This window comes from Zea mays, chromosome 7 (assembly GCF_902167145.1).
Source record: "Zea mays cultivar B73 chromosome 7, Zm-B73-REFERENCE-NAM-5.0, whole genome shotgun sequence".
NCBI classification, from domain to species: Eukaryota; Viridiplantae; Streptophyta; class Magnoliopsida; order Poales; family Poaceae; genus Zea; species Zea mays.
Genome location: NC_050102.1, coordinates 182,737,029 through 182,807,974, shown reverse-complemented (window position 1 = coordinate 182,807,974; position 70,946 = coordinate 182,737,029). Strand labels below are relative to the sequence as shown.

The window sequence follows — 70,946 nt, the reverse complement described above, 5'->3', positions numbered from 1 at the left end:
AGTAAAATAAAATTTGCAACCCTATAGCAACCAAACCAACAATTATGTAGACATGTGACTTCCTAATTCCTATGCATTGTCATCTACGCTAGCTCCAGTTGCTATTGGTCTCAAACAAATAATGTCAGGAGTTCTAAACCCTAAACCGACTAATTACCATGCACAGATTGTAAACAAGATTCAAAAGTGAGCAACCAGTCATATAGAATCGCACCATAAACTACATTGAATACAGCTAGGCACCAATGATCCAATCACCAAATGAATATTTTATATCAATCACATTACCGATATGTTGATGTAGGCCAAAGGCCCAAACAAATCCATGTGAAGTAGCTCAATTGGTCTTGAAGTCGTCATGATGTTCTTGGTGGGGTGGCTTGCTCCAACTTATTTTCGTGCCTCGCAAGCACTACATGTCTATCTTTCTCAAAAGAAACATTGGTTAGTCCAATTACATGTTTAACTTTTTAGAAGTCAGTGAAGTTTTTTCCAATTAAACATGGGTTAGTCGACAATGCCATAACCATCCAATCTTAGTTTTAGCATTTATGGTATTTTGAATACGAGTAGCTTACATGATACATCTAATTTGATAACCTAGTCGTACGAGAATACAACTCTCTATACTTACAAATATGTCTTCCTTATCTATTAGAGTCACGTTCCATCTGTTTAGAACTATGTCTTGTCTCTCATATTCCAATAAAATCTTTGCCATATTTGTACTTCTGGAGTTCTCTTTATATTAGACCTTCTAATAACTATGGCGACTGAGTTTATGGACTCTAGGCCGAGCCTACGGGCCTATCCACATACGTCCGTCTTGTGGATACCCTGGTATATATTATTTACATTATGATATTTTTATTGTTCAAATATTTTTTTAGTTCAACTAGATTTATAAAAAAATAGCAATATTTGTATCTCAAAATAAATTTATTATAAGAAATAGATTCAATGATCGATATAATGGTTCTAACTATATGTAATACAAGTTTTAATAGTTTTTTTTATATATTTGGTTAGAATTAAAAGTGCTTGACTTTTTGGAAAGCGAGAACGACATTTCTTTTAGTACAGAAAAGAGTAGGTACAGATACTGCTCCTATCTAAGGGCCTGTTTGTTTACCCCAATGGATTATATAATCTGGATTATTTTTTGAGGATTATATAATCTGGATTATATAATTTGGATTATATAATCTGAGTAGTCCTGTTTGTTTACCCAGATTATCTGGCGTGTTTCTGCTGGGCGGCGGGCTTCTCCGATCCGATAGGCGCAAAAACGATTCGGTAGATTATAATGACAATGGTGGGTAATTTCTAGGAAACTTGAAAGGGTAGTGGGAAAGTGAGAAAAAATAATCTGAAATAAGCACCTCCTCACTTGCTTATGGATTATCATAATCCAATGGGTTAGATTATATAATCTGGGCAAATAAGCTAGACTGTTTGTTTGACTCTTAGGATTATTTAATCCAGATTATATAATCTGGGGGGTAAACAAACAGGCCCTAAATCTCGTTTTGATATGCACGTTTGTTTTGGGTTCGAGTGACAACTCTATTTATCTATACATACAAAAGTGGGCACTAATATTATTGCCTTGAAAAAAAATTCTTATCCACGTCGAAAAGTGTTAGATGGACCACCAGTGTACTGCATGTGCATGGACCATGCACCATGGTCCATCCATGTGATGATTTGTGGTCAGTACATTTTCAGGTTGCGAGATGGTGCATGATCTTATTTTAGTCTATTATTATTATATTAAGTAGTCGACAAATGGCAGCACGGCAAAAGATCTTTATTGTGTGGCTGCAAGGGCGGGCAGCCAGGGTGGTACACGCAGTGAGCTGTCCTAAAAAGGTTCTGAAATGATTTTAAGCACTGCACAGATATCTCTATCTGAGACAGGCCGGGCGGCGTGGCCATGTCGCCTGCATGTTTTGTTTTGGATCAGCAAGCTGGAGCGAAAATGTGCCGCCTTTCCGATCGGTCAGCCTTGGAGTTTGCCGTCTATTCATCAGGACCATACTAATGTCCAAGGTTTTTAGGAACAGTTTTGCCGCAACCTTCTTCAACACGTGCCTGGCTTGTTTCAAGATTACAAAAGGATCCTTACGAGTCGTCGTGTTTTCAATCACGGCGAGCCTGATTAAGATGGCATGGTCACCGTCTTTGCTGGTTTTTTATCTAGGAAAAAGAGAAGAGTAAAAAGGCAACTGTTCCTAAGGGCTAGTTTCTATTTTCCCAACATATTCTCATTTTCCCTAGAAAAATAAACTAATTTTCCTTAGTAAAATTAAAATCTCTCAGAAAAATTGCTTGTCAAACTAGCACTAACAAGGTGAATGTTTGTCTAGACGTTATAAGGGCATGTACAACCATAAGAACATGCCCTTAAAAATAGTTTTAAGAGCATTTTTTGTGTTATCTCCAATAGTACACCTAAATGCAAACGTAAAATTAAAACATGCCATAGTTTATTTGGCTCATATGTGTTCACGTGCAACAAAAACAAGCCATTTTTTGTGCTAAAACCGTCTGTGAATTATCTCTACCGCGTCTCTGCGTCAGACTTTTGTGCTAAAACCGTCTGTGAATTATCTCTACCGCGTCTCTGCGCCAGACATAGGGCCTGTTTGGTTCAGTTTTTTTCTGACCAGCTTTTCTGAGAATCTGACTGTGTAGAAAATCTGAGTATCATTAGGATTACGTGCGGAGGAAGATAAAGTTGTTCATGGGGCTTAGGATCTATAAAGTGACGGATTACTGCTATTGCGACGACTCAACCGATTATATATTTATATTGATTTTGAATGGTTTTTACCCAAATGAATTTTATAGAAGCTGACTAAAAAGCTGAGTGTTTGGCAGTCTGCAGCAGCTTTTGGTGGCTAGAAGCTGCAAAAAGCCCAAACAAACATGGGCATAGCTCTCCTCGATTCGTTGGGGGGTAATCAGGTAAGCAAATTTTGCTTTAATAATTCAAGTATGTTGATTACGCAGTGAGTTGAAAAATATTTTTTTATCACCCGTAGAGATGGCAATGAGTATATACACGTTGGTAGTATCATTTCATTCTCGTACCCATTAGAAAAAATTATACACGATCACGGGTACAAAATCTTACTAGTACCCGTACTCGTACCCGCGCGATTAATTTTACTCGTTGGATAACATGTACCCACTAAGAAGGTCTCAAATCCTAATACTCCAATCACTCAAAATGTCAAATAAATACACAAAAAATAATTTCAACGTGAAATATAACAAACCATATGATTATATAACTTGATAGTTAAATAAACAATAGCTGAAGAAAAGTTTTATTTTAACTAAGATGAACTTTCTTAGATGATAACAGTGGTATTATACGGGTACATTTTACCCACGGGTATACGGATATAGGTAGTATCCACCCATATATACTCGTACCCGTGTACCCAACGGGTAGAAGTTGTTGTTCATTAACGTACCCGCGTGTATAGAAATCATTCCATAGCCACCTACATATCGGGTAAAACCTATCGGGTATTCGGATACCCGTTGCCTTCACCTGTACTTTCTAGTCGATAGTTCGTCAAATTAAAATGTGTCGTCGCATTGAGAACACACCAAACGAAAAAACGACGGATGGGCCTGCCAGAGACTTGCTGGGTTGGCAGGACACGTTTGGGAACCAAAACGTCCCCTTTTTGTAACTACAAAATGGAAAATTTCTGGGGCTATGAAAAAGTTGGGAAAGGTTTAAGAGCTCTGTTGGAGGCTTGATTTTTCCTATTTGTCTTTAACTCTAAGTTAGGAGACATTTTAAGAGACCTCTTGTATATGCTCTAAGGCTGCTAGATCGTTTTTCATGTATAAAAGATAGCTAAAAGATTGTATGATACAATTATGAGCTTATAGTCATAAATATAGTTAAGAGACAATATACGTAGAGAGTTGTGTAGAGACTGGTTCTCCGTGAAAGATCGTCTCTTATACTATTTTTTTAGCCCCCTCAAGAGACCTACATTAAATAGGGTTGACCCTAGTTAGTGTGGGTTCTCTAGGGGTTTGTTGGAATAAAATACAAATAGACGGATTCTTCGTGAAGAGTGTGTCTCCATACGATTCTTTATATTTATTGTCTCTTAATTGTATTTATGATCTAGAGACTTAGAATTATAGCTCTCTCTTGTATGCTTAGAAAATCGAACCCTAGTTTCAGGGTGGTACATGCCATATATGTCTTTGTTTTTATCTGTTTCTCTTATTAGTAGGTGAGGCTTCCCATGGCATGTCATATATTAGATGATATAACTAATAATTCATTCCAAAAAGACCATCATAGAGTGAGTAAGAGAGAGACGGAGAGAGTAAAGAAATAAATTCCAAAAAGAGAGGGAGAGGATGAGGGCAAGAGTGGCCCATGTGTAGGCCCATAACGAAAAGCACTAATAAAAGCGGAAAGCTCCTTTTGCCGGCCTCCATTACTTTTCTAGCCCAGACCTGTCCACCTCCACAGGGGCATCAATGCACCTCCTGCTCACCGACATGCGGGACACCAGCGCTACCGGCCCCACCTGACATGGACACGCGCTTTCCCGTGGATGCTAATTTCTCCAGCCCGGGATGCTGCGTGCCACCACAGGGTGATTTGGCGCGCGCGGGCCCCACGCCGGGCGAACTCGTGGCCCAGGATTGCCCTCGGGCCGGTCGCGGGGAACCGGCCGAGCCGAGCCGAGCCCCCGTAAAGTAAAGTATGTAAACCACTGGCGCCTCGTTTGTTAAAAACACCCCTTGGTTGTTCCATATCTCTAACAGATCCACAGCTCTCCTAGTTTGTTTGCAGTGTGCGCACCAGCACTGAACGTTGGGATGGCCATGCATCACAGCCGTTGATTTTTGCAGCTAAGCAAGGTACACTACATACATAGGACGAGTATGCAATTAGTGGAATAGTAGATGGGTGTGATTGCACGGACGCGTGCAACAAATTGGGCAAATCTTTTTCCCCTTTCAGGCGTCGCCAACTCCACTTGTCAGATCTTGCCCGTATGGTATGGAGCTCGCCGGAGCAGCCTCCCCTCACCCGCCGCCGGAATCCCACGTGGCGCCGCCCCGCCCACCTCCGCAGCCGCCGGAAGAGGTGAGCTCGCACCCTCTTCTCTTTCTCGTCAAAACCTGTTCTTGCCCCTCCCCTCTGCTTCCTCGACGTCCGGAACCTCGTCTTTTAACCCGCCGCCGCCAATCGACCTGTCCCTCACCGACGTTGCAGCCAGCTCGTACGCCTCTAACTCAGATTCTGGGAGGAGTTCCCGGACACCCCCCCCTCCCCCCCAAAAAAAAAAAAACGGTGCTGCTGTCTTCAGTCCTCCCCATCAGTTGTTCTTCATCATGTCCTTTATTGTTCCTTTTGACTATTTGATTCGAGAAAAAAAGTTGCGACTTTCATGATCCAAGCATATCTTTTCCCCTTTTCCAATACTTGCAACTGCTCTGGCTGGTGGCTGCCGCCCCTGTGCTCGTTAGAAACTTTGCAGATAGTCTTAGTAGTACTGCAAGTGCAAGATATGGTCCGATTGTCCCTCTAGCTGCAGATTGTTGTTTCTTATTCTATGGACTATGGAGGGTAGGTTAGGTTAGCTACACATCATGGCAACCTACTTTTCCGTTAAGCTGGTTGGTTCAATTGCAAAAGGCTGACCTTGGGGCTGCGTTTTGCAACAACTAGTAGCCGTATGACTTACGAGGGTTCAATTTGTCTCTGAACAACCGATGCTTCGGTTTTTGTGAGGATATGCAGAGAGAAGATCAGCTACACGTAGTGGATAGGCGAATTCCCTTTCCCCGCTTGAGTACTCATTAAAGCCATTTCTTGATGTGGCTACCCGTCCGGTTCTGTGGAAGTAGTGTTTCTAAACAGCTTGGGTACGTAGGGCTCTATTCTATCCCTTGTCAAGTTTAGCCTTGTGATGCAGAATTGCAAAATTGCTTTTCTGTTGCAAGTTTTTATTTTGTAGTTTCTTGATTTGGGTGTTGGTAGCCAGTTTTGGATAGGTTGATGGGGATCCTCTATAAGCTTTTTAACCTTGATGCTATGATTCGCGGAGCCAAAAAATTTGAGACCACCTCAGTACATGTGGATTGGGGTGAATACTAGAGTGCCCAAACAAATCCTAAAGGTACTATGAAATCTTGGTTTGGATCCACATGCAGTTATGGTACCTTGGATACAGTTGTTCCTGAGCATGGATTTGATTGAGGTCGAATTTCCCAAAATACTGAAACAAAACGGGCCTACCCGCTATGCGGCTACTAGAGTTAATGGTCCTATGACAAAGGAATAACAACCATAAGATGTAACACTCAAAGTACTAAATGTAAAAAGTACAGTGTAACCAAGTAGAAGGTTATTACATCGTGCATATGGCTATGCAAAACAATGTTTTACACTATAGACTACATTGTTTATAGAGTGAAGTTTAAAATGAGATATGAGGACGAGTAAGCTGCTAGATATATAGGGGGTGTTTGGTTTGTAGGGATTAAACTTTAGTCCCTCCACTTTATTCCATTTTAGTTCTCAAATTGTTAAATAGGGAAACTAAAATAGAGCTTTAACTTCCATATTTAGTAATTTAGGGACTAAAATAGAATGAAATAGAGGGACTAAAAATTAGTCCCTATAAACCAAACACCCCCATAGTCTCAATGATAACATACCGGAGAGATTAGTTCACTGCAATAAGTACAGTAACACCATCATCGCTCATATCTTGATGGAATATGATGTACCACTGAAGTATATCTGCTTTGACCTTGGCAAACTAGTTCTGTGAAAACATGCTGATTAAGGCGTTCCTCTTTTACAAATAAGATGTCAAGGTTTGCTATAGCTGCCAAGATTTTTAGCTTGTGTAAGGAGGGAATGAAAGATAATCACTGACTGTAGTTATTAGTGAAGAGGATATATAATTATGTGTCTTCTAAGCAAACACGGAGTAAATGTCTTAGATATAAGCATATAACTATATAAGCATCATGTACTTGCTTGGCTCCTTGGATTTCTAAAGTTCTGTTATTTGCTAGGATTTCTAAAGTTCTGTTATTTGCCAGTAAATGTAATAGACATATTTTACATCATCTTACAATCATATTTCCTTCTATCTCAATACATCTATTTTACTTAGTCTTCGTGTATTTGTCAGGATTTATGTGAAGATAGAGGGGACATGAGTGTCACCGGCGAAAAGCCATGCACACATCGGGAATCAGATGTTGGTCAGACAAATAGTTGTAGCCTTAACAATTCCAGTGAGTGTGAGAATCATACACCCAGCAACGACGAAATATCGGAACCAGAGTCCAATTTGGAGATGGCCAAGACTGATCAGGGCGGCGATGTGCCGAGCGGAGAGAAGGTCCTGAAGAAGCCAGACAAGATCCTGCCGTGCCCTCGCTGCAACAGCATGGACACGAAGTTCTGCTACTACAACAACTACAACATCAAGCAGCCAAGGCATTTCTGCAAGAGCTGTCAGAGGTACTGGACCGCAGGCGGAAGCATGAGAAACATCCCCGTTGGTGCTGGGAGGCGCAAGAGCAAGAGCTCCAGCGCGAGTTGCCGCAGCGTGTTGATTCCCGTTCCAGGCAGCAGTAGTGTAGCTAATCCTGGCGGAGAGGCTTCCCTGTTTCCGTTGTCCGTAAAAGCAAACCAAGCAGCAGTTAGCTTCGGGCCTGATTCCCCCCTCTGCACCTCCATGGCCTCCGTGCTGAAGATCGGAGGAGGAGGAGAGCAGGTTAAGAGCTGCAGCCCTGCCTCAGCAGCAGCACAGCCCAGGAACGGAGAAACCCAGACCCAGACGTGCGCACCTTCTTCTGCTGCTACAACACCATCAGATGGTCCAGGGAATGGATTGCAGAAAGGAGCAGAGAGCGCACACCAAAACCAAAACCAAAACCAAAACGGAATCATTGGGCACAGCAACGGAGTCACTCCAGTGCATCCTATACCGTTCTTCCCCGGACCGCCTTTCGTGTACCCCTGGAGTCCAGCATGGAACGGCATTCCCGCCATGGCAGCGGCGGTGTGCGCAGCCCCAGCGACAGCCGAAGCAGCGATTTCATCAGAACACGGCACCGCGAGCAGCACCGTCCAGTGGAACGTGCCACCAGCGATCGTGCCCGTGCTGCCACCGGGATTCTGCGGCCCGATCCCAGTCCCGGTAATCCCGCCGCCTTCCGTCTGGCCACTGATCACTCCCTGGCCCAACGCAGCATGGAGCGCGCCGTGGCTCGGGCCTAGCGCTAGCGTGCCGCCGGGGTCATCTCGGAGCAGCGGCAGCAGCACGTGCTCCGACAGCGGCTGCGGCTCCGGCTCCCCCGTCCTGGGAAAGCACTCGAGGGAGTCGAGGCCGCAGGGCGACGAGAAGGCGGAACGACGGTGCCTGTGGATCCCCAAGACGCTCCGGATCGACGACCCTGTCGAGGCCGCCAAGAGCTCGATCTGGACGACGCTCGGGATCGAGCCTGGCGACCGGGGCATGTTCAGGCCGTTCCAGTCGAAGCATGGACGGCAGCAGGAGCTGCAAGCGTCCGGCGCCGCTCGCGCCCTGCAGGCCAACCCGGCGGCTCTGTCGCGCTCGCAGTCTTTTCAGGAGACGACGTGATTACTACACTACAGAGCAGAGCGTTGCTGAAACCTGTGTGGCATTACTATTCAGAGACGATTGTATTTCAACTTCAAGGGGGGAAATGAGAGAGAGAGCGCGAGAGAGAGATTGGCCTGTTTGGTTCACTACCTCAGTTGCCACACTTTGCCTAACTTTTCTGACTAAGGTTAGTTATTCAATTCGAACGACTAACATTAGGCAAAGTGTGGCATATTTAGTCATAAACCAAACATGCCATATATGTTCTGTACAATATGATTGGCAACATAGGTGCTGCTGCTGTACAAGGCAGCGGACACCGTTACTGTAACTGTAACCATTGGAAGAGTGCATCCTCAAACAGTGTGTTGTTTCCATGTAGAGCGTGCCCCCAACATGTTGGGTTGGAGGTGATCAGGTTTCCAGCGCGTGCGTGCTTGGTTGTACAAGAATAACTGTCAATAGCTTCCCTTCGCTTCCCTCGAGTCATTGTGTTACGCTGGTCCTGAATTTTTTGCAACTTACTTTTATTTAAAAAAAAATCACATTTAGACCTCTACACAACTTATTGTTGTTTTTGATCTTTTGCTCAGCCATAGGTCATGCCTTCGAGATAAAACAACTCGACGTCATAGACTATGACGACGAGGTAACTGGTTACAGCTCGACATCATAAACTATGGCGACGAGGTAACTGATGCACTTAGCATCATAGACTATGGCTCCTCGGGCGTCAAGGGCCTCGGACGTCCTCATGTAATGACGAGGTAACTCATGTAACGACGGAGGACTGGCCACCTGTCCTCCGCCGCATCAAGGGCCTCCTCGGGCGTCGTCCGTCCTCCGTCATGGCCACACGACACTGGTGGACGTCGTCGCCGCGCCCCTACGGTACATGCTCCACCTCCCGTGTCCTGTCCAATATAGTTAGTACATTGTTTAGCATATGGTTAGTATTTCTGTGTTGCTAGCGTATGTTTAGCATATTGTTTAGCACATTGTTTAGTATATGGAGGAAAGTTAGAGTATATAGTTAGCATATTGTTTAGCTAACCATATAGTTAGTGATTATATAGTTGGTACATTGCTAGCATATGTTTAACATATTTTTCATACTTCTAAATTATTAATCGTTTGTGTTCCCGTAGGTGTAGGTGGCAGCCAGAGACTCACTTTCCACCTTCCCTGTGGTGAGATGACCGTGACGCTGCAAGACTGTCAGAAGTCGCTTGGTCTCAGCATTCGTGCTCGTCTAGTGACCGGTGCGCCATCTGCGCCTGCTCTGACTTCTGCGCGCGCAGTCCGCGCACTGTAGCGTTGTCAGCCGACCGTTGAGCTCGACCGTTGCTCCGCTTGGCACACCGGACAGTCCGGTGCTACACCGGACAGTCCGGTGAATTATAGCGGAGTGTCTTCCTAAATTCCCGAAGGTAACAAGTTTGGAGTTGATCTCCCTGGTGCACCGGACAGTCCGGTGCGCCAGACCAGGGCAGCCTTCGGTTGTCTTTTGTCTTTTTATTTGAACCCTTTCTTGGACTTTTTATTGGTTTGTGTTGAACCTTTGGCACCTGTAGAACTTATAATCTAGAGCAAACTAGTTAGTCCAATTATTTGTGTTGGGCAATTCAACAACCAAGATTATTTAGGAAAAGGTGTGAGCCTATTTCCCTTTCAAGAATAAACACCTTCGGAAGATCGACACAGAAGCAAAGCCGAAGCTGCCAACCAGAGAGCTTCGTAGCGTACTACCAGATGTACCGACTTAAAGATAAAATGACCAATCGGTCCATAATAGCTTGTATTATGATTGTAATCATTTGTAAAGGGTATGAATGTAATTTCTCACAGGCTGCGTCCTGTGCCTATAAATAGATGAACAGTACTCATGTACTGTTCACGCTATCTTGTATTCGCTCGTGCGCCACGCTAGGATTTTTGCCTTCTGTCAAGCCGAAGGTACAAATGTAATTAAATATTATCTTTATCTATTCAAGATTATATAATGAAGATATGTGAATGATGTTATATGATTATTCATGTTATCTTTCATGTTTCATATGCTCCGTCTTTCATTAACGAATACCGTGATGATGAAGGTACGTTCTTCATGACCTTCGTCCGAAGATCGTTATATCCTAAGGGAAATAATGCTTCGAATGACGAAGGACATTAACATTTAATATTTTGTGTTGCATTTTTCTTAACACTCATAGCATTTGAGAACAAGTCCCCAACAGTCACATAGACGTCGAGTCGTGTTACCTTGACACATCATGTACCTCGGCGTTGTAGGCTATGGCGTCGAGTCGTGTTATCTCGGCGCTATGGCCTATAGCACCGAGAAAAGGATTCAAATACGACATTAAATCTTACAGGTGTCTAAACGTAATTTTTTTAAAAGGACTAAGTTCCAAAAAAAAAATCGGCTCGCTGGTGCCTCAGCTATGGCATCCCCTCTTCACTACACGCTGTTCAGAAACAAAGCAGCTCTCCGTCTCTTGTTCGTGTTACTGGGCTTCTGTGTATTCTCACCCGTAGCCGTAGGCTGAAACGAGTGATTGGGACTGAAGAATTCAGCTTGGAAGGTGGCCGTGTTCCTCGTTCCGGGACGTCGTTTCAGACAGAGCTACCAGAATCGCTGTCTGGCAGGCAGAGGTCACCGATCAAACAGCCCCCCCTCAAAAGTGAAATGAGTACAGAGCCTCTGTTTTTTCTTCTATACTGTACTAACAGCGAATGCTTCGGTAGCCTTTTTAAGGAGAGACTACTCCACTCTACTCTAATCTACACTTCTGCGCTGCGATTAGCTGGAATGCCTGCCCCCCTGCCTGCGCCTTTATTATTGTCGTCGTGCTGCCTGCCTTTGTACCATCAGCTTGGTCGTAAAGCTTGCTAGCTTCGTGGTTCAGTACCCTCTCTTTGCAGATGTGACAGGTGACCGGGTGCAGAGAATTGAAGTGTGTGCTGGGTCATGCGGCGCCCAGCTTTTAGGGTTACAGCTAGTGCTCTGCTGCCACCGATCCAGCACAGCTCCAGCCTCCAAATGGGTCGTTGGTAAACTGACTTGACTGGGGGAGTATGTCGTCTCTTAACACACACACACCTAGAACGAATTGGTCGTAATCGGACTGTTTCCTTCATCCCAGAGAAGTATAAGAGATTGATCACTTGTGCTTGAACTGATGTCTGTCTATGGCAACTACAGTACGGTGAAGAATGAAGAGGGTGGGTAGCTGCTGCTCGCTCTGTTGAGTGTTGTCTGCTTCTAGCTGATTGCTGATTGCTGAAGCTGGCGGGCGGGCGGGCGGTCGGTCGGTCGGCAGAGATAGAGGTCTCGGAAGGAGACACGCGGTGGCCTCCATTTGGCCGGCGCGGGCGGTGAGGTCGCCACTTGCGGCCGAGTGCGCTCGACACGCCGTCCGATGCCAGCCCGATGGATGGATGGATAATGCCTGATGTGACTTGACCCGAGCACACCACGCAGCAGCAGCAAGTTGCAACATGCATTGCATTCAGGTTCATTAAAGCAAATGCGTGCAATGGTGCGACTCATCATATGATTGATCATTACATACATACTTAGTATAGATGTTCGATGTGGATGCGTCGTAGGTACACTCTATTTGTTTGTGTGTGTCTGTCTGTCTCTCTCTATATAGTAAACACACACACACTGCTGGTATCGAATTCTTTGCCTCCTTTTTCTGATCTACACCGGACGGACGGACGGCAAGAGCTGACAGACATTCACTGAAGAACACGTACACAGAGATACTAGGTACTGCAGCATGCATGCGTCTCCGACGATCCAAATAACATCCAATTCCATGCATGGTAAGGAGGAGTACGTGTACTGCAGCTAGCTCTGGGGTCTCCATGTCGGCAATGCAATGTGCTATAGCTAGCTACCTAGTAGCCCCTCGTGACCTGTCCAACATTAGGGGAACAAAACAACAAGACGGTTGGATCAGTCGTCAGCTACTACTACATATATATATATATATATATATATATATATATATATATATATATATATATATATATATATATATATATATATATATATATATATATATATATATATATATATGCAGCTACCATGTTAATGCATGTTATATATATAATATGCTTGTGTTTATAGGCCCAGATGCTTGCTGCTTGCATATGGGATGTCGATCGTCGTCTATCGTTCATCATCATTCAGGTAAATCATTGTACCTAGTTAATTAAATCGTGTGGCCAAATCTTAGAGAGAGAGAGAGATACTGACCAGGAAGTAGCTCTCGCCCATCTGCAGGCTCTGCGTGAGCACGCCGTACTCGTTGACGGGGAGGAGGCCGGCGGTGGAGTGCACCAGCATCACGTCCTGCCCGAACATGGACCGCAGGTCGATCGGCCCCCGCGGCACCTCCGTCGCCACGCCATTGATGAACACCGTCATGCTCGCTGCTGCATGCATATATCATACAACACACCGTACGTCTTGTTAACTTAATTGGACGATGTCTGTCTGCCCAATTATATTGCTATGTTATCTTCTGATCATGCGTGCAGCATGTGTACTAGAAATTAGAATACTGGAACTGGGTCCCCATTACTCTTAATATCACAGCATGCATGAGCAAAACATGTTAGTATTTGCTTGCAGGTCCAGCTGCATATCGCATGCAAGCACTCATGCGGCCGGCATGTGTTAAGGTACTAGATAGTATTTGTATTATACTACTACTACTGATGATGCTACATAATTAAGCACAACACAATTGAGTAGTGATGCAGCGAGCTGTCTTGTCTGAATTAGCAGATACGGCGGTGGACGATAGCTCCCGGTCAAACGAAAAATGAACACCCACCGTCCATCATAAGAACTCAACTGTTCCTCCAGTTAAGTTCCTGTGGTAGATGTGATTGATCTAATACCCAGCAGGATCTAGTTCTTCGCATTGGCATGATATGCTTGTCGCTAACTACCCGAAGATAACAGCTAGGTAGCACCAATCGAGACTCGATCGACCTCTGCTGCACAGCATGCATAGCAAATTATGCATGGATCTTTTGCCTTTGCATGCCAGTATGGGTATGATCTTTATAGGAGGGCTAGCAGTGAAAGGGTCTAATTTCCCTGAATTCGAAACCCAAGTTCTTGATTAAGAGCACAGATTAAACTGGACGAAAACCAAGCATGGACGATGGACCCATGCATCCATGGATCGAGAGCACGAAGCATGCATGCATGCATAGCGTGGCGTGGCTTTTGGCGCGCTCACCTGGCTGGCACGGCGAGTAGTAAAGCTGCTGCTGCTGCTGCTCGTGGTGTGCGATGGCCGCCGAGGACGCGGAGCCGGAGCCACCGCCGCTGGCGTAGCCCATCTGCCGCGAGATGGCGAACAGGTCGTCGCCGCCGCCGTAGTCCAGGTCGCCCATCATCCCCTCGCACGACGGCGGCGGCGGCCAGGACGCGGACGCAGACGAGCCGTAGGTGGCGCCGTGCGCGAACATCCCCGCCGTCGACGAAGCCGTCGCGTGTCCCGGCGCGAGGCCGCTCGTGGGGGGCGATCCCGACGAGGACGAGGAGGCCGCCGCCGCCGCCGCCGCCTGCGCCTGCAGCTGGCGCTGGCGCCGGCGGGAGCGGGAGCGGCGGTTCTGGAACCAGTAGAAGACGTTGGCGTCGCCCACGGCGCCGAAGCGCTCCAGCAGCTTGCGGATGCGGACCGTCTCGTCCTTGGGCGGGTTCACCATGCCGCTGTTGAAGATGGACTCGAGGATGAGTATCTGCTCCGGCTTGGGCGTCCACCGCGACCGCACCGGCTCAGCCGCCGCGTGCCGCTCCGGGCTCAGTCCGCCTTCCATGTCGACAGGTATGATAGCCAGATGGATCGATGGGCAGGGCGGCGCGACTGCTGCTGCTACTGCAGGCTGGGAATAGCGGGATCGGGATCGGGTGATGCTCTGCTCTGCTCTGCTCTGATGTGATGTGAAGAGATGGTGTTTCGTCTGCCTGCAGTGAGCTGCTGCGCTATATATGCTATGCAAAGGTGATGGGTCGAGGTAGAAGAGGGGAGGAGACAGTGTTGCGTGCTGCTTCCACACTCTAATGGGATTGCTGCCTGCGCATTTATAGGGAGATCCAAGGGGCTACCTTGCTTAGGTGTGCAATGGAATCTGTCCCCTTTTCGGTGCAATTTTTATTTTCTGTCCATGCTAAGGTTTGTTATATATATACACTGCACTTGGCATATGACGCGATTGCTTGTCCTAATTTGCTCTTAGCGCAGCGCGTGCATTTCCAACGGGTTCTGAAAAATGAAAGTTTGATTTGGAGAAACGTAACTATCAATTAGCTAAGGCTTTATCACTATAGGAAAATAGGCATTTTTACGGTTAGTGGACGTAAAAAATACTTATTTTTCGCGGCGTTAGTGTCATTTTCTAAGGCATCTTACCGTCTAAAGTTCGACATCAAAAAGTTAACATTACTTTCTTATTTTCACCGGTGAGAAATAAGTCTTAGAAAATAACTCTAGAAATTGTTATTTTAAGTGTCTGTCTTTGCCATTGAAAATAATTAATTCCAGAGATCCAGAATGTCTCTGCCCATCGTCATTTGACAGTCATGGATACGAAGAAATACCCCTGTTTAGGTTCGGTAGGGTTACCGGTTGACGGTAAGAGGGGAAATATCTTCTGTTTATGTTCAGCATGGGTTAGGCATCACCGTGATATTAATACCAATGGACAGTTTGGCCTTGTCCGAATAACTAGGGAGAGAATACAGCGAGAACGTGGACACTACCACAGAACAACGATGTAGCGAGGTTTTGGGCCGCGCCAGAGCGTAATACCCTACATCTATATCCACTTTGTGGATGGTTTAGTATTGCTTGGAAATGACTAAGTGATAAAAGAGGAGTCTAAAAGGGAGATCCGAGAAGGAACCAAAGTAGGACACCCTCTCCCTTTTATAGTCCGAGAGAGAGGGTACATCCAAACCACACAGCTAATAGTTTAGCTATTAGCTACTTTTAGTTACAGACATCTAGACACCACATGTCCCCATCTAATAGTCCAGCTAACTATTAGGTACACCTTTAACTATCCATTAGTTATTAGTTGGTTCAACCCAGCTAAAATTAGCTAATAGTTAACTAACTATTTATTAGAGCATCTCCAAGATTAAAATATAGGTAGTAGTATATCAACTCCAAATATTTCTGGCGACTGCTAGTTGACCTGAATTAGTGCGCATGAAGGATGATTGGGTTTGCAGCTAGACATACACGGACCAGAATGCTTGTGTGTTAACTGTTGATGTTTGGGTTTGTAGCTGGACGCGGCAGTGTATATGTACGCACAGACAACTAGTATTGGGAGAATGGACCGGGCCTTTTTGGCCAGCACGAATATGACACGAAATTAGTAGCCCAAAGCATATCCTAGCATGTAGTATTTTGGGTCAGACTGGTACGGTCCGAAGGCAGATATGTGCTGACCCTTCATAAGACCCCATGGGGGGATAAGTACCTTAGTCCTCGGGTTCATCAGTCAGTCAGCACACTAGGGAAAAGCATCTGGTAACCAGTGCTCATCGGTGTGCTAGAAGAGAAAGGAAACGTCTACCCTGGAAGCACCCGCCCCCAAACGAACCTCGCGACATCGAGCCTGGGGCCGGGCACGGCGGAGCTAGACAGGGGTACCGGGCGAACCGAAGGGAAGTCACTCGAGTGGATCCCTCACCCAGCCTGAGACCGACTCGCCATAAGTGCCCGACTGCATTAACTACACCTGGCACCAAGCCTTGGTAGAGGCGTCGGTCCGCAGCACACTCATGACCTACGAACCCCGAGGGTTGCGACACATTTATGACCCTGGCACCCTACCGGCCTGCGACATTCTCATGGCCTATCGGGACTAGGTCTGAGTGCACAGGCCACTTATTGCACGACACAACAAGACAAGTCGCACCGAGCCCTAGGCTACGCAGGCCAGGGGTCGGCGCAGCTCGAATGATGGCGATCGGCCCCACGCTGTCTGCGCTGTCCGCTATAAAGAATATAAGACAACCAGACGATCTCGGGGCCCACGGGCGCGTGTGGCTTCACCCCATGGTAGAACGTTCGATTTTACCATCGCTCGATGATTCCTTCTTAAGGAAGCCACCACCGGCTAACCTCCTCCTTGGCCTATAAAAGGAGGAGGTTGGTCTCCATACACGAAAGGACAGACATACGAGAAGACGCCGAGACGGACACCCAGACGTAAAGACGACGGACAGACGTGAGGAAGCAGGACGCACCGACGAGGACTCAGAGGCTAGAGACCCACTGCCAAGCAAAGACTTGGTTAGGATTTCACTTTGTAGCCCTTGGCTCCACCTCCTCCACCAGAAGAGACTTGAGCTCGTAACCCTTACTATGAGCGTTGAATAACAATGGTGTCAATAGCGCAAGCCATCGATGACTGGACGTAGAACGTTCTGACTGGACAAGTATAAATCTTGCCTCTATGGCGCACATGCACCGCAGGGAGCCCGGAACGCAAACGCCCATAGTTTAGTTGGTGCAGTGTGTTGCTCACGGAAACAAAAATTCATAATGAGTGTGGGATGCGATGCACACAGAAGCATCGTTTGTCGTTGTGCTAGAGACAAATCTCTGTGGAAGAAAGGGATGGAAGGATCGGAGGAGCGTCCGTCCATGTGCAGGTGGTGGTGGTGGCAGCAGCAGAAGCAAACGAAGCGCCGGGGAACACAGGTGTGCTGTGCCGTGCCCCACGGTTCGGCTTCCATTGACCTTTGCTTTGCCCTTGGGCCGGGCGCTCCGTCCATCCATACCATACAGTACAGAGCTGCCAACCATCGCCGCTCGATCAGCTAGCTTTTGCGGGCGTGCACCGGAAAAACTGGCCGCAGGTGGAGAGGACGACTGGAGCCTGGAGGGGCCGGCCGGCGGCACAGGAGAGGACAGGACAGGACAGGACAGGGAGGGGGGCAAGGGCGACACGCGGCCGGGCGGTGGCGGCATGAGAACGTGGCTGCGTCGCGCACGCACGGCATGTGTACTCGTCGTCGTATGCTGAGGCTGAGCAGAGTGAAAGGCATCAAATTCTTGGTTGGATGATTGCGGCGGGGCCCTCGTTGGGTGGGTTGGATGGATGGATTCCACTCCCACCCAGCCGTCCGTCCGTCCGGCAGCGCGCGGCACAGACCGAGATGAGCGAGGCGCCGTCCTCCGTCCAAGGAATCTGCCATGCCGCGTGGCGTGGCCTCCAGCTCCAGCTCCAGCTCCATCCCCGTTCCTGGAATGCAGCCAGCACCTGCGCGTCCTAGCTGCCATGCATACGCCGGTGACACTGACGGGAGGACGGTCAGCCAGTCTAAAGTAGCAGCCGGCAACCGGCAGCCATACCCGTCACATTGGGGGCGGCAGACGGACGGGATTTCGGCGCCGAGTGCCGAGTGGAAAAGGGGGCGGTGTGCATGGGGACGGCAGGCCGACAGCGGCCAGCCGGAAAAGGAGCTCGCCTCGTTCGTTTGTCCATGCCAAGCATCTGCCTAGTTGTTCCGGCAGGCAGGCAGGCCGCCACCGCTTTGCCAGTTGCTCCGGCTTCAGGGCTCCGCAACCGAACCAATCAATCATGCAGACCTGCCGAACGCCTCACCTTTTTTCATTGCAACCTTTGCTAGCCGCTTTACCCCAAAGTCGTCCTAGTAGTAGCATTAACGTACGTACGTGCAGTTTATACTCCACGCCACGCACGGAGTAAACTAAACTAGCTCTCGATAAGGTACGTACTCTAGCATCAGCAGTGCCAGTGAACATACATCATTTCACCCGTGACCTAACGATTCATCGAAAATGATGGCAGCTAGCTCTCTGCGTTACTAGTGGTAGCTAAGTTTCGACATCTAGCACATAAGTTTCAATGTTTAAAAAAAATGCACGGTTGAAAACATACTCCCTCTGTTTCAAAATTAAATAAAAAAGAATTTAATCCTCTCTGATCCATCTCTAACCGAATAAGCTAGCCCTCAATGGAATTTGAGTTTTCAAGAAATTTCTAATCTAAAAGCCAAGAAATTAGCATTTCCTTGGGGGTTGTAGTAAACTTTCAAGATAATTGGTATCTCCTTGGGTGCTATAGTACGACATAATGTTGTGCATGGGTGCATCTACGTAGGCATGGTATATGTAAGAAGAGTACGGCCCAGGTTAGTAATAAACCATGTGGATTGGCACGTAAAACCATGGTTCTATATCTATGTATACGTGCGGGGTGGGCGCGCACATGTGTCGGTATGCGTGTCCGAGCTTCTGCCACAGAAATACAATTTATTTACTTCATAGTGGAGTATATATATGTACCGGTCCCAATCATTGCTCATCGACCATAGCGTGTGTGTTTGGTTATAATAACAGAACGGAATAGGATATAAGAATTCCTTAAATAAAGTTGTTTTTGTTCAGAGTCAGAGTTTGTGACGGGACTATCACAGTGTAGTACTCAGTTGTCCCTCAAAATTGGAGGGACGAGAGAGAACGCCAGTAAACGTCTTTGTCCTGCCTGTCCCAATTATCCCACAACCAAACACATCTAGGTTGTATTTGGTTGCAGGATAGCTGGGACAACCATATCTCCCGGTGTTCCCTCTCGCCCATCAAATTTTGAGGACAAATGAGAACAACACTAAATGGTCTTGTACCAACTCCTGATCCCGGTCGAACTAAACATCTTTATCTAAATAATGGTCTCATTCTATTCCGTCCTGTCATTGCAACCAAACACACTCTAAAACAAACAAGAAGCAGTAGAAGTCCCTACTAGCTATATAGTCGCTATCAGCCAAACCGAAGAAGTATGCGTATGTGTCTAAATATTTTAATGTTGGTTGCGACTTTGCAAAGCATATCCTTCCATGCACTCTACCTGTACATAATAATATAAAGACAGAAGCATGGACGAATTTAATTAACTAGTATGTACCACAATCTCTACTACTAATTATGTTGATAGTGTAGGCGTCCAACACATGCATGGTGCACGTTCTGCCAAACCCGCATACGCCGCGCGCGATCCGCCCGCTTCCTCCTACCCGCGCCCGCAGCATTTGCCGCCGATGGCAGTCGCCGCGCTCCTTGCAGCCACCGCGCTCCTTCCATCCTCGCGAGGCCGAGCGTGCATCCCGCGGCCGCTAAATCCGTGCTAAATCCGCGCCGCGCGGCTTCCTCCTCCCCGCGGCCGCTAAATCCGTGCTAAATCCGCGCCGCGCGGCTTCCTCCTCCCCGCGCCCGCAACATTTGCCGCCGATGGAAGGAGCCGGATCCCACATGCGCGCCTTCCATCCAAGCGAGGCCGCTAAATCCGTGCTAAATCCGCGCCGCGCGGCTTCCTCCTCCCCGCGCCCGCAACATTTGCCGCCGATGGAAGGAGCCGGATCCCACATGCGCGCCTTCCATCCAAGCGAGGCCGCTAAATCCGTGCCACAACCGCGCCACGTGGCTTCCTCCTCCCTGCGCCCGCAACTTTTGCCGGCGATGGAAGGAACCGGATCCCACAGGCGCGCATTCCATCCTCGCGAGGACGAGCGTCCATCCCGCAGCCGCCAAATCCGAGCCAAATCCGCCCCAAATTCGTCGCCTCCCTTCGGCACCGAGAGGGGAACGCTCTTCAATCTCATCCATCGCCGCCTCCCTTTCCTTCAACGGTGCCGGAGATGGAGTCCGCGCCAAATCCGCCATTCAATCTTCGCCGTCTCCCTTCCTTACGCCGCGAGGTGAACGGGATCCCCTACCATCGAGAAACCCATACCCATCCTCCATACACGCCACCATAAACCATATATATCAAGGCCACCAAACTGGAGTTCCTCTCCTTGCGGCAAATCCTCCACGCGTTTGTAAGCTCTGGGAGTGAATCAAGCGCAACAAGGATTGCGAGCTGCTGGTGGGTACTGGACGGCGCAACAAGGCACTGGTCGGCGCAACAAGTGACGCCCAGACTGGAGTTCCTCTCCTTCCAAGCCAGGATTGTGGTCGCGCAACAAGGCACTGGTCGGCGCTACTAATCTAGTATGGGAATTTCCCTCACGCCCTGCATTCTTCTGAAAGTCTGTTATTAGTCCCAGAACACACCACATGAATACACAATTTTCTGTCCATTTTCTTAGTCACTCTCGAGGATTCTTAAATTACTGCTATAGAAGGTATGTGTTTAAGAGATATGAAGTGTTGTTCTGAAAGAGCATGGAACAACAAAGAAAAAGAAAAATAAAAAAAGAAAGCACAAAGTCTGAACTTATGAACTTCTGAACTTCTGAAACCTACATATTATTCTAAAATTTCTATTAAGTCTGCAGTCACTTTTGAAAGCACAAAAAAAGTCTGAACTTTCTATTAAGTCTGCAGTCACTTCTTAAAGTCTGAACTTCTGAAAGCACAAAAAAAGAAACCTACATATTATTCTAAATTGTGAAATTTATGTTTAGTCTGAACTTCTATAATTCTGAAAGTCTACAGTCACCTGAACATTGGCTGAAGTCTGCAGCCACCTATGGTGTAAATAGCTATTTTTGAGAATATTAGTTCAGTTCTATGGTGTAAATAGCTATTTTTTCTTGTTTATTTGCGTAGTTGTGATATCTTTCTGCCCATTTTCTGTGTGATTCAGGGCCAAGAAAGATATATATTATCACAAACCTCGAGCACAATAATAGTAGTAGAGATTGTCTTCTGACTAACTCCTACACTGAAAGTCTGTACACTGAAATCCAATTCTATGCCTTCATCTCTATGCCTGAAAGGTTGACTTAGTTGAGTTAGTTGGCTAGAATACACATGCACACTGAAAGTCTGTACACTGAAAGGTTGACTTAGACAACTCTATGCATTCATCTGTACACTAAAAGTCTAATTCAATTCGTAATTTTGATTTTGCACTGATTTAATTTTGTCATTCATTCACGCTCACAGAAAATTTGCAATGATTTTGCACTGAAACTCTATGCATTGTAATTACTGTTAGGTCCCAGAAAATTTAATTTTGCACTGATTTCATAATCCTTCACGCTCACAGCTGCGCACGCGTGTGATATTGCTCCCTATTCATCACTTTGTAAATGCATGTAAATGCACTGATTTGTCATTCATTCCCAATTGAAACCTTCTGCAGGCACCACACACACATTTAGCTAAGAAAACAGGTGGTGTGTGCCTATAGGTAGAGCTATGTGTGAAATTCATTTAAATCCAAGATAACAAGCTGATGATGCTCCATTTTCAATTTATTCTGTTTATGAATCAATTATTTGTGGCAAGTAGCCAAACAACAATGTTTTATATTCTATTGTTCTCAACCTGTGCTATGTGTGTAATTCATTTAAATACATGAACAAGCTTCTGCATCATTAACTGTGTATCCAGTTTTAGTTCCAAACCATGAAGCTGAAACAATTTGCTTCTTCATGTGGTTGGTGCAAGGTTATTCTTCACTGCGACGGCAACGCCAACAGCGAACTTGGAGGTGTTGCGGCTCTGCACACCCCTTGGTTAGCCTTACTCAACCTCTGCATCCCCTCTTGCTTGCTTATTCCAGCTTATTCCCGAATTTAAATTTAGTAACTCAAATTTATTTTGCTTATTCTTCATATGCTCATTAGTACTTATTTATTTTGCTTGATTTGTTAATGAAATAAAACCAAATTTTGCTTGATTTCTTCATATGCTCAGTTTGGTTACAAACTTGATGCAATATGTACAGAAAATGAGTTAGTTAGAATATGGTTAGGCACTGATATGGTTAGGCACTGATATGGTTAGGCACTGATATGGTTAGGCACTGATATGCAATATCTAATCTGGAATTTTATGTGAGGGCCTGAGGTGAAGTCTCCTATGTAGATAATTATATTTTCTTGACTATTTCAGTTCTTCTAGCAGTTTAACTTTGCTAATTGAAGCTGCAAAATTAACTTCGACAGCAACAAGGTGAGTGAACGCTTCATGTTTATTTTTTTAATTGATGTGATTTTTTTTCTTCGGATTACACAATAAACAACTGAAATCAGATTTTATGCACCACTGAATATCAATTGCCATGCTTTTCTGCCCATAATAGAGGATGAGAACTGCTGTTACCCGTCATGTAAAAGAGCAAGTATCCTCGACAGACATAAGCGAACAGCAGTTCTCATCCTTCTTCCGGTTTTTTATTGCTTGAAGGTGATCTGTTTTTTGCCAATACATAATTAAACTGATATCTGATTTCAGTTGAACAACTGCATTTTCCTGTTAAAGAAATACAATGTTCTTATGTATGTCGAGGCAGTTAACAGTTATTTTTTGTGTTAAGTAATACATTGTTAAGTTTGTGTGTATTGGGGTTTTTTGTGTTGGGGGTATAAAGTTTATATGCATTCTTTCGGTATATATCGGTTGATGCTAATTCGTAGAAAAAATGATAGTGGGGAGGCTTGGATGGTACTATACTTTGAATTCGGTGCACTTGCATCCGTTCACAGTTCTCTTTGTGATCTGCTTCTCTTCATGTTCTTTTGCGAATATACCATTCGACACAAAGGAAAAAACCCTTAAGTGCTTCTCTTAATGTGCTTTTCCAATTACATCAGTTGCTCTGTGAGACAACCACTCACTTTGAATTTCTCAACAAACATGAAACAAGTCATTCTTACCCATTGATGAACACATATATATAACAACCTAGGGAGACTGAATGCATAAGCTCGCTTGACGACATAATGACTGATTAGATTAAATGGCTTTATAAAGTAAACGAAATGATAAATGATCAAGTTGCATATGCCAACATCACATTTTTTAATTTAAATTTTGTTAAAGGCTAGAAGGTTTTGATGGAACCGGTCGTATTGAACCGAGAAAGAGACGCAGCGGACCGCATAAAACGGATGCCTATGTAAGTTATTACATAAATATATTTACACAGAATTTGTCTATCAAAGAAATTACCGTTATTTAGTCGTATGTTTAATATAGCTACAGGTTGTTCGACGACCACCGTGATGAAGATTTTTATGGGCTACCTCGGAAATACAGTATTGTCGCTCGGGTAGAAGTTAAATTCCCGATTGAACCACATTATCGTGATAGACAACATTTCATTTTATCTGACATCAATGTAAGCCAACAATTATTTAAGTTTCATTTACAAAGTTGCATGATCTTCATACCATTGCCTATACTCCTACTGAAATCCTACTGAAATACTATTAGGGAGCCAAGATCGAGGCCATAACATATGTGTCCGTGACAGTTAAACATTTCAACAATTTGCTACATGAAAAGCATGTTTACAATATGCATAACGTAAAGTTTGGTCTTCATCCGGGGGAATTTAATTTTCGACATCTAAATGGTCCCATGGAATTGTATTTCAACCAACAAACTATCGTGGAGCCATACACAGTTCCAATTCAAATGCCGCCATTCCCAAAACATATATTCTTCAACCTTGATGATATTGCTGAGTTGCCAAACAGGACTTTAGTCGGTAAGAATATATTGATCTTGGCTCGATATATTCCATTGATCGTTTAAACAAAATTTAGTATTAATCCGTTTATAAATTGTTATTTTTGTAGACATTATGGCTATTGTAGTCCACATGGATACAATTCATCGCACAATGTGGGGCCCTTTCAGAAAGATTGTTATAATGGATGCTAGGTATATTCCATTAATTGTATATGTCAAATCTATGTATATTACTAACAAATTCTTACCAAATTGATATTCATTGGGGGTCTTTACATATCATTAAAGTTTGGGGTGACCTACTAAACAAAAATGCACTCCGTTGGGCGTTGGCTAAGGAGGATTATGGCATAATAATTGGGACTATGTTTAGGCGGTTCAGAAGACAAGGTACAACATGTCTTTACGCCTTGCAAACACATCTGTCACTAAGTTTTGCTTTATAATGATTCGTAACATAAATTTAAATGTGTAATTCTAGAGTTCCTCGAGTCTTCGGATCATACCGCAATACACTTCAATCCGTTCCATCACAACACCCACTATTTTGGACGTAAGTATACTCTTAAAAATTAGTTACATTTAAATCGTGATTGTTCTCATTAAATCATGAACTTCGTGTAGATGTGATTAATTGTGCCATTCATTGCAGCAATTCAAAAAGCTTTGGTGGCGCGGAACAACCGTCAGTTTGCTGTTACATTTCTTGAAGAGCAAAGGCGTAGATAGATTCTACAATTTCACAAAGAGCAATAATTGGAACTATGTTTAGGCCTAGATAGATTCTACAATGATAGAATACATGTCGTACTGTTATTGATCAACCAAGAGCAACATGAGGCTGAATTGTAATACCTATGACATGGGTTTAATAAGAGATAGTTTGTGAATTTTTTTTGTTCCCATGATTAATAAATATTTTGTGCGAAAAATTGAATTCCCGTAATAATCTGTATGGGTTACAAATATTTATATATTGCAAACAAACTCTAAATATGTATTTTGTCTAACATGCGTGAAATTCCTGAAAAATAATATGAACAAAATTAATGCATTTTGTTGGACAGGCCTGATCACCTCAAAATTTAATGAATACAAAGTGTGGACGTTAGTGGGAGACTTTGCAAGTTTGAAATTTCCTTCTTTAAACAGTTTGTTACCCTAAGAAAGTCCTCCACCTCAGAACTAGATGTTAATCAACTCAAAATAACAAACTCAGAAACATGGTTGTATTTCTATCAAGCACTCAAAAGGCAGTTAACAGTTTGCTCAAATGAAAACAAAACAAAAAAAGTTATATAATTCGTATATACATGGACATTTTGAAGTATGAACATTTCAGCAAAAAATGCACTTATGATAAGCTCACTGGGATACAGATTTGCACAAGTTGAGGGGCTTCAGGAATTGTATTTAGAAACGACTGACAGCGGTGGAAGCCGGCCACTGATCCTGCGAAGCAAACCTCCTCCCTTAGTTTTTTTGAATAAATTCATCTCAACGGTTGACTGTGTTTGTGTACCTCGGTGTAGTTTTTTTATTACAAAAAAATGAAGGAGCAGCATTCATAGGTGTAGCCCTTGCGTTGCTACGGAATCAATATACTAAAATCCTTCACCCAATGCACAGGAGACAGAATTGAGATATACCAAAAATTGTAGTGTTAATACCTTAAAACCACTAATTTACCAAGCCTGAGAGATCCATTACTAATAATTTGATATCATAATGACCTTTAAAGATCTCATATTTGGGAAAGCTTCAACCAAAGAGATAGTACGAGCTTTGTCTATACTGCTGAAATTAAACCATATGGGACAACAGTAGTGGCCTGCTCAAAGGCTATCCCCAGATAGTAGTGTCAAGGGGCTGCGGTCAAACCTGAGAGCACCTAGAGGGGGGGTGAATAGGTGACCCTATAAACCTTCAAAACTTAAGCCACACAAACTTTGTTAAGTGTTAGCACAATTATGGCCAAGTGGCTAGAGAGGAGTCAAAACACAATAACCACAAGAAATCAATCACAGAGATGACACGGTGGTTATCCCGTGGTTCGGCCAAGTACAAAACTTGCCTACTCCACGTTGTGGCGTCCCAACGGACGAGAGTTGCACTCAACTCCTCTCAAGTGATCCAATGATCAACTTGAATACCACGGTGTTCTTGCTTTTCTTTTCTCAATCCCGTTTGCGAGGAATCTCCACAACTTGGAGCCTCTCGCCCTTACAAAAGATGTTCACAGAGAATCACGGAGCAAGGGAGGGATTAGCAACTCACACACAACACAAAAATCACAGCGAATACGCACACACAAGACCCAGACTTGAGCTCAGAAGACTAGCACACTAGAACGGAGCTCAAATCACTAGAATGTCGAACAAGTGCGCAAGATTGATGTGTGAGTGATCAAGAGTGCTCAAGGAATGCTTGGTGTTCTCCTCCATGCGCCTAGGGGTCCCTTTTATAGCCCCAAGGCAGCTAGGAGCCGTTGAGAGCACATCTGGAAGGCTATCCTTGCCTTCTGTCGTCGGGCGCACCGGACAGTCCGGTGCACACCGGACAGTGTCCGGTGCCCGATTCCTTTCCTTAACAGGCGCAGCCGACCGTTGCCGACCGTTGCAGATCTGGCGCACCGGACAGTCCGGTGCACACCGGACAGTCCGGTGCCTCCTTCCGACCGTTGGCTTGGCCACGTGTCGCGCGCAGAATCCGCGGCCGACCGTTGGCTCAGCCGACCGTTGGCTCACCGGACAGTCCGGTGCACACCGGACAGTCCGGTGAATTTTAGCCGTACGCCGTCGGCGAATTCCCGAGAGCGGCCTGTTCGGCCAAGGCTGCCTGGCGCACCGGACACTGTCCAGTGCACCACCGGACACTGTCCGGTGCACCACCGGACAGTCCGGTGCCCCAGACCAAAACAGCCCTTTGGCTGTACACAGCCAAGTCTTCTCTTCTCTTCTTCTTTCTGTTTCTAACACTTAGACAAGTATATTAGTACATAACACCAATGTACTAAGGTTTAGAAACATACCTTTACTTGTGATTTGCACCTTGTTCATCTATGGGCATAGATTCACAATTAAGCACTTGTGTTTGCACTCAATCACCAAAATACTTCGAAATGGTCCAAAGGCACATTTCCCTTTCAATCTCCCCCTTTTTGGTGATTTATGCCAACACAACATAAAGCAACTAGAACAAGTGCAAAATCACTTCAAATAAAAACAAATTTGAGTTTTATTCAATTTTGGCATATATGGATCATCCTTTGCCACCACTTGGTTTGTTTTTGTAAATCAACCTCAAATCTCTATCTCTAAGTCAAACACACATGTTGAAGCATAAAGAGAGTCATTCCAAGATTGATCAAAGATTTCAAAAACTCCCCCTATTTCCCATAATTAATACTTCTCCCCACAAGAAGCCAACTTTTGACAATAGAGACAATAAAAGCTTTTGACACGACAAAAACTCTATTCTACTACTATTTTCAAAATCTCTCAAGTGGTAGCTGATCCATTTATTGCTTTGGCCTTTATTTTCTCCCCCTTTGGCATCAAGCACCAAAACGGGATCAATTGTGGCCCTGTAACCCCATTGCCTCACCAAAATCTTTAATTAAGAGTACAAAGGCAATAAGATCATAGAGATGAACTTGGAATAAGTTACCCTCTCATCGGAGTGCAGTGGAAGTCTTGCATGGACCAAGTTCACCTTTCCCCTTTCAATCCACCTTCGAGACTAAATCAATCAAACTCAAGCAAATGGTTAGTCTCAAAGGGTCAAGTTGTAACACATCTCCCCCTAAACATGTGCATCACTTTGCAACGGACTTGTGAGGTCCAGGGAGTGTTTGTACAACTTGAGCACCACAATAAGCAACAAAATGCAGAATGAACCTGATCAAATGCATAAACACATGTATGCTACAATTCAATCCAAGTTCCGCGAATCTAAGACATTTAGCTCACTACGCAACCTGCAAAAGGTCTTCTCATCTAGAGGCTTAGTGAAGATATCGGCTAGCTGGTTCTCGGTGCTAACATGAAACACTTCGATATCTCCCTTTTGCTGGTGGTCTCTCAAAAAGTGATGCCGGATGTCTATGTGCTTTGTGCGGCTGTGCTCAACAGAATTCTCCGCCATGCGGATAGCACTCTCATTGTCACATAGGAGTGGGACTTTGCTCAGATTGTAGCCAAAGTCCCGGAGGGTTTGCCTCATCCAAAGTAGTTGCGCGCAACACTGACCTGCGGCAACGTACTCGGCCTCAGCGGTGGATAGGGCAACGGAGGTTTGTTTCTTAGAGTTCCATGACACCAGGGACCTTCCTAAGAATTGGCACGTCCCTGATGTACTCTTCCTATCGACCTTACATCCAGCATAGTCGGAGTCTGAGTATCCAACCAAGTCAAAGGTAGACCCCTTTGGATACCAGAGCCCGAAGCAAGGCGTAGCAACCAAATATCTAAGAATTCGCTTCACCGCCACTAAGTGACACTCCTTAGGATCGGATTGAAATCTAGCACACATGCATACGCTAAGCATAATGTCCGGTCTACTAGCACATAAATAAAGTAAAGACCCTATCATTGACCGGTATGCTTTTTGATCAACGGACTTACCTCCTTTGTTGAGGTCTGTGTGTCCGTCGGTTCCCATCGGCGTCTTTGCGGGCTTGGCGTCCTTCATCCCAAACCTCTTTAGCAGGTCTTGCGTGTACTTCGTTTGGGAGATGAAAGTGCCGTCCTTGAGTTGCTTCACTTGGAACCCAAGGAAGTAGTTCAACTCGCCCATCATTGACATCTCGAATTTCTGCGTCATCACCCTGCTAAACTCTTCACAAGACTTTTGGTTAGTAGAACCAAATATTATGTCATCGACATAAATTTGGCACACAAACAAATCACCGTCACATGTCTTTGTGAAAAGAGTTGGATCGGCTTTCCCAACCTTGAAAGCATTAACAATTAGAAAGTCTCTAAGGCATTCATACCATGCTCTTGGGGCTTGCTTAAGTCCATAGAGCGCCTTAGAGAGCTTACACACATGGTCGGGGTACCGTTCATCCTCGAAGCCAGGGGGTTGCTCTACGTACACCTCCTCCTTGATTGGCCCGTTGAGGAAAGCGCTCTTCACATCCATTTGATACAACCTGAAAGAATGGTGAGCGGCATATGCTAGCAAGATACGAATTGACTCTAGCCTAGCCACAGGAGCAAAAGTCTCCTCGAAGTCCAAACCTGCGACTTGGGCATAACCTTTTGCCACAAGTCGAGCCTTGTTTCTCGTCACCACCCCGTGCTCGTCCTGTTTGTTGCGGAACACCCACTTGGTTCCCACAACATTTTGCTTGGGACGAGGCACCAGTGACCAAACTTCATTGCGCTTGAAGTTGTTTAGCTCCTCTTGCATGGCCAACACCCAGTCCGGATCTAGCAAGGCCTCCTCTACCCTGAAAGGCTCAATAGAGGAGACAAAAGAGTAATGTTCGCAAAAATTGACTACACGAGATCGAGTAGTTACTCCCTTGCTTATGTCACCCAGAATTTGGTCGACGGGATGATCCCTTTGAATCATCGCTCGAACTTGGGTTGGAGGTGCTGGTTGCGCTTCTTCCTCCATCACATGATCATTTTGTGCTCCCCCTTGATCACACGCCTCCACTTGAGGTACCTGTTCGTCATCTTGGGTTGGGGGATGCACCATGGTTGAGGAAGAAGGCTGATCTTGCTCCAAGTGTTCCTGTGGTCGCACATCACCAATCGCCATGGTGTGCATAGCGGCCGTTGGAACATCTTGTTCATCTACATCATCAAGATCAACAACTTGCTCTCTTGGAGAGCCATTAGTCTCATCAAATACAACGTCGCTAGAGACTTCAACCAAACCCGATGATTTGTTGAAGACTCTATACGCCTTTGTATTTGAGTCATAACCTAACAAAAACCCTTCTACAGCTTTGGGAGCAAACTTAGAATTTCTACCTCTCTTCACTAGAATGTAGCACTTGCTCCCAAATACACGAAAGTAAGATACATTGGGTTTGTTACCGGTTAGTAGCTCATACGACGTCTTCTTGAGGAGGCGATGAAGGTAGACCCTGTTGATGGCGTGGCAAGCCGTGTTTACGGCTTCCGTCCAAAAGTACTCGGGGGTCTTGAATTCTCCTAGCATCGTCCTCGCCATGTCAATGAGCGTCCTGTTCTTCCTCTCTACCACACCATTTTGCTGTGGTGTGTAGGGAGCGGAGAACTCATGCTTGATCCCTTCTTCTTCAAGGAATTCCTCCACTTGAAGATTCTTGAACTCGGATCCGTTGTCGCTCCTTATCTTCTTCACTTTGAGCTCAAACTCATTTTGAGCTCTCCTGAGGAAGCGTTTGAGGGTCCCTTGGGTTTCGGACTTTTCCTGCAAAAAGAACACCCAAGTGAAGCGGGAAAAGTCATCAACAATAACTAAACCATACTTACTTCCTCCTATGCTCAGATAGGCGACGGGTCCAAAAAGGTCCATATGCAGCATCTCCAAGGGTCTTGATGTCGTCATCACATTTTTGGTGTGATGAGAGCCTCCCACCTGTTTCCCTGCTTGACAAGCTGCACAAGGTCTATCTTTTTCGAATTGAACATTAGTTAGACCTATCACATGTTCTCCCTTTAGAAGCTTATGAAGGTTCTTCATCCCCACATGTGCTAAGCGACGATGCCACAGCCAGCCCATGCTAGTCTTAGCTATTAAGCATGCATCTAGACCGGCCTCTTCTTTTGCAAAATCAACTAAATAAAGTTTGCCGTCTAATACACCCTTAAAAGCTAGTGAACCATCACTTCTTCTAAAGACAGACACATCTATATCTGTAAATAGACAGTTATACCCCATATGACATAATTGACTAACAGATAATAAATTATATCCCAAAGACTCAACTAAAAACACATTAGAAATTGAGTGCTCATTAGAGATTGCAATTTTACCTAACCCTTTTACCTTGCCTTGATTCCCATCACCGAATATGATTGAATCTTGGGAATCCTTATTCTTGACGTAGGAGGTGAACATCTTCTTCTCCCCCGTCATATGGTTTGTGCATCCGCTGTCGATAATCCAGCTTGAACCCCCGGATGCATAAACCTGCAAGGCAAATTTAGGCTTGGGACTTAGGTACCCAACTCATGTTGGGTCCTACAAGGTTAGTGCAAATATCCTTAGGGACCCAAATGCAAGTTTTGTCTCCCTTGCATTTTGCCCCTAACTTCCTAGCAACAATTTTCTTATCCTTTCTACAAATAGCAAAGGAAGCATTTAAAGCACAGTAAATTGTAGAAGGTTCATTCACTACTTTCCTAACAACATTTCTCCTAGGCATTTGATGAACAACATTTCTTCTAAGCACATTTCTACCATGCATAACATGAGAACTAGAAGCAGTCATAGCATAAGAGTCATAAGCATGTGAATCAAAAACATCATGACCTCTAAAAGCATTTCTAGAATATCTCCTATCATAGTACATGAAAGCATGATTCTTCTTAACACTATTAGCCATAGGAGCCTTCCCTTTCTCCTTGGTGGAGATGGGAGTCTTATGGCTTGTTAAGTTCTTGGCTTCCCTCTTGAAGCCAAGCCCATCCTTAATTGAGGGGTGTCTACCAATAGTGTAGGCATCCCTTGCAAATTTTAGTTTTTCAAATTCACTCTTGCTAGTCTTAAGTTGGGTATTAAGACTAGCTAATTCATCATTCAATTTTGAAATGGAGACTAAGTGTTCACTGCACGCATTAATATCAACATCCTTACACCTAGTGCAAATTTCAACATGTTCAACACAAGAGTTGGATCTATTTGCTTCTACTAGTTTAGCATTTAAGTCATCATTAATGCTCTTTAATTTAGAAATTGTCTCATGGCAAGAAGATAGTTCACAAGAAAGCATTTCATTTCTTTTAACTTCTAGAGCATGAGATCGTTGAGCTTCTACAAATTTATCATGCTCTTCATACAATAAATCCTCTTGTTTCTCTAAGAGTTTATCCTTCTCATTCAATGCATCAATCAATTCATTGATTTTATCAATTTTATTTCTATCCAATCCCTTGAACAAACTAGAATAGTCTATGTCATCATCATCACTCGACTCATCACTAGAAGAATCATTAGTACTAGCGTTACGAGTGATTACCTTCTTTTCCCTTGCCATAAGGCAAGTGTGATGCTCGTTTGGGAAGAGGGATGACTTGTTGAAGGCGGTAGCGGCGAGTCCTTCATTGTCGGAGTCGGACGAGGAGCAGTCCGAGTCCCACTCCTTGCCTAGATGCGCCTCGCCCTTTGCCTTCTTGTAATTCTTCTTCTTTTCCCTCTTGTTTCCCTGTTCCTGGTCACTATCATTATCGGGGCAGTTAGCGATAAAATGACCAATCTTACCGCACTTGAAGCATGAGCGCTTCCCCTTTGTCTTGGTCTTGCTTGGCTGCCCCTTGTGACCTTTTAGTACCGTCTTGAATCTCTTGATGATGAGAGCCATCTCTTCATCATTGAGCCCGGCCGCCTCAACTTGCGCCACCTTGCTAGGTAGCGACTCCTTGCTCCTCGTTGCCTTTAGAGCAATGGGTTGAGGCTCGTGGAGTGGACCGTTCAACGCGTCGTCGACATATCTTGCCTCCTTGATCATCATCCGCCCGCTCACGAATTTTCCAAGTACTTCCTCGGGCGTCATCATCGTGTACCTGGGATTCTCACGAATATTGTTCACGAGATGAGGATCAAGAACGGTAAATGACCTGAGCATTAGGCGGACGACGTCGTGATCCGTCCAACGCGTGCTCCCGTAGCTCCTTATTTTGTTGATAAGGGTCTTGAGCCGGTTGTAAGTTTGAGTTGGCTCCTCTCCCCTTATCATGGCGAATCGTCCAAGCTCGCCCTCCACCAACTCCATCTTGGTGAGCATGGTGATGTCGTTCCCCTCGTGAGAGATCTTGAGAGTGTCCCATATCTGCTTGGCATTGTCCAAGCCGCTCACCTTATTGTACTCTTCCCTGCACAAAGAAGCTAAGAGGACAGTAGTAGCTTGTGCATTTCTATGAATTTGTTCATTTATAAGCATAGGGCTATCCGAGCTATCAAATTTCATTCCATTTTCCACAATCTCCCATATGCTTGGATGGAGAGAGAATAAGTGACTACGCATTTTGTGACTCCAAAATCCGTAGTCCTCCCCATCGAAGTGTGGAGGTTTGCCAAGAGGAATGGAAAGCAAATGCGAATTCGAACTATGTTGAATACGAGAATAATCAAATGAAAAGTTCGAATTGACCGTCTTTTTGTAGTCGTTGTCATCATCCTTTTGGGAAGAAGTAGACTCATCACTATCGTCGTAGTATATGATCTCCTTGATGCGCCTTGTCTTCTTCTTCTTTCCTTCCTTCCGTCTATGACCCGAGCCAGAGTCGTTAGGCTTGTCATCTTTGGGCTCGTTGACGAAGGACTCCTTCTCTTTATCGTTGATCACGATTCCCTTCCCCTTAGGATCCATCTCTTCGGGCGATTAGTCCCTTTCTTGAAGAGAACGGCTCTGATACCAATTGAGAGCACCTAGAGGGGGGGTGAATAGGTGACCCTGTAAACCTTCAAAACTTAAGCCACACAAACTTTGTTAAGTGTTAGCACAATTATGGCCAAGTGGCTAGAGAGGAGTCAAAACACAATAACCACAAGAAATCAATCACAGAGATGACACGGTGGTTATCCCGTGGTTCGGCCAAGTACAAAACTTGCCTACTCCACGTTGTGGCGTCCCAACGGACGAGAGTTGCACTCAACTCCTCTCAAGTGATCCAATGATCAACTTGAATACCACGGTGTTCTTGCTTTTCTTTTCTCAATCCCGTTTGCGAGGAATCTCCACAACTTGGAGCCTCTCGCCCTTACAAAAGATGTTCACAGAGAATCACGGAGCAAGGGAGGGATTAGCAACTCACACACAACACAAAAATCACAGCGAATACGCACACACAAGACCCAGACTTGAGCTCAGAAGACTAGCACACTAGAACGGAGCTCAAATCACTAGAATGTCGAACAAGTGCGCAAGATTGATGTGTGAGTGATCAAGAGTGCTCAAGGAATGCTTGGTGTTCTCCTCCATGCGCCTAGGGGTCCCTTTTATAGCCCCAAGGCAGCTAGGAGCCGTTGAGAGCACATCTGGAAGGCTATCCTTGCCTTCTGTCGTCGGGCGCACCGGACAGTCCGGTGCACACCGGACAGTGTCCGGTGCCCGATTCCTTTCCTTAACAGGCGCAGCCGACCGTTGCCGACCGTTGCAGATCTGGCGCACCGGACAGTCCGGTGCACACCGGACAGTCCGGTGCCTCCTTCCGACCGTTGGCTTGGCCACGTGTCGCGCGCAGAATCCGCGGCCGACCGTTGGCTCAGCCGACCGTTGGCTCACCGGACAGTCCGGTGCACACCGGACAGTCCGGTGAATTTTAGCCGTACGCCGTCGGCGAATTCCCGAGAGCGGCCTGTTCGGCCAAGGCTGCCTGGTGCACCGGACACTGTCCGGTGCACCACCGGACACTGTCCGGTGCACCACCGGACAGTCCGGTGCCCCAGACCAAAACAGCCCTTTGGCTGTACACAGCCAAGTCTTCTCTTCTCTTCTTCTTTCTGTTTCTAACACTTAGACAAGTATATTAGTACATAACACCAATGTACTAAGGTTTAGAAACATACCTTTACTTGTGATTTGCACCTTGTTCATCCATGGGCATAGATTCACAATTAAGCACTTGTGTTTGCACTCAATCACCAAAATACTTCGAAATGGTCCAAAGGCACATTTCCCTTTCAAAACCATGGTTTCTTATGATTCTGCACAAGCTGTTACAAAATCAACATGATAGTAGTGGCCTGCTCAAAGGCTATCCCCAGATTTGTATGAAATAGTGCGATTCATCTGATTTTTCGGTGAAATGTATCTTCCCAAAGGGGCTGAATATAAAGATTTATATGGAAACTACCCCAAACCCCAAATGGAGATATGTACCTGATGGAGCCCTGATGGAGCATTCAAGTAAAATCCACTACTCAATCCCCTCAAGACTGTATTCCACCATCTTCTCAAGGGCACTTCTGAAGTCACTTCTTGGAAGGCACTGCAGATTTTGGATTGCCAAGTCACCCTTCTCTCTTGCAAGCTCATGTGCCCTCCGTATCCCACCACTTCTATGAACGAGCTCTATTGCAGCAGCTAACGAATCCGTGTCACTGAACTCGGAATCAATGATCTCCCTTAGCTCTGGTTCACTTTGCAAAGCGAAGATGACTGGAGCAGTCAGGTTTCCCTTTGCCAAGTCACTTGCTGCTGGTTTGCCAAGTTGTTCGGCTGACTGGGTGAAATCCAGCATGTCATCGACAACCTGGAAGGATAGACCAAGATTCCTGCCATATGCATACATTTTTCACAAATAGTAGTGCTGACGCCACTGAATATGGCAGCTGATTTTGTGCTGGCTGCAATCAAAGATGCAGTCTTATAGTATCTCTTGAGAAGTTAGTCGTCAAGTGTGATGTCACAATCAAAAAGAGTGGAAGTTTCTGATGTCCTGTTTCCTGACATCAGGCATCTTCTCATCTTGTCACTCCTTAAAAGTGGTGTCTTAATATCCTTCTCAATCTTCTCAAGAGCTTCCATCATCAAAGGTTCAACAAATATTTTTGAACATCCAAGCAACGAACAGATAATAATTATCAATTAGTGCTATCAACATGCAGACATTCATGCTTGTAACAGACACAACTACATAAAGATGGAAATGTGTATAAAGATGAGAAAATTTACTGTTCCCTATATACATGAAATAACCAAAGTTAAATGAAAGGGTTCATGTGATGCATCAATTAAAAAAATCATATAATTTCATTTGCCTCCTCCTCCTCTTCTTCCCATGATTCTTTTACATCATCTTCTTCAACATCTTCATCAGCCCACTGATTTTTAAGTGGCTCGGCTTTCACAACAGGCACAACTGGCTGGAATTCTCCAGAATCTGAAATGCAGTATAGATTAGTTTCCATAACACAGTAACAGAGCATATGAAGGTGGATTCAACTAGCAGATACAGATGCCACTAAAATTAGAATGGTAGTGTGAACAAGAAATCAGACCTACACTGCAAGGGCATATGCATCAAGTATCTCCAACAAATATTTTTGAACAAACAAGCAACTAACAGATAATAATTATCAATTAGTGCTTATAACAGTCACAACTACATAAAGAACTTGAAGTCACAAACAATTATTGCTGAACTCCATAGATGACAGCAGCTAGAGTATAGTGTACAATTATATCATGAACTTGAAGTCACAAACAATTATTGCTGAACTTTGTTTTCATAACAAACTTAACACAACTTTTTTTTGTTCTTTTCTGCTACACACCCGTACACCACAAACATGTTATTAGCATAAATTTGTCTGCATAAGCATCGCCTAAATCCATCTCAGAATCATCTGAAATAGAACAGTCATCTGGATTTTCACTTAAAACATCCAATACATCATCATCATGGTGTATAATTAGTTTCCTTTTGTGGAAGTTATCAGTTTGCAAATATGATGAAGGAATGATTATTGGCGGGGGCACGGTGATGCTTGGTGGACGCCCTCACTGTGTCCTTAATGTGTAGTAGAGATATATTGAACTAAATTGTGGTTGTACACAGAGTAAATGTGTGAAAACTTAACTAAGCCATTCCACTATCCATAATAGGGGTCTTTATGGAGAACGGAGAACCAACAGAAACATATCAGATGGAACTTAGTGATGGCCGCACACCATTGACAAACATCTCAAACACCATTAATATAGGTAAAGGTAATTACACTTGTGTCGATTAACGTTTATATCGTAGTATGTAGGGGAACGCTAATACACAAGGTTATATTGTAGCTGATGAAAATGGATCGAAATCGCTTGGACCAAATGTTGATGCTAAGGAACGTAAGAGGCAAAGGGAAAGGGAAAGATATGCCGCGATGACCGTTGAACAAAAAAACGATAAAAGTAGAAAGCGTCGTGAAGTAATCCATCTTGGTCCAGGTATATGATCATTGTAACAATTATTTTAACATATCCTCTTGTGGATTAGTGAATATCTATTAATCTTATTTTTTGGTTTTCATTGTGTTTCACAGTTAGTCTTTCAGATGGCTGTAGCACAATTGATTTCACAAACTTTGCAACACAAGGTATTGTGGGTATACCAGTCGCAATTTTTTGTAGCCATGAAAATCATTTTGTAGCCATGAAAGTCATTTTGCCACTGTTGATTTGGCAGTTCCAAATAATAACACTTCACCGACCAATAATTTTATCGAACGAGAAAGGCAAAGGCATAGAGAACGACGTGCAAAAATGTCAGTAGACCCAAGGAACGAGTTGAATAAGAAACGACGTGAGGCGCGACAACAAAACAAGGGACAACATATGATGTCCACTGTGTCAGGAGGTGATGAAACACGTCAAATTTAAATTAGTTTTCTGTGCATAAACCTACACTTAGAAAGTAATGTGTTCAATGTTTTTAGATGGAAACGAAAAAATAAATGTGAATCAAGATGAAGATAGCGATTGGTTGCATAGGAATGAGACATTCAAGGCAAACGATGTTTTCACAACGAGAGACCTTCTGACACCAGGTACATGACTTTTCACTCAACTAAATTTGTAAAACAGCTGATTTCAGGCGGTTTAACGTATACATGCCTTATTCCAGGCGGTGAGCATGAAACGGTTGGTAACACGTCTAACCATAATTTGGAAAAGGCCGCCTACTTTAGAGAGCGGTACAAAAACTTAACTCCCGCCGAGAGGGAGTTTAGGCGTGAACGCCTTAGGTTGTACAATAGTACACCAAAGCGGAAAGGGTCAAAGATAGAGTACATACGAAAACGTAGAGCACTGTTGGCTGACACATTGAGTCATGAGTCCATCGCCATGGAGTCCCCAACATATACCCCTGAGGTTGTACACCCTACAACAGATGCAATTGAACCTGATGGATCCGCAGTTACCCCCTGCGACTGGGTTATCCCTGAAATCGCCAGTAACCCGTTCCTGCCAGCTTCAACACAGACTGAGGATGCCAATTCACTGCATATGTCTACTGGACCACTAAGACGTAAACAACATGTGCCACATGGTGAAAGACAATCTATCTTAGCCCGTCGAAACCGGCAATTTGAAGCATCCATTTCAAGGAACATGGCTACTGCGACTGATGATACCATCAATGACGCTGGTGAAGGGGATGATTGGACACAACCCCATATGACTGCAAAGATCAACAACAATGGTAATATACTATCATTGTTTTCAAGTCAGATGAGTTGTCGGTCATTTTGGCTGACCAACTTGGACGATAGCGTGTAGTCCGACTAAACGTGTGTTTCCATCAGTACAATGTAGGAGTCAATGCCATGGTGCTATCGTGGCAACAAATGAGAGTGCAAGTATGCCCGAACAAGGAAGTGGGGTTGATCATACCCAGTCGAAGCCAAGGGTCATTTCCAATGGTAATTGTTAATAATCTTTATTCGGGCTACATATTTTCTCTACCCTGTTATCACGAATGCACATGTATTTTATGTGGCTTGTATTTTCACGTTCCAGTTGATGACGATGACGGTGTCGTATTTGAAGACGACGCTGATGAGAACGAGGGATACCTATTCGCTGGGCAATGTACTAATTTCAATCTTTGTATGATACCAATGCTTATATAAATACATATGTCTTACTCATTGTTTCCAAAAAAATATCAGATGAGGATACCGATGAGGATATAGAGGTCGATGGTAGTCAAGATGAATCGACTGCCACTGATGTTCCTGACCCGTACGACAAGGTGTACAGCAACATCCCTGAAGAAACACATATGCTCAAGACTGTTCCCAACTGCGGTTATTGCACCGCGAAGAAGTTTGAGTATGAGACACCTGGTTTTTGTTGTCGTGGTGGGAAGGTTGAGCTAGCCCCACTGGAGACCCCTCCCCAACTCAAGAGGTTGTGGGATAGTGCAGACTCTGATGCTAGGCACTTTCGTGATAACATTAGGTTTTTTAATGGCCATTTCTCTTTCACTTCCCTATACTGTTGCCTCGATAGTATGACAACTAATGTAAGGGATTCTGGTATATACACGTTCCGAGCACAGGGCATGATGTATCACAATATCAAGTCATTTGGTAGGGATGGTGGGGCAGAGCATAAACACCTTGAGCTTTACTTTTATGATGATGATCCCACTCTCGAGCATCGGTACCGTAAGTGTCGCGAAGAGCATCAACAGAAAGACAAAGAGGTTATTCGACAGATAGTCGACATACTACATGGAAACCCGTACTCCGAGCACCTTAGGACCATGGGTCACGTTGAGAACCTTGATGACTATCGTATCGCGTTGAACCTAGACCAGACGTTGAACCAGAAGACATATAACACACCTCTCACTTCGGAGGTGGCCGCTATCTGGATCGAAGGGAGCGAAGGGCGAGGCCAGTTCAGCAAGAGTGTTATGCTCCATGGGAAGGACAGTTCAAGCCACTGCATCCGCTCATACCATGGATGCTACGATGCACTATCATATCCATTGTTCTTCCCTAGAGGCGAACTTGGTTGGCACGCAAATATCCCAAAGGTCGGAGTATCCATGGACGAAGTGGATGCATACCGTGCGACACATAGGGCAAGTAATGCAAATGATGAAGATGCGGGTTAGTTGTTTGTTTATATTTTGAAATATTTGCGCATTATTAACTATCTTTTCATCATCACTCACTTTATAATCCTTGCGTATGCAGAATCTCCTAGCCATTTATGTGTGTCTGTACGTGACTACTACTGCTACAAATTCCAGATTCGCCCCGGGGTATTCAATCCTATACTTCATGGAAAGCGGCTTTTTCAGCAGTTCGCGGTCGACACGTACATAAAGATTGAGAACTCTCGTTTAGATTACATACGCAAGAATCAGGATCGGTTAAGGGCAGACCTGTACCAGGGCTTGGTGGATAGCATGCTAGATGGAGATATTAGAGGAGAGAAGGTCGGCAAGCGAACTGTGCTGTCGACGTCGTTTATCGGCGGTCCTCGTGACATGAGACGTCGGTATATGGATGCTATGGCTCTGGTGCGGAAGTTTGGTAAACCAGACATATTTCTTACCATGACATGTAACCCTAACTGGGATGAGATAAGGAGGGAGCTTCTCCCTGGGCAGACACCGCAAGATCGTTCAGATCTTGTAGTGCGTGTCTTTCATGCGAAGCTACAAGAGTTAAAGCATCGGCTGACTAAACAGGATATTCTTGGTAAGGTCCGAGCCTACGTCTATGTCGTGGAGTTTCAGAAGCGGGGTTTGCCGCATGCCCATTTTCTACTCATAATGCAGAGGAAGTACAAGCTCACATGTCCTGAGCAGTACGACCTTTTGATCTCAGCCGAGATCCCAAGCAACAAGTACCCTGAACTACGAAAGATGGTTATCAAGCATATGATGCATGGCCCGTGTGGGTCGCTAAACCCTAACTGCCCATGCACTAAGGGTCGTAAATCGTGCAAGAATCATTACCCTCGGCCTTTCAGTGACACAACCTTGCAAGGGAAGGATTCGTACCCTATTTATAGACGTCGTGACGATGACCGTAAAGAAAAGGTCCGAGGGTGCGAACTAGACAATAGATGGGTTGCCCCTTATAACCCATACCTCCTTCGTCTCTTCAACTGCCACATCAATGTCGAGGCATGTGGGAGCATCAAGGCTGTTAAATACCTGTTCAAATACATATACAAAGGCCATGATCGTGCGTCTGTTGTTATGAGAGATGCGAGCAAGGCAGATGATGATGTTGATGAGATCAAGCAGTATAGAGATGCAAGGTGGGTGACTCCTCCGGAAGCCTTGTGGAGGATATACGGCTTTGAGCTTAGTCAGATATCTCCACCTGTTATGCAGCTTCAACTCCATCTTCCAAACATGCACATGGTGGCGTTTCACGAGCGGCAAATGGTCGAGCGAGTCGTCAACCGTCCAGGTGTTGATAGGTCGATGCTCACATCATATTTTGAGGCGAATAGGCTACACGAGGAGGCTCGTGGCATCCTATATCGTGACTTCCCTGAGTGGTACACTTGGCAGAGTGGTAAGGGAAAAGTATGGCAACAGAGGAAACGAGATACAGGTGGACAAGTCGGTAGGATAGTCTCTGCTCATCCGGCTGAGGGGGAGCGCTACTATCTTCGTGTTCTCCTAAACCACGTGACTGGCGCCGCCTCCTATGTGGATCTAAGGACAGTTGATGGTGTCACCCTACCGACTTTTCGTGAGGCAGCAGAGAGAAGGGGACTACTTGAGTCGGACAACACACTGGATGAGTGTCTCACTGAACGTGCTCTTTTCCAGATGCCATCGTCGCTGCGACGGCTTTTTGCCACAATACTGGTTTACTGTGAGCCAAGTGATGTGGCTGTACTCTGGCAGAAACACAAAGATTCTATGTCCGAGGACTATCAACACAAGAGTCAGAACAAAACTCATGTTGAGCAGATGGTATTGATTGATATTAGGAACATGCTGCAGTCAATGGGAAAGGACATAAAGACATTCCCTCTACCTCCTATGATCGACGCGTATGACGATGCTATTGGTACTGCTCGGGAGGTTTACGAGGAGGAAAGTATCCAACCGACAGTGGAAGATGTGGCTCTTAAAGACTCTCTTAACGAGGAACAGAGGGCCGCCTATGATAAGATTATGTCTGCCGTTGACACCGATCAGGGCGGATTATTCTTTGTGGATGGACCTGGTGGCACCGGGAAGACTTATCTATACAGAGTGCTGCTCGCGACGCTACGCAACCAGGGCAAGATTGCAGTGGCAACAGCTACATCTGGCGTTGCGGCTTCCATAATGCCTGGAGGAAGAACCGCCCATTCACGCTTCAAGATACCACTCACTATTGACGATGGCGCTGTATGTAGCTTCACGAAGCAGAGTGGAACAACAGAGTTGCTACGGAAAGCATCTCTCATTATCTGGGACGAGGCTTCTATGACTAAGAGACAAGCCGTGGAGGCACTGGACAATAGCATGCGCGATATAATGGGTCGCCCCGCACTGCCATTTGGTGGTAAAACCATTGTCTTCGGTGGAGATTTCAGACAGGTCTTGCCTGTTGTTCGTAAAGGGTCAAGGGCTCAAGTGGTCGCATCTTCTCTACGGATGTCTTACCTATGGGAGTCCATGTCCCACTTAAAGCTTGTTAGCAACATGAGAGCAAAAAACAACCCTTGGTTTGCGGAGTTTTTGCTGCGCGTAGGCGGTGGAACTGAGGAAACAAATAGTGACGGCGACATTCGTCTTCCTGATGATGTGTGTGTGCCTTACAGTGGGAGTGACAACGATCTTGACAACCTAATAGACTTTGCTTTCCCAAATCTCAACGAAAATATGTCTGATTCTACCTACATCACTTCAAGGGCAATACTGTCAACACGGAACGACTGGGTTGATATGATAAATGTTAAGATGATTGATCGTTTTCAAGGGGAGCATATGGTGTACCATAGTTTCGATAGCGCCATGGATGATCCCCACAACTACTACCCACCCGAGTTCCTAAACACATTGACGCCTAATGGGCTACCACCTCATGTTTTGAAGCTCAAGATTGGATGTCCTGTTATATTGCTCCGGAATATAGACCCTGCAAATGGACTTTGCAATGGCACCAGGCTGGTCGTTCGTGGCTTCCAAAGAAATAGCATTGACGCAGAGATTGTACTGGGTCAACACGTTGGAAAACGGATTTTCCTACCGCGTATACCGCTGTGTCCCTCCGATGAAGAGATGTTCCCTTTCCAGTTCAAAAGAAAGCAGTTTCCTGTACGGCTTAGCTTTGCAATGACGGTTAACAAAGCACAGGGTCAGACTATTCCCAATGTTGGTGTATACTTGCCTGAACCAGTGTTCTCTCATGGCCAACTATATGTTGCTCTATCTAGAGCGACAGCCCGATCGAACATAAAGATTCTTGTCATCCCAGCTGTCGATGGGAGGAAAAAGTCAAGGAAGGGTGTAAAGAAAACCCCCACCGTAGATTGTGGAACATATACCAAGAACATCGTCTACAAAGAGGTCCTAACAAATTAGACCCATGGTAAGAGTTGCATGTTCAACTAACAAACTAATAGGATGATGTTTCTCTTATGTTTGATTGGTCTGGTGTATTATCAAGTCATGTTTGCATGCTACAATTTTTTTATTAGAGCCGCACATGTTTGTGTATTATTAGAGCATGCATACTATCTTAAAGTATTGTTGAGTTTTGGATCATTTGTGAAATTAGCAATATTAATTTTTATGCATCTAACAATTTGTTTTGAATGTAGGTTTTTGTCCCGCGAGAATGGAATCTCTATTTGTAGGCTTGTCTCATAACAAGCCAAAAAAATCGGTGGCAACCGCAATAGTTCGAGAAGGTATTATAATTTTCATAGTTCTGTATGGATCAATTTGTATTTTTTGTAATAACTAATTTTAGTTTTATATCATGACTGGTTGCTCCTAGACTATATTTGCACGCAAGGTGATCTTGCTCTCATCGATTTTATCAAGGAAATCCCTTGTGAACCAAGGGTAGAAGTCGTTCTTATTGATGATGCCTTTGTTGAAAGGAAGTGGATGGAGTGTTTATTTCAGCCGAGCGCATATTTAGGTGACGAGGTAATCCATGCTTAGTTTTTATATTTGGCGACGTTGTTATGTGTAAGTTTTTTTACTCATCCAGGTATTTTTAACCACAACTTACACTTGCAGGTTATAGACTGTTACATAAATTTGATAAAAGCTCAAAAGCATCTAAAGTGCCGATCTGGAGGTCGCGTTCACATAGAAAATGCTTTCCAGTTCAATTTCCTGAAGCGAGATGGTGATCTTGAAATTAAAACAGAGGAGCTATATCCAATTAAAGACATGGCACACATATGTAGCGCTGAACGAAGGGTGTTACTTTACCTAGACCATGACATGGTACATATGAGTTTGCAATCTGAACAGTTAGTGTTTATATATATTTTATTCTTATGCAAGTATTTATAATTGTTTTGTATGTGTTTATTCCGATAAACATCCGAGAGACGCACTGGTATCTTGTTGTGATCCATGCAAGAAATATGGAGATACAAGTGCTCGATTCACTTGGTACTTCACAAGACCGCAAAGACCTCACTGACTCTGTGAGTATGCACAAACTAAACAATTATGAATTCAATATTAACTTATCCCAATCTCTAATTTTATTTTACCATATATAAAGATTAAAGGACTGCAAAGACAAATAGATATGATATCTCAATGTAAGGAGTTAAAAGACCACAGGTGGCCAGACCTCCAAGTTGCTTCTTGGCCGCTCAGAGAAATAGACATGGGATATGCAAAGCAGACAGATAGGTACGTCCTAAGATCTTCTTTACCAATTTCTTCATTCATACTAATCTTTATATGTTGGTATTAATGTATATTGTAGCTCTTCATGTGGCCTCTTTCTTTTGAACTATATCGAATACTGGACAGGGGATGAACTGTCTGACAGTTTTACCCAGGTATATTATTACTACTATGACATATATGGACATCTACAGTCAGTGTTACATATATAATGCTAAATAATTGTTTCTTATTTGTAGGATGACATGTCACACTTTAGGGAAAAAATGGCTGCTATATTACTATCTTCAGACCTGAATAAGAGAAGGGGGTGTCTGTTATACAAAAATGAAAAAGAAGTTGACTCTGGAAGCCCATCTGATGTTGAGATATTAGAAAACCCAACAGATTCTAATAAGAGGAAACTACTCCACGTGCTTGATGATAGCGAAGTAGTGTATGAAGATGAGGAAGGCCCTATTACTCAAGCAGACTTGCAAAGGTGGTTTGTTGATGATTGGGATAAAAGAGCTCCTGTAAAAGTCTCTACCGATGGTTGCACCAATGACTTTTTAATGGTTGGTCTTTCCACAAAGGACATGCCAGTGACCAAAGCCGATTCAATAGATGTTTTATGTGATTATATCATGGCAATAGAAGACGATACGACACTAGAGTAAGTGCTCATTTATTTATTTATTTTATGTATATCGACTACTTAGATTCTTGATATAGACTTTCGTCATGCTACATTACAGGAGAACATGGGTGCGAAGTTTCAATCCTTTTAAGATAGAAATATCTGTCAAAGACCTGCAAAACATATTAACGACAACTCAAGATATGATTCTAAGATGTTTTGACATGGCTGTTCGGCTGCTTGCCAATAAAGAGTCACGTAGGCCGAAAGAAGAAATCATAAATAATAGAAAGCATTATATGGACATGCGTTTTTGGGTAAGTTTGTTTCCAATCATTAATGTATTAATATATAGTATCTACATCTAATCATCATGTGGACATGTATATATACTGTCCAGAGAATGGTTGGTTTTGGTAAACTTCCAAAGTACCATCAGGATCCTACAACAGAAGAGTTAGCCAAAACACTCGATTGTTGGCCATCAATGAATTATTATATCACAGGTTGTAGATATGTAAGTATGTGTTCATTTCGAATGTATTTATAAAGGACACTTCTGTTGTAGGATCCTAATGACTGATATTTTGCAGGTTCTCATGCCATGGAAATTCAATGGTTGTCACGCCCTTTTCGTAATAGATCATGTTAAAAAGCATGTGACTTTTATCGATTTTACACCGACTCAAGATTGGTGTAAACACATGCCATACAAGAGGTTCGCGGAAGCGATTATCATGGCCTCAAAAAAATATAAGATTGCTTACAGCAAGAAACGTTCTGGATGGGCGGAGGATATCTTTAAGTGGGAACATACAATTCAGACTGGTGTTCCAATTGACTTAAGAGGGTATTTTCTTCGTACCACCTTCTCAGTAGTTTAAATTTTTTCTATGATAATCATTGTATAAAACATAGTTGCCCAAATATTATTCTATAGGTTTAATACCAGCTACCTCGTTCTACAAGCTATGGCCATGTGGGGGAATGACAGACGACTGAAATTTGTTGGGGTGAGTGTAGTACGTTCGTTTTATGTTCAAAACTTACATTCTAGCTATCTCGTTCTACAAGATAATATGTTTTGTTCTCTTATGTCTTTGTCTGTAGGATGCAAAGACTCTTCGAAGGAACTTTGTGATTGATCTTTTAAGTTATGAGGACAATTCGTGCCGATATGCCATCCCTGCAAACATACAACAAAGACTTATCGATATCGCTAAAAAAGATTAGCTGATTAGTGAACAGTTGTCGACACATTTGTGAACACATTTATCCAAAACATTACTTGAAGATGACTTTGTTAGTTCCTAAGTTCATATAATGTCATAGATCTTGGTAGCCAGTTTCATGTGTGTGTTAGTGCTGTATATTTGGACCTGTCATTTACATTTACATGGTGTGTGTTATTATTGCAAGTGCTCTATAGTATGCCTTTTGATCTATGTCAGGTTGCTCAACTTTATTCTGGTTTGGTGAAGGTTTGTTCCTTCAACTTAATGCATCAGTAATGGTTGCATTTTCTGGTAGATAGAACAATATCATTCTGTTCTCCATTCCAATTTTTCACATTATGTTGCCGCCATAATAGGTACCACATGATGTCACTGGTTGTATGATAACAGCTAGAAAAAGAATGCCGGTAACAGCCGGTAACAGCCAGTGAGCGGGCAATCATCATTTTAAATCCTATATTTTGACTAGAGAGCTATGCTGGTGAAGTAACTTTGTTTTTTTTACTCGTGCAGGAGATATGCACAGCCGATACATTCCTCAGCAAGATTACTTCTCAGAGGGACTCTACACGTTCGATATTGGGCAGAATGACCTTGCTGGTGAGTTCTATTCAAGAACAGAGGACCAGGTCATCGTTTCCATTCCAACTATTTTGTTGGAATTTGAGAATGGTCTCAAGGTTTGTAAACGATATAGCACTTCTATCTATCCTTGCAGAGCTTCCTATGCCTCTTTCCCCAAAGCTGACTAATTGGTGTACAGGGATCCTACTCTGATGTAAATGTAATTCACTTAGTTCTCCAAGTTCAGAAATTTCATTCTTTCCATACTCTTCCTTCTATATGCTGTCTTGGTGTAAGGAGGTGCTTCACACCTGACCCATTTTCTCTGTTCCTTGATTTCAGAAACTGTATGACCAAGGTGCTAGCAAGTTCTGGATTCACAACACAGGCCCCCTCGGCTGCTTGCCTCAAAACATCGCCCTGTTCGGCAAAGACTCATCCCAACTGGACGAGCTCCACTGTGTGGCGAAGCACAACCGTGCCGCAAAGCTTTTCAACTTACAGCTGACTAACATTGCGTGCTTCGTTTGCTGCAGGCTGTTATCTCTAGCAGACGGCTGAGTAATTATTTATCTACTCCAGAGCATCACTCATCCGAGTTAAATGCCTCTGCTGACCTTTTAAACCACCACTTTAAGAGATATACCAAAGTAACTCATAATCCAATGGCCATCGTCTTTCAGAATGTATCATGTTCTTGGTCTAGCAGCTCTGTTGCTGAGCTGAACATAGTTCTCAGAGATATATCTTTGCAGCTACAAAAAGGGCTCTTTATTGCAATTGTAGGCGAGGTAACCTTTTCCTCAAAGAACATAGGTATTTGCAAGAATCTCATCACTTGCACAGAAGCCAGATGCTCTTCAGAAAGGGATTAGCCCAAGTGATGATGCATTCACACTGGGAATTGCTCCAGCTTTAGCAAAGGAGCATCTTCTAAATGCAGAAAACAAAGGTGTGTGTGGCTGCAACTTTCAAGTATTTTGCAAGCTACGTGTATGATCTGAAAATTAAACTGACTGTCTATTTCTCTCAGGCCTGTTGTGCAGAGATGTTAGTCCAGATGGATTCCGCTTTTTTAGCAATTTATTTAAGGTGCTTCACACCTGACCCATTTTCTCTGTTCCTTGATTTCAGAAACTGTATGACCAAGGTGCTAGCAAGTTCTGGATTCACAACACAGGCCCCCTCGGCTGCTTGCCTCAAAACATCGCCCTGTTCGGTATGTTAGTATATTCCACTTGTGTTATCCAGTTGTTTTTATATATTGCAGCAACTTATGTTTTTACTGCACTTGACTTTTTTTAAAACTTCTGTCACTTGCCATCTTGAGTGTCTAAATTGCACAAATATTGCCACTTGAGGTTATTTATCTTGAATTAAATTTTTTGTGTGTCAGGTGGTCTTTGTTGAAGCAACTGAAGCCCAATACGCATTCAAAAAACTATTATATACACGATATAAGTAAGTTCCTGCACTATATTTAGTTTTTTTATTTATTTCAGTGACTATCACACCTCAAAAACTTTTGCATTTGCAAGTGATTTATCCTTTTTCCCTCTATGAAGATATACCAGCTCCGATTCTTTTGGCGGTTGGTGTATCTACAGTTATTTGTATAGCATTTGTTTAATTTTATCAACTACTTAATTGAGCTTAAGATAAGTTGCTGTGATTATTTGGTTCTTTCTTATGGTTATATCATGTTATTTGGTCGCTTGCTAGCTTGATTTTTTATTTTCACAGATGCATGTTTGTATCTTAGTCTCTTGTGGTGCAGGGATACTCCTCTGTATTTGGAGTGTGCACCTGAAAACATATTGTCTCCTACCTCAGCACCGGTGGATGAGGAAGTAAAAAACGAAGATGGCAAGCATATTCTTACTAAAGCTAATATAGATCAAACTGTAGAAGGAGTAAGCGCTGAAGATATTGATCCAGATAGAGTGGAGGTAGCAAGTGATGCTCTTCAGAAAGGGATTAGCCCAAGTGATGCTGCATTCACACTGGGAATTGCTCCAGCTTTAGCAAAGGAGCATCTTCTAAATGCAGAAAACAAAGGTGTGTGTGGCTGCAACTTTCAAGTATTTTGCAAGCTACGTGTATGATCTGAAAATTAAACTGACTGTCTATTTCTCTCAGGCCTGTTGTGCAGAGATGTTAGTCCAGATGGATTCCGCTTTTTTAGCAATTTATTTAATGACATTGATCCCCAAAATATTCACTCGTAAGAAAATCACAGCCCTGCCCTCCTGCAAGTTTCTTTTCAGATATTACTGAAAGGGAATTAGGCTTACACCTAGTTCCTATATAATTTTGGTGGTTGAATTGCCCAACACAAATCTTTGGACTAACTAGTTTACCCAAGTGTATAGATTATACAGGTGTAAAAGGCTCACACTCAGCCAATAAAAAGACCAAGTTTTGGATTCAATAAAGGAGCAAAGGGGCAACCGAGGGCACCCCTGGTCTGGTGCACCGGACTGTCCGGTGTGCCACCGGACAGTGAACAGTACCTGTCCGGTGCACCAGGGGACTCAGACTCCAACTCTTCACTCTCGGGAATTCTCGGAAGCCGGCGCGCTATAATTCACCGGACTGTCCGGTGTGCACCGGACATGTCCGGTGCTCCAAGGAAGCTCGGCCTCCGGAACTTGCCAGCCTCGGGTTCGCGCGGCAGCCGCTCCGCTAAAATTCACCGGACTGTCCGGTGTGCACCGGACTGTCCGGTGAAGCACGGAGCAACGGCTACTTCCGCGCCAACGGTCACCTGCAAGCGCATTTAATGCGCGCTCTGCGCGCGCAGTCGGCAGGCGCGCCCATACCGATGCACCGGACAATGAACAGTTCATGTCCGGTGTACACCGGACATCCAGGCGGGGCCACATGTCAGAGCTCCAACGGTCAGAATCCAACGGCAACGATGACGTGGCAGGGGGCACCGGACTGTCCGGTGTGCACCGGACTGTCCGGTGCGCCATCGAACAGAGAGCTCCCAGCAACGGCCACATTTGGTGGTTGGGGCTATAAATACCCCAACCACCCCACATTCATTGCCATCCAAGTTTTCCCACTTCTTAACCACTTACAAGAGCTAGGCATTCAATTCTAGACACATACAAAGAGATCAAATCCTCTCCAATTCCACTCAAGCCTTTAGTGACTAGCGAGAGAGATTTGCCGTGTTCTTTTGAGCTCTTGCGCTTGGATCGCATTCTTTCTTTCTCTTTTGCTCTTGTGATCAACACTCAATTGTAACCGAGGCAAGAGGCACCGATTGTGTGGTGGCCCTTGCGGGGAAGTTTTGTTCCCGGTTGATTGAGAAGAAGGAAAGCTCACTCGGTCCGAGGGACCGTTTGAGAGAGGGAAGGGTTGAAAGAGACCCGGCCTTTGTGGCCTCCTCAACGGGGAGTAGGTTTGCGAGAACCGAACCTCGGTAAAACAAATCCGCGTGTCACTCTCCTTATTTGCTTGCGATTTGTTTTGCGCCCTCTCTCGCGGACTCGTTTATATTTCTAACGCTAACCCGGCTTGTAGTTGTGATTATTTTTGTAAATTTCAATTTCGCCCTATTCACCCCCCCTCTAGGCGACTATCAATTGGTATCAGAGCCCGGTGCTTCATTAGAGCCTAACCGCTCGAAGTGATGTCGGGAGATCACGCCAAGAAGGAGATGGAGACCGGCGACAAGCCCACTACAAGCCAAGGGAGCACCTCATCGGAAGAGTCCCGCACCAAGAAAAGGGAAAAGAAGAAGAACTCCTCCAAACGGAAGGAGAAAAGATCTTCCTCTTCTCACCACAAGGAGAAGAAGGAAAAATCTTCTTCTCACAAGCCGCATCGGAGTGGGGACAAGCACAAGAGGATGAGGAAGGTGGTCTACTACGAGACCGACACTTCATCGACATCTACCTCCGGCTCCGACGCGGCGTCCGTCACTTCTAAACGCCAAGAGCGTAAGAAGTATAGTAAGATTCCCCTACGCTATCCTCGTGTTCCTAAACATACACCTCTACTTTCCGTCCCATTAGGTAAACCACCAACTTTTAATGGTGAAGATTATGCTATGTGGAGTAATTTAATGCGATTTCATCTAACCTCTCTCCACAAGAGTATATGGGATGTTGTTGAGTATGGTGTACAGGTACCATCTATAGGGGATGAGGACTATGACACAGACGAAGTGGCCCAAATCGAGCACTTCAACTCCCAAGCCGCAACCATCCTCCTTGCCTCCCTAAGCAAGGAGGAATACAACAAAGTACAAGGGTTGAAGAACGCCAAAGAGATTTGGGATCTTCTCAAGACGGCGCACGAAGGTGATGAACTCACCAAGATCACCAAGCGGGAAACGATCGAGGGGGAGCTCGGTCGCTTCCGTCTTCGCCAAGGGGAGGAGCCACAAGACATGTACAACCGGCTTAAGACCTTGGTGAACCAAGTGCGCAACCTCGGGAGTACAAAGTGGGATGACCACGAAGTGGTTAAGGTTATTCTAAGAGCTCTTATTTTCCTTAACCCCACACAAGTTCAATTAATTCGTGGTAATCCAAGATATCCACTAATGACCCCCGAGGAAGTCATCGGGAATTTTGTTAGTTTTGAATGCATGATTAAGGGCTCCAAGAAGATCAACGAGCTTGACGAACCCTCCACATCCGAGGCGCAACCGGTGGCCTTTAAGGCAACGGAGGAGAAGAAGGAGGAGTCTACACCAAGTAGACAACCAATTGACGCCTCCAAGCTCGACAATGAGGAGATGGCCCTAATCATCAAAAGTTTTAGGCAAATCCTCAAGCAACGGAAGGGGAAGGACCACAAACCTCGTTCCAAGAAGGTTTGCTACAAGTGTGGTAAGCCCGGTCACTTTATTGCAAAATGTCCTATGTCTAGTGACAGTGACAGGGGCGACGACAAGAAGGGAAGAAGAAAGGAGAAGAAGAAATACTACAAGAAGAAGGGCGGCGATGCCCATGTTTGTCGGGAGTGGGACTCCGACGAAAGCTCAAGCGACTCCTCCGACGACGAGGACGCCGCCAACATCGCCGTCACCAAGGGCCTTCTCTTCCCCAACGTCGGCCACAAGTGTCTCATGGCCAAGGACGGCAAAAAGAAGGTAAAATCAAGGTCCTCCACTAAATATGAAACATCTAGTGATGAGGATGATGACAAAAATGAGGAGGAAAACTTGCGCATTCTTTTTGCTAACCTTAACATGGAACAAAAGGAAAAATTAAATGAACTAATTAGTGCCATCCATGAAAAGGATGATCTCTTGGACTCCCAAGAGGACTTCCTAATCAAGGAGAATAAGAAACATGTTAAGGTTAAAAATGCTTATGCTCTAGAAGTAGAAAAATGTAACAAATTATCTAGTGAGCTAAGCATGTGCCATGACACTGTTGCCAACCTTAGAAGTGAAAATGCTAAATTAATTGCTAAGGTAGATTCTCATGTTTGCATTGATCCTAGAAATGATAATGTTGATTTACTTGCTAGGATTGATGAGTTAAATGTTTCCATTGCTAGCCTTAGAAATGAGAATGAGAAACTAATTGCTAAGGCTAAGGATTTTGATGTTTGCAATGCTACTATTTCCGACCTTAGAACTAAAAATGATATGTTGCATGCTAAGGTTGTTGAACTAAAATCTTGCAAACCCTCTACATCTAATGTTGAGCATATTTCCATTTGTACTAGATGTAGAGATATTAATGTTGATGCTATCCATGATCACCTAGCCTTAATTAAAAAACAAAATGATCACATAGCTCAACTAAATGCTAAGATTAGAGAGCATGACTTAGAAAATGAAAAATTTAAATTGGCTAGAAGCATGCTCTATAATGGGAGACGTCCTGGCATCAAGGATGGCATTGGCTTCCAAAGGGGAGACAATGTCAAACTTAATGCCCCACCTAAAAATTTGTCTAACTTTGTTAAGGGCAAGGCTCCCATGCCTCAGGATAACGAGGGTTACATTTTGTACCCTGTCGGTTATCCCGAGAGCAAAATTAGGAGAATTCACTCTAGGAAGTCTCACTCTGGCCCTAACCATGCTTTTATGTATAAGGGTGAGACATCTAGCTCTAGGCAACCAACCCGTGCCAAGTTGCCTAGAAAGAAAACTCCTAATGCATCAAATGATCATGCCATTTCATTTAAAACTTTTGATGCATCTTATGTGCTTACTAGCAAATCCGGCAAGGTAGTTGCCAAATTTGTTGGGGGCAAGCACAAGGGTTCCAAGACTTGTGTTTGGGTACCCAAAGTTCTCATTTCTAATGCCAAAGGACCCAAAACCGTTTGGGTACCTAAAACAAAGAACTAAACTTGTTTTGTAGGTTTATGCATCCGGGGGCTCAAGTTGGATACTCGACAGTGGGTGCACAAACCATATGACAGGGGAGAAAAAGATGTTCTCCTCATATGAGAAAAACCAAGATCCCCAACGAGCTATCACATTCGGGGATGGAAATCAAGGTTTGGTCAAAGGTTTGGGTAAAATTGCTATATCACCTGACCATACTATTTCCAATGTTTTTCTTGTAGATTCTTTAGATTACAATTTGCTTTCCGTATCCCAATTATGTGAAATGGGCTACAACTGTCTTTTTACTGATACTGGTGTTACTGTCTTTAGAAGAAGTGACGATTCAATAGCTTTTAAGGGAGTGTTAGAGGGTCAGCTATACTTGGTAGATTTTGAAAGAGCTGAACTCGACACTTGCTTAGTTGCTAAGACTAACTTGGGTTGGCTTTGGCACCGCCGACTAGCCCATGTTGGAATGAAGAATCTTCACAAGCTTCTAAAGGGAGAACACATTTTGGGACTAACCAATATTCATTTTGAGAAAGACAGGATTTGTAGCGCATGCCAAGCTGGGAAGCAAGTTGGCATCCATCATCCACACAAAAATGTCATGACTACCGACAGGCCGCTGGAGCTACTACACATGGACTTATTCGGCCCGATCGCTTACATAAGCATCGGCGGTAGTAAGTATTGCCTTGTAATTGTGGATGATTATTCTCGCTTCACTTGGGTATTCTTTTTACAGGAAAAATCTCAAACCCAAGAGACTTTAAAAGGATTCTTGAGACGGGCTCAAAATGAGTTCGGCTTAAGGATCAAGAAAATAAGAAGCGACAATGGGACGGAGTTCAAGAACTCTCAAATTGAAAGCTTCCTTGAGGAGGAGGGCATCAAGCATGAGTTCTCTTCTCCCTACACGCCACAACAAAATGGTGTAGTGGAGAGGAAGAATCGAACTCTATTGGACATGGCAAGAACCATGCTTGATGAGTACAAGACACCGGACCGGTTTTGGGCCAAAGCGGTCAACACCGCCTGCTACGCCATCAACCGGTTATATCTTCACCGAATCCTCAAGAAGACATCATATGAACTCCTAACCGGTAAAAAGCCCAACATTTCATATTTTAGAGTTTTTGGTAGCAAATGCTTCATTCTTATTAAAAGAGGTAGAAAATCTAAATTTGCTCCTAAAACTGTAGAAGGTTTTTTACTTGGTTATGACTCAAACACAAGAGCATATAGGGTCTTCAACAAGTCCACTGGACTAGTTGAAGTCTCTTGTGACGTTGTGTTTGATGAAACTAACGGCTCTCAAGTAGAGCAAGTTGATCTTGATGAGATAGGTGAAGAACAGGCTCCATGCATCGCGCTAAGGAACATGTCCATCGGGGATGTGTGTCCTAAGGAATCCGAAGAGCCTCCAAGTACACAAGATCAACCATCCTCCTCCATGCAAGCATCTCCACCAACTCAAAATGAGGATAAGGCTCAAAATGATGAAGAGCAAAATCAAGAAGACGAGCCACCTCAAGATGATAGCAATGATCAAGGGGGAGATACAAATGATCAAGAAAAGGAGGATGAGGAAGAACCAAGACCGCCACACCCAAGAGTCCACCAAGCAATCCAACGAGATCACCCCGTCGACACCATCCTCGGCGACATTCATAAGGGGGTAACTACTCGATCTCGGGTTGCTCATTTTTGTGAACATTACTCTTTTGTTTCCTCCATTGAGCCACACAGGGTAGAGGAAGCTCTCCAAGATTCGGATTGGGTGGTGGCGATGCAAGAGGAGCTCAACAATTTCACGAGGAACGAGGTATGGCATTTAGTTCCACGTCCTAACCAAAATGTTGTAGGAACCAAATGGGTCTTCCGCAACAAGCAAGATGAGCATGGTGTGGTGACAAGGAACAAAGCTCGACTCGTGGCCAAAGGGTATTCACAAGTCGAAGGTTTGGATTTTGGTGAAACCTATGCACCCGTAGCTAGGCTTGAGTCAATTCGCATATTATTGGCCTATGCTACTTACCATGGCTTTAAGCTCTATCAAATGGACGTGAAAAGTGCCTTCCTCAACGGACCAATCAAGGAAGAGGTCTATGTTGAGCAACCTCCCGGCTTTGAAGACAGTGAGTATCCTAATCATGTCTATAGGCTCTCTAAGGCGCTTTATGGGCTCAAGCAAGCCCCAAGAGCATGGTATGAATGCCTTAGAGATTTCCTTATTACTAATGGCTTCAAAGTCGGCAAGGCCGATCCTACACTCTTTACTAAAACTCTTGAAAATGACTTGTTTGTATGCCAAATTTATGTTGATGATATTATATTTGGGTCTACTAACGAGTCTACATGTGAAGAGTTTAGTAGGATCATGACACAGAAATTCGAGATGTCGATGATGGGGGAGTTGAAGTATTTTCTAGGATTCCAAGTCAAGCAACTCCAAGAGGGCACCTTCATTAGCCAAACGAAGTACACTCAAGACATTCTTGCTAAGTTTGGGATGAAGGATGCCAAACCCATCAAGACACCCATGGGAACTAATGGGCATCTCGACCTCGACACGGGAGGTAAGTCCGTGGATCAAAAGGTATACCGGTCGATGATTGGTTCATTGCTTTATTTATGTGCATCTCGACCGGACATTATGCTTTCCGTTTGCATGTGTGCAAGATTCCAATCCGACCCTAAGGAATCACACCTTACGGCCGTAAAACGAATCTTGAGATATTTGGCTTATACCCCTAAGTTTGGGCTTTGGTACCCCCGGGGATCCACATTTGATTTACTTGGTTATTCGGATGCCGATTGGGCGGGGTGCAAAATCAATAGGAAGAGCACATCGGGGACTTGCCAGTTCTTGGGAAGATCCTTGGTGTCTTGGGCTTCAAAGAAGCAAAATTCGGTCGCTCTTTCCACCGCCGAAGCCGAGTACATTGCCGCAGGACATTGTTGCGCGCAATTGCTTTGGATGAGGCAAACCCTGCGGGACTACGGTTACAAATTAACCAAAGTCCCTTTGCTATGTGATAATGAGAGTGCAATTAAGATGGCCGACAATCCCGTCGAGCATAGCCGCACTAAGCACATAGCCATTCGGTATCATTTTCTTAGGGATCACCAACAAAAGGGGGATATCGAGATTTCTTACATTAATACTAAAGATCAATTAGCCGATATCTTTACCAAGCCACTTGATGAACAATCTTTTACCAGACTTAGGCATGAGCTCAATATTCTTGATTCTAGAAATTTCTTTTGCTAAGCTTGCACACATAGCTCATTTGAATACCTTGATCATATCTCTTCTATATGCTATGACTAATGTGTTTTCAAGTCTATTTCAAACCAAGTCATAGGTATATTGAAAGGGAATTAGAGTCTTCGGCGAAGACAAAGGCTTCCACTCCGTAACTCATGCTTCGCCATCACTCCGAGCAACTCTCTATTCCTTGGGGAGAAATGAGCATCAAAGAAAAGGACTTCATCCTTCGAGGAGAGAGTAAAAGCTCAAAAGCAAAAGGACCGGATTTCGTCTTTGGTATAATCTTAACTCATTTACTTATGACCAAAGGGGAAGAACTTACTTCAAGGGCTCTAATGATTCCGTTTTTGGCGATTCATGCCAAAAAGGGGGAGAAATGAGCCCAAAGCAAAAGGACCGCACCACCACCACCAAATTCAAAAACTTAGTGCTTTCCAAAAGTCTTTATCATTTGGTATCCTATTGTGTTCAAAAGGGGGAGAAAGTAGTATTTCAAAAATGGTATATCAAAACCCTCTTGAACACTAAGAGGTGGATCTCTTTTAGGGGGAGTTTTGTTTAGTCAAACGAAAAGCATTTGAAATAGGGGGAGACAATTTCAAATCTTGAAAATGCTTTGCAAACTCTTATTCATGTACCTTTGACTATTTGCAAAAGATCTTTGAAATAGATTTACAAAAAGAATTTGCAAAAACAAAACATGTGGTGCAAACGTGGTCCAAAATGTTATATAAGAAAGAAACATTCCATGCATATCTTGTAAGTAGTTTTATTGGCTCAATTCCAAGTAACCTTTGCACTTACATTATGCAAACTAGTTCAATTATGCACTTCGATATTTGCTTTGGTTTGTGTTGGCATCAATCACCAAAAAGGGGGAGATTGAAAGGGAATTAGGCTTACACCTAGTTCCTATATAATTTTGGTGGTTGAATTGCCCAACACAAATCTTTGGACTAACTAGTTTACCCAAGTGTATAGATTATACAGGTGTAAAAGGCTCACACTCAGCCAATAAAAAGACCAAGTTTTGGATTCAATAAAGGAGCAAAGGGGCAACCGAGGGCACCCCTGGTCTGGTGCACCGGACTGTCCGGTGTGCCACCGGACAGTGAACAGTACCTGTCCGGTGCACCAGGGGACTCAGACTCCAACTCTTCACTCTCGGGAATTCTCGGAAGCCGGCGCGCTATAATTCACCGGACTGTCCGGTGTGCACCGGACATGTCCGGTGCTCCAAGGAAGCTCGGCCTCCGGAACTTGCCAGCCTCGGGTTCGCGCGGCAGCCGCTCCGCTAAAATTCACCGGACTGTCCGGTGTGCACCGGACTGTCCGGTGAAGCACGGAGCAACGGCTACTTCCGCGCCAACGGTCACCTGCAAGCGCATTTAATGCGCGCTCTGCGCGCGCAGTCGGCAGGCGCGCCCATACCGATGCACCGGACAATGAACAGTTCATGTCCGGTGTACACCGGACATCCAGGCGGGGCCACATGTCAGAGCTCCAACGGTCAGAATCCAACGGCAACGATGACGTGGCAGGGGGCACCGGACTGTCCGGTGTGCACCGGACTGTCCGGTGCGCCATCGAACAGAGAGCTCCCAGCAACGGCCACATTTGGTGGTTGGGGCTATAAATACCCCAACCACCCCACATTCATTGCCATCCAAGTTTTCCCACTTCTTAACCACTTACAAGAGCTAGGCATTCAATTCTAGACACATACAAAGAGATCAAATCCTCTCCAATTCCACTCAAGCCTTTAGTGACTAGCGAGAGAGATTTGCCGTGTTCTTTTGAGCTCTTGCGCTTGGATCGCATTCTTTCTTTCTCTTTTGCTCTTGTGATCAACACTCAATTGTAACCGAGGCAAGAGGCACCGATTGTGTGGTGGCCCTTGCGGGGAAGTTTTGTTCCCGGTTGATTGAGTAGAAGGAAAGCTCACTCGGTCCGAGGGACCGTTTGAGAGAGGGAAGGGTTGAAAGAGACCCGGCCTTTGTGGCCTCCTCAACGGGGAGTAGGTTTGCGAGAACCGAACCTCGGTAAAACAAATCCGCGTGTCACTCTCCTTATTTGCTTGCGATTTGTTTTGCGCCCTCTCTCGCGGACTCGTTTATATTTCTAACGCTAACCCGGCTTGTAGTTGTGATTATTTTTGTAAATTTCAATTTCGCCCTATTCACCCCCCCTCTAGGCGACTATCAATTACCCTGGATCCCTGCAAGTTCCTTTTCAGATATTACCCCTTTATTGATTGTGAACTTTGCAGGCAAAAACCCCATGGGATGTACAATGCGTGGATCTCCGTTGCGATGGCGTCTCACTGAAAAGTTCGACTGGGGTATATTGAGACACTGGTTGATCAAGCTGGACAACGATGCAATTATAGTGTACTCTTTGAAAACGTTAGTCTGCATATTCTCGCCATTATGTACCATAACACCAAAAGATGTGATATAGCAAGCCCATTTGTTCTGTTGAATGAAAGAGCGTTTGAGTTAATCATCAAGATTACTGGACCACAACACTCCTGTTCATGGAATGTTTTAAGCTTGATTTCCAGATTTTGCTCTTCAATTCCTGAAACACAAGGAGACACTAAGCTGGCATAGAAAAAAAATGGACACATTCAGATTAAGCTGGGAACCACAAAAAGATCGACTGAAAGCATAGTGACAAACCTTGTAAAGCTGAGTCCAAAATCTGCTTAACCACTTCAACAGAATCAGCAACAACAAGATCTATCAGAGGCCTCCCTATGGCTTCCATTACAGGTAACCCTGTTAGTTCTGCAGCTTTTTTGTTCCATCCATTTATGTTACCAGCAATGTCAACAGCCAAGACACGGGCAGTTGCTGTCTCAATTAAGCGGACCATCTCGTTTGTAACTGTTCTTAGTTCAAGTAGCCCCTGTATCTTCTTCATAACATCAGATGGTCAGTTATGGTTAGTGGGACTGGTACCTGATTCCTTCATGAGCATGTCTGTTGTAAATTTATCTACTTCAACTTCTGTATGATGCCAAAATTTTCCTGCAACACTTTTTTTTTATCAAAATTGGTAACCTAATCAGGATACAAACCAACCAAGGCTGACTACAAGTTAAAGATGCTCTGTAAAAAGGAAGGATCAGTTTGACTTTATCTTTTGCTGGTAGATTGCAATATCACATGGTACTCATAGCTTAAATTCTACACAGGTCTTGAAACCAGCTACAAAGCAGAAGTTGCGTTTTGAGGGAGATTCGTACAAGAAGGCATTGGCGGAGTTCCTGCAGGCTGTGCCAGCGTTTCTGGGCGGTAAATGCAGCTGCCTGCGATGTGAGAGTCCTCGTGATGATTCAGTGATACAGGCAGGGGAAGGGAGCAAGAAGCAGCCCCGCTTGGTCAGCGTTGATGACGGGTCACCTGTCACAGACTTGGACTTCGACTTGGATGAAGAAGAGATCCCATCACCTTATAGCTGCGATAACGCCATCAGGGCTGTGATAATCGACCTGCTGATGGTGTGCATCTTCGTCGCGTTTCTGGCTGGGATGATCGACCCTGCATCCGTTCCAGCCAGTGCCTGAGAGCTTGTGGAATAGAGCATGCACGTACATGTGTTGCTAATTAGGATGCAGGGTGCTGTATTTCTTGGCAGGCTTCTTGTATGTTGTCGTCAGACGCCATAGAGCGCTTTCTCCTAAAAAGGAAGGTATATGTGTATCTGCCATTTATATAAAAAGCAAATATTGTAACATTTGCAGCTGCTACCGTCCTTAAACCAGCACCGAATAAGTGGACTAATTGTTAACTTACGTAGCGAAGCACGGGCATCCTACTAGTATATATATAATAATGCAAGTTTCTGCTTTTACCTTTTTGTTGGGAGCAAAACTCGTTGAACATATATACATGTAAAGAGCTAGGGGCCGGCCTGGCGCCACACAAGCACGGCAGTAGTAGTGGACATGCCACCAACCAACCTTATAGATATAGTATATATATGGTTGGTTTGTGTCTAAGAAAAGGGAGAGGGGGCTTAGGCAAATTAAATGGCCGAGATGAAAATGGAGGAGGTAGCAAGCAAGCAAGCGCACACGTAAACACAGTACACTTTTGGTTTGGTTCTGTAGCTAGCTAGCTAGCTATGTATATAGGCTGTGTCGTCGTCACTTGCACACACTAGCTAAGCTACGCTAGCTCCTGATGTGATGATGCCCCACCCGGCCGGAGGGGGGTGCACAATGATGCCAATTCAGGACAATTCGGTGACCTTAATTTTGGCTAGCTAATGATACCTTTGATTAGCTAGGACGGACAGCAGATACCCCAGTACCCCTGTCTGTTATTAACAAAATTCCAGTCTCATTTACAATCTGCTGGAATGGGATGGAGGGAGCAGTAGTTTCGCGAGGTACGAATAATCGGTTTTGAGACGACAAAATCGGAGGCGTCAACAGATATGCATGCTTCATGTTGTTGCTGCAGCAGGGTCGAAGGAACCTGGAACGTGAAAGCAACCACGATCGAGAGGAGCGCGAGGGGCCGGGACGACGTCGCGGAAGAGGACAGGACAGGGACACACAGACGGAGACCCGTCACATTCACTTGATGAGCCATCGATCGGCAGCTGGTGGAAGTGGAGAGGGTCGATGAAGCTAGCTAGGGCTATAGTATATAGGGCAATGGCAAGAGAGAAAAAAAACCGCGGACACGGCACGAGGCGTCGCGTCGGCCGTTGGGACGTACAGCTGCTTCCGATCCCCGCGTGGCGTGGCGCTTGGCGCTTGCGATCGGACGCCGGACGCGGAGCACGGCCACGGCGGAGCATGTGCACAATTAAGGGGCAGGTGGGGTGTGGGCGGGGCACCCGGCCGGCTGCGCCCCAAAAGCGTGACCGGCAGCCGCGTGCCATGTCGGCCGCCGGGGTGGAATTTATTAGTATTAGCGACGACGACGACGGAGCCGGAGGAGGAGACGAGAGTGCTCTGGAGCTGCGCCGGTGATCGCGACAGGGAAATGGCCGGGGCGCCGAGCCGAGCTAGCGTCAGTGTGCGTGCAGAGAGCAGGAACTGCAGACACAGCGGACGGAGTACAAACATCGCATCGTCGTACTCGTACGTACTGCATGTGTCTGTCTCCGCACGTCGCCCGGTCGCCGTGCCCGTGCGCGTTCGATCGCTCGCTCACTCGCCGCCGCCGCCGCCGCGCACGCATGAAAGAGCGGCTCCGGCTGGGGTTGGCAGAGGCACTGCCAAGGATAGGACGGCGCTCGTCTGCTACTGCCGCCGGTGCGATGCTCAGGGGTATGGGCTCGGTCGCTCAGGCAGGCTGGACGACATGGATAGGAGACTAGCTAGCCGACTATTAGGACCGGCCTCCTCTTCCTGCTGCACAGGTAGCATTGTTGGCCATCTCGCTAGCTAGGCTCTCGCCGTGTCTCCTCGCCGAGGAACACGCCCAGGTCCACGCCGCCACCAGTCATTCAGTGCCTGCCTGCACCACAATCATGCATGTCAGACGCCTCCTCTGCCTTTTTCCAGTGCAGTGCACTACTGTGCTCGGGTTTTGGACGTACTACGTGCTCTTGCGTGGAGCTGGACGGGACGGAATTGACTGGGCGAGCGAGGTAGTAGACTCCAACCAGTTAGCCATCCTATCTTCAAAATAAAATTTTACTCTACGAACTATCGAACAGTACAGTCTATAGTCTAAAATATAAAACAGTGTAAAACATTATTTAGATAACTATATAGATAAATTATTCGACACGATCTAAAAAAAGAAAGTTACTAAACCATAACAGTCTGATTTTTGCTTTGTTTTTTAGTTAATAAACACTTGCTCTATTTTTAGGTGATAAATAATATTTATCTGATCTAAATCTAACGATTAAAATATATCTTGAGCTTATTTTTAGTGCACCTTTGCTTCCAATCACATGGAGAATACGAAATGTGATAAAATAAACGGTGGGTAACGACTAACGAGGGATGGATGTGCCGTGCGTGCATCCAACGGTGCCGAACGCTTCTCCTCCAGGTCCGGGTGCATGCATGCCGGACCATTTCTTCCTTCTGGACTGCGGCCTGCCTGCCTGCCTGCACGCCGGAAGGGAATCTTGGACCGCCCACTGCCACACCAACTGGGCCGCATCCAACTAACTTTTCCTCCTGGTTACATGTTGATTTGGGCCGGCCCGTTGCGCTTGAAAATACGTAATTTTGTTCGTCGGAAGAGCGCGCTTCTTCCCCCCAAAGCGTTCGCATCTGGGCCGCAGCCCGCAGGCGAGTAAAAGATATTTCATCCACGTATAGGTGTACATTTGTGCTGTGCCTAATAGGCCGGCCCAAAGCACACAATTTCTGGCACGGCCCATATCTGGCACGGCCCAACCTAATTGTGGGCCTTGGCCGGCACGGCCCACAATGTGGGCCGTGCCTGGGCCTCAAGTCAAGCCCACGGGCCGGCCTGGCACGGCCCATTTAACTAAGGCCCATCGAGGCCCACTAAATATAGACTCAGTATTTAACTAAGGTCCATCAAAGCTCACATGACTAACATAACTTGGAGAATCTAGAGCTTCAATAAGCCATAGAGAACCAATACCTAGATATGGATAGTGAATAGTGATGATGATCATTGTATATGTATTCTGTATGGATGTATAGTACTCAATTAAACACTAAACAGAGAACTGGATATTATTTGTGAGCTAGTTATAATATTTTTTTTCTTTCTGACCAAAGGTTTATAATGTGTATCCACAAAACATCTTATTTTTATTTTGGTCATATATATATTATACTTTTTGTTGATGTATTACTGTTGTATGTATATGGGCCGGTCTGGCACATTAAGGTATTTTGGGCTATTTGGGCCGGCCTGGCACACATAACTAATTGTGGGCCGTGCCGTGGGCCGATGACTGGGCACACGTGCTGGCACGGCACAGCCCATAATTAGATATGTGCCTTTGTGGGCCGTGCCTTTGTGGGCCTGTGCCGTGCCGGGCCAGGCCGGCCCACATGTACATGTATACATCCACGTCAACTACATCCCAGTGAGTACGCAAGATATTTCTATGCCATCGCTGTTACGGCAAAAAAACCAGCTGCGTATATACATATGAACAAACCTGCAGGTAGCTATCCGAAACGGTTGCCGCCCAATACCATCACAACCAGTGTCCGCCAGCACATGCGGAAAATGATGACACACGAGTTTCTGTTGGCAAGTATAGATGATACTACATAATAATAGGAGAGTTTATAGAACGCAAGAAAACAATATATAGTGAGTTGTCTATATTTTCGTGCAACTTACAAGATGTATATAGTGTGAATAGGCTGCAATTCAATGCATAAACAAATTTCTTCAATTGATGTAACCCGAACCACAACCCTGCAGGTGTTCCCGCAAGTCCCACGCTAGAAGTCTGACGAACTTTACCTTAAAACATACTTCATCCGTTCTTTTTTATTTTTCGCGTTTTAGTTCAAAAATAAACTAACGGACGGCAAATATTCGAGAACGAGGGTAATATTTTATCTTATAGAAAATAAAGTATCATTAACCAACTCGCTTCAATTAGTTTTAACTGGTTTGAAGTTTTGAAATGTCTTCTAGCCCCATCAACAGTAATACAACATTGTGCATGGCTAGAGAAGAATTCTCAACATTAGAAGAACCACCCATAATTATAAGAGAACTTCCAGGAATAGATGCATCTTCAACAACAACAACATTGTCAATAGGGGGTGCCACCTACAAGAGTACAAGACCCATCTGAGAATTCGGATCGGATCATATTACAATACTGCCAATACCATGAGCAATGCCTAATGGAGATAGCCTACAAGCTAAAAGGACACACGTCACATGAGCCACAGACTACCTTATCCATCCATGGAATGGAACTAATACTGCTTGGTAGCCGATAAGATCATGCCCCAGTGATGGAGCGAAACTAAAACACACTCAGCCTTTTCTCCATACAGTCAGTCAGTCACCTTTAACGATTATCCTGGCTCAATGTGGCAGCACACCAATACCCAACCGAAAGACATCTGTATCAGGACAAGGTCATGCGGATAAAGTAACAAACAGATAAGTTGATGCAGGCAGGGGTCTTGCAGCAGCAAGACAAACTGGAAAGAAAAAAAAGGCAGCTGAAGCTGCATGAATACATATTATCAACCATGCAGGAACGAGCCCTCCTCGGCTGCATTGCATAGAGGAATGAGAACGATCCAGACAGGTTCGCCAAGCAATGGATTTTTCATGTTTCAGCAAAGGTCTAGATGCAACAATACAGGCGCAATAGTCAGACTTTACAAACTAAAAGCTTAAAGCCTGCGCATCCCGCATCTGAATATTTCTGTCACTCCAGCATCATCAGACCACTACGAACGAATCAAATCTGTACAAGACGGAGGAGCCACCTCCAATGAATGACACCAACCGAGCACGGAGCACGGTCTATCTTCCAGAGGGCAGCAATGAGTTGTCGGATCCCTGGCCGAGCAGGGACGCAGGCAGAGGAAGCCACGGGCCTCCCGGTGCGGCAGCCTCCTTGGCAATAGCTTCGGCGAGGGGGACGAGGCCGCCCGGCTTGTCGTAGGTGAAGTGCAGGTCCCTGTTCTCAGCCAAGGCCATGAGCTCCGACTCGTCCAGCCCCCGCGCAGGCCCGAGGCTACACCTCTCAGCCCCGTGCTTGGCGAGCGCGTCCTTGAACTTGTTGATCTGAAAACGAACGGGGCCGCACGGGGCGGCGTGATGTTAGCAAACACGTTACAATTCATTCATTCATCCAATGCCTCCCATCGCTGGAGAGGATGTGGCCGATTCTTACCGTTGCGTTGGTGCAGCTGAAGCTGCTGACCCGGCCCTCGGCTCCCCGGTAGAACCTGAAGAAAGGGAGGACGTGGACGCGGAGGCTGTAGCACATGGACTTGTGCGTCTCGTAGTTCACCTGCAAGAACTGCACGCCCGGGTTCTTCTCGGCGAACTGGGCGATCTGCGCGGCGGAATCCACCGGTCCCCGCGTTAGCATAGCATCAGAGAAGAGAAACGACCGGAATCGTCGCTGGGGGGTGTTGTGCATGTGCTGTCGGAATCCGACGTAAAAAAGGTACCTTGGGGTGGAGGGCGCGGCAGCCGCCGCAGCCTGGGGAGAAGAAGTCGACGACCACGAGCTTGTCGCCGGCGCTGAGCAGCGAGTCGGCCAGGTCCTGCGCGGACTCGACCTCGCGCATGTTGGGGTGCAGCCCCTTCTTCCACCACCGCATGGCTTTGGGGAACGACAGGTTCATCTGCAGCAGCCAGAAGAAATAAATTCAAAGGTTGAGCAAACAAGAGAGAAAGAGAGAGTGAAAAAATTGTGAGCGCCAAATTATTCTCACGGCGGGAACTGAATCTAAAAAAAATGGGGGAATCTTGCAAGTGAAACAAGAACACAGGAACCGCATGAGCAAACACTAAAAAGATTCCCAGGAGCAAGCAACAGGACAGACAGACGAAGAGTTGCAGCGGCGAACCGAAACCGACCTGTCCTGGCGCGGCGGCCTCGAGGCTACGCGACAGGGGCCTCGGCTTGCTGTCCTTGACCGACATCCTCCCGGCGGAGAAGGAGGTCTTGCTGGCGTGCCCGGCGACCTGCAGGGACTCCGCGAGCGCGGCCCTGGCGGCGCCCCTGGCCCGGCCGGCGACGTCCCGGCCGCACGGGGACGCCACGACGCCGTTGCACAACGCGTCAGCCATGACCGGCCAAATGAATCTCTCGGGTCAGCGACAGCGAGGGCGGCTGAGGCAGCGGAGAGAGAGAGAGAGAGAGCACGCGAGCGAATAGGAGAAGAGAGGGGGGTGAGCTCGAGGAAGGAGAAGCGGCGCTGGTGCTGCGAATGCAATGGCGGGTGTGCGACTGCGGATGCGGAGACGAGGGGGAGAAAAGCAGAGCAGCGGGCCCTTTTTTTAGGGCACAAGACAGAAAGAGAGGGCGCACGGCGCACGCCTTTTACCCTTCCCACGCCTTTTACCTTTTATTTACCCCGCCCGCCGCAACGGCTTCCGCGTGCGGGAACCCGTAACCCCTCGCGCGCGCGGGGTCCGGCCGTCGGATCCTCGCTAGCCTACTGTCCGATGCGCGACGCGTGGCCTGGGCTTGCCGTTGCGGCCTTGCGGGCCGTTTTAACCGTGCGGTTAAAGGCGCAAGCGGATAACTGGAATGGATATAGTGGTGTGGATAAGACCGAGGCTGGGGTCTGGGGCCACCGGCCACGCCAGCGGTACTGCTGCAGTAGGTACAGGCGGTTCTATTCCATGGGTGGGTCCCGCAGCTACAGCGAAAAGTGATCGGAACGGGTGACCCACCCACCACCAGTGTATACTCGCTGCGGTTTGTCCGTTGCAACCGTGAAGTAGGGTAAAACAGTGTGATTTCATAGAGCGTTCACAGTAGTGGCCCGACCTCACACGACACGATGTTCTTTTTTAAGCACGGTAGTGTTCCGGAAAATCAGCTGGTCTGATCTGGATGTTGTTATGGTGATGACAGCTTTGGCTCAGTGCCGGCCGGCGTTGACGGTGTGCAGGGCTGTCGGTGCTCCCTTCTGACCTTTGGCCTGGCCGCTTTGCTGCTGTGCTGTTATCTTATTTATGTCGTGTTTTTTTTTGGTGATCGAATGGATCATGGTTCATTAAAACCTGGTCACCAGTGGATCGCATGCGCTGACAATGCTTTTTTTTCCTCCTTGGACGTGGGTATAGATGTCCAATAAGCACGAGGCCCGCGAGCCCGGCACGAAGCCCGTTTTTTGGGCCCGGTCCGAGCCCGGCATGGCCCGGGCCGGCCCGGCACGAATAAGCGGGCCGGGCTCGGACAGGAAATTAGGCACGGTGGGCTAGCCCGGTCCGAGCCCGGCATGGCCCGGGCCGGCCCGGCACGAATAAGCGGGCCGGGCTCGGACAGGAAATTAGGCACGGTGGGCTAGCCCGGCACGGCCCGTTTAGCTCTAAGCCCGTTAAGCCCGCTTTTTTTACACTAAAACGTGCTTTTCGGCCCGTATAGCTCGCTTTTCGGCCCGTTTTTTCGTGCGGCCCGGCCCGTTTAGGTCCGTTGCGGGCCGGGCTCGGACAAGAAATCGAGCCCGCGTGCTTAGCCGGTCCGGCCCGGTTTTTAAAACGTGCCCGGCGGGCCGGGCCCAAAACGGGCCGGCCTTCACCGGGCCCGGGCCGGGCCGGGCGGCCCGTTTGGACATCTCTAGACGTGGGATTCCCTTCGTATACAGCTGACGAACGGCAAAACCACGGCGGCGGCACGCAGACTGCGGAGAAGGAAACAAGGGGAGCGAAGCACACTCACATGGGGGCGCGGCGCGGTGTGTGGGCCTGCCCCAGTGCCCCTGCGGTTCTTCTCTCTCTCTCTCTCATCGTCAGCGTTTGGACACGGCCAAGAGACCGATACCGAGACAGTCCACAGCTTGGAGGACTGGGTCGTAGACCTGACCGACAGAGGCGACAGGACGTCGGATTGGATTCCTAGAGATGACCACGACGCCGGCACGCCGCGCTGGGTCTGACTCGGACGCCAGTCACCTACCTACCTGCCACCCGTCCTCTCTCCTGCACCTGCTGTCGCCTGTCTGGTACCACACGGCCACACACACGGAGACGCGCGCCGCGGCCCGTGGGCCTTGGCGTGGTCCTGCACCTGGCTGCAGCCGGCGTTGTGTTGCTCTGATTCTGATAATGGGCTTGCTTAACCTTTGCGTGTGAAAACAAAAAATGAATGACGGGTCATTCGGGCCTTTTTTTAATAATCTTCTGGGTTTGTGTTGCTGCCCCTGCCCGTGGCCGTGGACACTGGAGGCCCACGTAAGTCGGCCCAACCGCATGCCCACCTCTCATGTCATGTCAAAACGGACACACAGCGCTTGCATTTGCCATTGCTGCTGCATATGCCCGCCGCCGCTCCTGCGGGCGGGCGATGACCTCACCTCGCGAGCGCTGGCACTCACGCACGGGGTCACACCACCACACACGCTTGCGTGAGTCGCCATGCGCATGCGTGCACACAAGCAGTGCGAGGCGCACGCGCCACGCGGTGCGGGCATTCTGCCGCCTACCAGTGCTAGCTAGCTAGCTAGAATGAACAAGCTAAGCTATAGCTGCCCTACATTGAGTGAACAGAGCTCGCTCGCCGTCGTCGCGCGGTGCAGTGCCTGACCTGGTAATCATATCTCATCTCATGAGCTGACGATGGTGGGGAGAAAAAACACACGCTTTACGCTCACCTGATCCCCTGTTGTATATGGCCTAGCTAGCTAGCATTAGCAAGCAAGTATTCCGCGAATACGGGTTGTGGTTGGCCACCACCATGCACACATGTACACCTGCGACTGCGATCCATCCATCCATCCATCCATCATCGTCGTCATCGATAGCCCTTTTGACTCCCAATTCTCCGGCGCGGCCGGATCAGGACGCCTCCCTCCTCCCCACCGCCCTGGCCGTGGCCCCACCTCCTCCGCTCCGCTCCGCGTTGTCGCCACCTCCTTGTAGCAGTAGAGCACTAGATAGTACCAAACACGCACTAGCAGCAGTCCGGCCACCACCACCACCACCGCCGCCTGCGATGCGGCGACGGCGGTGAACTGTAAAAGAGATGGCATCGGGTCCGAGATGCGTGCATGCCCCTCGAAAAGACGGGTAACGAACTGCCAGCAGGCTAGCCCGCCCGCTTTCGGCCTGCCCAAATGGGAACCGAGGCCCAGCAAAGGTTGCTGCTGTCCGTTTCTGCAAGCTTCCAGTCCAGTTCTCTTGAGTGCCTCTCTCTCCATCCCTTCTGGCATATCCATGCAGACAGACATGCATCAACCGAGGATCACTATTCACTCACACCAGTCGTGAGTCGTCTCGTCTCCAGCCAGTGCATATCCTAATCCATCGTGCCCCCCAAGCAAGGCCCTTGCTTGTTGCTTCTAAAACTCTCGAAATCCAAGGATTTGCATAGACACATCAGCTGCACGCTTATGTCCATATGTGCTCGCGCGCCACTTGTTCATCACCAAAGAGCCAAGGAATTAGAAGGCCTGCTACATACTAGCTAGGGCGCTACGACGAGAGGTCACCGTCAGGAGTGCCCCGGTGGCACACTCAACGTGGCAACAAGCCAGCAGCAGAGAGAGACGACCACGACATCGTCCCCTGGATGCATCAATGCATATACGATGAGCCACCAAAAAGAAAAAAAAAGATTCCTGGCCCCTGCTGGCGGTTTTATTTATTTATTTATTTACACCCGATCGAAGGAGATAGGTATGTAATGACAATCAGGTTACGTACTGCTGTGTGTGTAATCATCATCATGATCACTAGCTGCTGATTATTGTATGCATGATTGGGTGATTACGCCATCTTTGCTGCTTGTGCTTGCGCGCCATTCCGACTGGGACAGGACAAGCTAGCGGGGTCCTTGAAATCCATACGGACATGGACGACGACGACTCCACTCTCCATCGCATGCACGCTGGCTAAGCTTGCTTGTTCGGGGATGCACGGACAAAACAACACGGGGAGGAAAAAAAAACACATGAGACGGGCGCTGTATATGCATGATGCAGGTAGCTAGATGTTCCATGCATTCCAAGCATTTATGCATGTGTTTATGGTGATCGATTGAGTCTAAGTTTGTAAGTTTTTTTAAAAAAGTCTCGTTAATAAATATGACTAGCGAGTACGGCTCCTGCAATGGAAAAGACATGCATGACGTTCGTGGATTTTTCATTGGCTCGTGTCAACAGCACTGTGAAGAAAAAAAAAATTGGAATTGTGAAATGTATCGGAGTGACAGGGCTCCACATAGGAAGGATGTCGTACATACGTACATTCATTCCCCTGTAGAAGCGTACATTCATTCCCTTTGTCTTTTCCTGTAGATACTACAGTGACGCCGTGTACGTGGCATCTAATTAATCATCCGATGCAAATCGCGATCGCGCGAGAGAAAACTCCATCATTTTTCTCGGAAACAAAGACCAGCACGCGCTGCTAGCTAGCGCAGCCGATAGGCGGACGAGGGCCCATGGGCCCCCGCACGCAGCCCACGTGGACGCAAGTGGGGACCCTAGCTAGTTCCATTCCAGTCGCCACGCGTGGCGTTGGCGTGATGACTGAAGATCGGCGATCCAATCCATCGCCCTCTCCTCCCTCTCCGCGCACGGCCGCACCGTTTGGCGTGACGACAGCAAAGAAACACCGTGTCGTAACGGCCAAACACTAGCTAAACACAAAAAGTCAC

The 70,946-nt window shown here is 45.8% G+C and overlaps 4 protein-coding genes, 2 long non-coding RNA genes, 1 other non-coding gene and 1 pseudogene across 8 annotated transcripts; 4 read left to right on the top strand and 4 right to left on the bottom strand.

Annotated features, from left to right (window-relative positions):
• Positions 1-4,999: 4,999 nt before the first annotated feature.
• On the top strand, positions 5,000-9,146 carry LOC100276261 (uncharacterized). Its single transcript, NM_001150092.2, has 2 exons — positions 5,000-5,140; positions 7,203-9,146. Exons 1-2 carry the CDS (start codon positions 5,054-5,056, stop codon positions 8,661-8,663), a joined length of 1,548 nt encoding a protein of 515 aa, NP_001143564.2. The 5' UTR covers positions 5,000-5,053; the 3' UTR covers positions 8,664-9,146.
• Positions 9,147-12,133: 2,987 nt separating this feature from the next.
• LOC103633577 (WUSCHEL-related homeobox 11) lies at positions 12,134-14,749 on the bottom strand. 2 transcript variants are annotated; one of them, XM_008655268.3, is made up of 3 exons: positions 13,913-14,749; positions 12,916-13,091; positions 12,134-12,572 (listed from the first exon to the last, which is right to left on the bottom strand). In XM_008655268.3, exons 1-3 carry the CDS (start codon positions 14,493-14,495, stop codon positions 12,555-12,557), a joined length of 777 nt encoding a protein of 258 aa, XP_008653490.1. In that variant the 5' UTR covers positions 14,496-14,749; the 3' UTR covers positions 12,134-12,554. The 2 variants fall into 2 exon arrangements, with proteins under 2 accessions (XP_008653490.1, XP_008653489.1); XM_008655267.3 differs by having other exon boundaries at positions 12,916-13,094; positions 13,913-14,748.
• A 9,648-nt stretch (positions 14,750-24,397) lies between these two features.
• Positions 24,398-25,020, top strand: LOC103633576 (uncharacterized). Its single transcript, XR_002263759.2, has 3 exons — positions 24,398-24,538; positions 24,630-24,701; positions 24,801-25,020. It is a non-coding gene; the product is annotated as an uncharacterized protein (transcript).
• Positions 25,021-35,214: 10,194 nt separating this feature from the next.
• Positions 35,215-35,855, bottom strand: LOC118473008 (probable solanesyl-diphosphate synthase 3, chloroplastic; annotated as a pseudogene).
• A 10,223-nt stretch (positions 35,856-46,078) lies between these two features.
• LOC103633574 (uncharacterized) lies at positions 46,079-46,812 on the top strand. Its single transcript, XR_556580.4, has 3 exons — positions 46,079-46,127; positions 46,218-46,290; positions 46,388-46,812. It is a non-coding gene; the product is annotated as an uncharacterized lncRNA (long non-coding RNA).
• A 192-nt stretch (positions 46,813-47,004) lies between these two features.
• LOC103634437 (uncharacterized) lies at positions 47,005-47,460 on the top strand. Its single transcript, XR_002263580.1, has 3 exons — positions 47,005-47,112; positions 47,231-47,296; positions 47,419-47,460. It is a non-coding gene; the product is annotated as an uncharacterized lncRNA (long non-coding RNA).
• An 11,586-nt stretch (positions 47,461-59,046) lies between these two features.
• Positions 59,047-59,583, bottom strand: LOC103634436 (phytochrome C). The gene is made up of 2 exons (XM_023300713.1): positions 59,345-59,583; positions 59,047-59,243 (listed from the first exon to the last, which is right to left on the bottom strand). The coding sequence occupies exons 1-2, from the start codon at positions 59,538-59,540 to the stop codon at positions 59,047-59,049; spliced, it is 393 nt and encodes a 130-aa protein (XP_023156481.1). The 5' UTR covers positions 59,541-59,583.
• A 5,329-nt stretch (positions 59,584-64,912) lies between these two features.
• On the bottom strand, positions 64,913-66,646 carry LOC100272269 (uncharacterized). The gene is made up of 4 exons (NM_001279667.2): positions 66,197-66,646; positions 65,785-65,961; positions 65,502-65,666; positions 64,913-65,392 (listed from the first exon to the last, which is right to left on the bottom strand). The coding sequence occupies exons 1-4, from the start codon at positions 66,407-66,409 to the stop codon at positions 65,129-65,131; spliced, it is 819 nt and encodes a 272-aa protein (NP_001266596.2). The 5' UTR covers positions 66,410-66,646; the 3' UTR covers positions 64,913-65,128.
• Positions 66,647-70,946: the final 4,300 nt, after the last annotated feature.

What these genes read in the sequence shown, in the direction of transcription:
- LOC100272269 (NM_001279667.2), bottom strand. Translation starts at nt 66,409, where the DNA reads ATGGCTGACGCGTTGTGCAACGGCGTCGTGGCGTCCCCGTGCGGCCGG. An exon ending in GCCGCGCCCTCCACCCCAAG is followed by an intron (nt 65,667 to 65,784) that starts GTACCTTTTTTA and finishes TCCGCCGCGCAG; the next exon opens with ATCGCCCAGTTCGCCGAGAA. An exon ending in TCAGCTGCACCAACGCAACG is followed by an intron (nt 65,393 to 65,501) that starts GTAAGAATCGGC and finishes GTTCGTTTTCAG; the next exon opens with ATCAACAAGTTCAAGGACGC.
- LOC103633577 (XM_008655267.3), bottom strand. Translation starts at nt 14,495, where the DNA reads ATGGAAGGCGGACTGAGCCCGGAGCGGCACGCGGCGGCTGAGCCGGTG. An exon ending in CTACTCGCCGTGCCAGCCAG is followed by an intron (nt 13,095 to 13,912) that starts GTGAGCGCGCCA and finishes ATATGCATGCAG; the next exon opens with CAGCGAGCATGACGGTGTTC.
- LOC100276261 (NM_001150092.2), top strand. Translation starts at nt 5,054, where the DNA reads ATGGAGCTCGCCGGAGCAGCCTCCCCTCACCCGCCGCCGGAATCCCAC. An exon ending in CTCCGCAGCCGCCGGAAGAG is followed by an intron (nt 5,141 to 7,202) that starts GTGAGCTCGCAC and finishes TGTATTTGTCAG; the next exon opens with GATTTATGTGAAGATAGAGG.
- LOC103634436 (XM_023300713.1), bottom strand. Translation starts at nt 59,540, where the DNA reads ATGGTCCGCTTAATTGAGACAGCAACTGCCCGTGTCTTGGCTGTTGAC. An exon ending in TTTGGACTCAGCTTTACAAG is followed by an intron (nt 59,244 to 59,344) that starts GTTTGTCACTAT and finishes CTTGTGTTTCAG; the next exon opens with GAATTGAAGAGCAAAATCTG.